This window comes from Corylus avellana, chromosome 9, assembly GCF_965113065.1.
Source record: "Corylus avellana chromosome 9, dhCorAvel1.hap1.2, whole genome shotgun sequence".
Classification (NCBI taxonomy): Eukaryota; Viridiplantae; Streptophyta; class Magnoliopsida; order Fagales; family Betulaceae; genus Corylus; species Corylus avellana.
The window spans coordinates 9,046,914-9,119,002 of record NC_142498.1 but is presented as its reverse complement, the minus strand read 5'-3'; the positions used below and the strand labels follow the sequence as shown (position 1 = coordinate 9,119,002).

At 35.2% G+C, this 72,089-nt stretch overlaps 3 protein-coding genes across 4 annotated transcripts; 1 reads left to right on the top strand and 2 right to left on the bottom strand.

The window, feature by feature from the left end:
- Positions 1-20,622: 20,622 nt before the first annotated feature.
- On the bottom strand, positions 20,623-24,423 carry LOC132189869 (sulfite exporter TauE/SafE family protein 3). The gene is made up of 12 exons (XM_059604686.2): positions 23,867-24,423; positions 23,579-23,738; positions 22,926-23,126; positions 22,762-22,826; positions 22,599-22,626; positions 22,411-22,493; positions 22,250-22,336; positions 22,086-22,136; positions 21,768-21,989; positions 21,227-21,320; positions 20,942-21,082; positions 20,623-20,864 (listed from the first exon to the last, which is right to left on the bottom strand). The coding sequence occupies exons 1-12, from the start codon at positions 24,074-24,076 to the stop codon at positions 20,779-20,781; spliced, it is 1,428 nt and encodes a 475-aa protein (XP_059460669.2). The 5' UTR covers positions 24,077-24,423; the 3' UTR covers positions 20,623-20,778.
- A 6,363-nt stretch (positions 24,424-30,786) lies between these two features.
- Positions 30,787-36,979, top strand: LOC132186443 (uncharacterized). Its single transcript, XM_088510748.1, has 11 exons — positions 30,787-33,116; positions 33,216-33,473; positions 33,565-33,673; positions 33,760-34,070; positions 34,487-34,688; positions 35,180-35,410; positions 35,504-35,596; positions 35,695-35,796; positions 35,891-36,440; positions 36,543-36,651; positions 36,925-36,979. Exons 1-11 carry the CDS (start codon positions 30,787-30,789, stop codon positions 36,926-36,928), a joined length of 4,299 nt encoding a protein of 1,432 aa, XP_088366874.1. The 3' UTR covers positions 36,929-36,979.
- A 20,549-nt stretch (positions 36,980-57,528) lies between these two features.
- LOC132189543 (sulfite exporter TauE/SafE family protein 3) lies at positions 57,529-63,929 on the bottom strand. Of its 2 annotated transcripts, XM_059604283.2 has the most exons (12): positions 63,430-63,929; positions 62,754-62,913; positions 60,169-60,369; positions 59,963-60,027; positions 59,528-59,555; positions 59,338-59,420; positions 59,179-59,265; positions 59,032-59,082; positions 58,714-58,935; positions 58,370-58,463; positions 58,085-58,225; positions 57,529-57,994 (listed from the first exon to the last, which is right to left on the bottom strand). In XM_059604283.2, exons 1-12 carry the CDS (start codon positions 63,637-63,639, stop codon positions 57,909-57,911), a joined length of 1,428 nt encoding a protein of 475 aa, XP_059460266.2. In that variant the 5' UTR covers positions 63,640-63,929; the 3' UTR covers positions 57,529-57,908. The 2 variants fall into 2 exon arrangements, with proteins under 2 accessions (XP_059460266.2, XP_059460267.2); XM_059604284.2 differs by lacking the exon at positions 60,169-60,369 and having other exon boundaries at positions 63,430-63,928.
- Between the last annotated feature and the right edge of the window lie 8,160 nt (positions 63,930-72,089).

Below are 72,089 nucleotides of genomic sequence, written 5' to 3'. Positions count from 1 at the left end.
ATATAACAACCCACACATTTGACCATAAAGTTAACATTTATGGTAAGCCCATGACCGTTATCTCGCACGTACCGGTGTACCATGTCATACAATGCAATTAATCTTATCCTTATTTTATATGCATGCTTTTACAAATCTCAATGTCATTATCTTGTTAAATAGCACATTTTCACAAATGATAAGAGTTCATGGTGGAGCAAAGTGTATATTGTGAGAGTTGTAAATATGCATGTTTTGGTACACAAAATAGTCATGTAATGCAGGAAAATGAATAGCGAGCATTATGTGAGTTAAAACTCACCAGAGTCGAACAAATCCCCCAAGTAATCCTCTACGCGATCCGGGTTTTCCAAATATGTGGAAAACCTACTATTAGTCTTAAATCCAACTAAAACGAACCTAAAACACCAAAATAGGGGCAGCAGAACATCGGGCCGAGATGATGTTCCTTGGAATGTCTCTAGGCGAGTGCTCATCCCTAAGGGCGAGCGCTCGGCCCAAATGGGACCTCATTTGGTCCAACGTGCTCCCGAGCCTTTTCTACGGGTCCTTAAGCTACAGAAATGGTTTCTAATATCTCCTAACCACAACAACGTCCTCAAGTAACAAGATTAAGTCTAAACGAAAATGAAAACTTAAAACGAGATTAAAGTTTAAAACTCATAGATATTAACAACTAAGCTATTATAACACAAGAAGCTAGCATAACAACCTAACAATATACAAAGAGAGTGCAATGGTTACCTCAACAAGCAAACTCTCCAAGAAGACCTCATTCTTTTCCAAAAACACTCACAACCTCACATACATTCAAGAATCAAAGCAACAAAGTTTCTCTAAGGCTTCAGAGGCTGAAATAAGGGTTTAAAGGCATAGGGGGTGGGTTTAAATAGGGAAAAAAGCTGAGGGCGCTATAGAAAATTTCTGAAAAGGTGCGAGCGCTCGTGTACTATAGTGCTGAGCGCTCGTGTACTATTTTATCTAGGGATTTTTGAGTTGCAGGTGGCACGCGCCGGCAAAAACCATCAGTCAACAAAAAGTCAACGAGTGCTCGGCTTGGTCCCCACACGAGCGCTCATGTGGTCCCCCATACGAGCATTCATCTACTGTAGCTTCGAAACTCAAAAATTCCAAAAAGCCCCTCCAAGTGTCCCTAGTGACCCAAAGTCCAATCAACCCCTTTATTAAGTTGTCTTAAGCCTAATTATTTATTTGGGTCACTACATTCTCCCATCCTAATAAAAATTTCATCCTTAAAATTTCAAGATAAAATACCAAAAGAACGGTGCTTAAAAAGGGTGAAATCTTACCTCTCGTTCGTAGATTGTCGGTATCATGCTCAATAGGTTTCTAGGGTATCTCCTCCCCCTCACTAACTGGCACTACTTTGTCCTCAAATAACTACGAAAAATCACCTCGTAAATCATCTAAGGCATCGTACTTAATGTTGCCTACGTTGTACCAATCCTTGTCAATCTCGACATCCAAATTGATCAATTCACAGAAAGAGTAGTTACACATGCAATATAGATCGACTGGAATAGGTGCCATAACCCTGTGGATGAAAGAAAACTCTTTCTTAGTCAACTATTCCATTACCGAATACAGAAAAAGATATATTGTCCAAGTATAATCTTTTAAGAAAAGAGTCATACAAATCAAGTCTCAAACAAATGCAGATAATGATTTTGCATGCCCTGCTCCGCCTCCCATGATGCTTTGTAGTGACCCAAATAATTAACTAAGCTTGGGTAGCTTAGTTAGAAGGTTAATTCGAGTTTCGGGTCACTAGGGATAGTTAAGAGGGGCATTTTGGGGATTTAGACTTTTTGACCGTACGTACGCCTAATAGTACAATACGTATGCTCTTATTTTTAGTACAGACATACGTGGGGGGGACCACCATATGTATGCCTGCAAATAGTACATGGACGTACGCAAGGGGACCACAATATGTACGCTGCTTTTTGGATAACTCCTGGATAATACCTGTACGTACGATGAAACCTTTGGACTGTTGAGTAAACAGTACCGAATGTACGCCCCTATAGTACCATACGTATGCTACTTTTCAGAATCACTTGCAGTGCCCTCAGCTTTTTCTCACCTACAAATACCCCTACTCCTCGCCCTTTCATACCCATTTTATGCCCCGCGGGCTCTCTGAAACCCCTTTTGTGAGTGTCTTGGTGAGTTGTGAGATTTGAGGAGGAGAAGAAGTGATTCCTTGGAGATTTTGGCTTCTAGGAGGTAACCTTCTAATCCCTACTTGTTTCTTAAGTCGTTATGCTTTTTAGACTAGCTTATTCGTTGGTTTGGATTTTTAGCTAGGTTGTGCCTTTTGAACTTTGTTTAAGTTGGGTTAGCATTTTGTTATGATCAACGTATTTTCTTATGTATGGAGGCCTTATTTTGAGATAGAAGGTCTTAGAAACTAGTTTAGATAGACCTAGAACTGGTTTGGGAGGATAGGAGGACGCTTGGACAAATGAGGTTCTACCTGAAACTCTCTGAGGGGACGTACGGCCTCGAGCCCGAAATTACAGCCAGAAGCGTTCTAGGGAACGCCATTTTGACTAGTCGTCCAATCGCCTCTGTTTTCACATTTTAGGTTCATTTTAGTTGGATTTAGGTCTAATAGAAGGCCTTCCACAGATTTGGAGGACCCGGGACATTTGGAGGAATACTCAGAGACTTCATTCGACCTAGGTGAGTTTTAACTCACATAATGTTCGCCATTTACTTTCCCACATTTGCACGTCGATTTTGTGTACCAACACATGCATATTTGCAATCCTCACAGAAACATATTTTTTGCTGCACTTGAACTCTAGTATTTGTGAAAAACGTTGTGATTAACATGATAATGAAAGTGAGACTTGTAAAAGGATGCATGTAAAATACGGACTAGATAAATTGTTGTATGACATGGTAGACCGGTATGTATGGGCTAACGGTCATGGGCTTACTATATATGTTAACTTTATGATCAAATGTGTGTGTAATATATGGGCCTTGGATCCAATGGTTGTTTCGTGACCGGTGATAAACACACGCATATGTTTGGATTAGTTATTTGTTATTTATGTCAATTTGGATGACCGAGTCCTAGGTATAAGATAGTGACAAAAGAACCCCATCATAGGTTCTTGAATTAATCAACATGGGGAACCGAGAGTAGATACCATGCCCTAGGCTTTATATGGTTGTCAATTTCTATAGATTTATGCTTTCTTGAAGAATAACTTAGTGTAATGCTAAATCCTTTCAGAGAGAAAAGAATTAGAGTAGATACCTTGCCATTAGGATGGCAAACATTGGGTATCTTGATATAATTGGAACAATTGCATATTGTTTATCTTATTTGAGTATAGTTAGTGGTGGATTTCAAAACCCTAATCCTTTTTAGTCTTAGTTAATCTTTTAGTTTATTTTATTATTTTAATTCAATATGTGACAATTGTTTTAAATTTGTTAATTAAATAAGAAATTACATTTTAAGCATAATTTACCAATCCTCAAGGGAATGATCTTGTATTTGCCTGCTATACAATCGTTTTGATCTTATGTACTTGCGAGTAAAACGTATTGAGTATTTGCCTATTAATTTAGGTGGGTATTTGGCACAACAAGTTTTTGGCGCCGTTGCTGGGGATTGCATTAAATTTTGTTTAGAAAAATTTCCTTTAGTTTAGTTTAATTCTTTTTCAATTTTTAATTTTATTTATTTATTTATTTTTGGTTTCTGTTTCTGTTCAATTTTTAAATTCTGCTTTTTTTTTTTTTTTTGTGAGTTTTTAATTTTTCTCTGTTTTTTGTCCACAACACTGTTCTGTTATTTAGCCGTGCGATCTAGCGCACTAGCCCCTGAGATCGAGCGCACCACTGCTAGATAGCAGTACTGAAGCTACTTTGAGCCCTTTATATTTATGTGTTGCGGCAATGTGCTCGAGCGCACAGCCAGACAGCAGTACTGATGCTACTAACTTCAATTTTGTTTTTATTTTGTTTTAATTTCAAGTTCTTTTTATAATCTGTTCGGTTTTATAGTTTTTGTTTTTGTTTAAATTTCATTTTGTTTAGGTTTATTTATTTTTATTTTATTTGTTTTCTTTCTATTTTATGTTTATGTTTTCTTTAAATCTCACTAACTTTTGTTTATTTTTGTTTTTTAGGTTTTCATTCTATGTCTGTCTGCATTAGTGTGATCGAGCGCATGTCCGAACAGCAATACTGAAGTTGCTGTAATTTCCGAATCTGATTGGTTTCCTTTTCATGCAGGGTCATCAATCTCAGAATTTAGCCATCATTCCATACGATTCCTACCCTATGCACTTGAGTCCTCCAACAGGCCAGGGTACATGATCTCCTTCCAGATTTTATCTTCTCAATTGTTGTTCCATTAAAATCTTTGATTATATTTTTACAACAATGCGTTACGCTTGACTAGTATTTGGTTGGAGTATCATTTATTGGTTTTAGGGACAAGTGTTCTTGCAAGTTTTGGAGGTATGCTATGAGCCATACATAATCCAACTAGCTTTCTCACTTGAATAGTAGCAGTGAAGCTACTACCAAAAGCACTCGAGCCAAAAGCTAAAAGAGCTTGAGTGCATCTGTCTAGATCAGTGGTACTGAGGCCACTTCACGAACTGAAATGCCATATCCTTTTAAATCTTTCTATTGTTATTTTTGTTTTATTTTTTATTTTTTTTATTTTTAGTTTCTGTCTGTTTAAAGAATTATATTTGTTTTTAAGTTTTGATTTATTTTTATTTTGGTTAACTTTAGTCTTTTTTTTTTTTTTTTCTTTTCTTTGTTTAAGTATTTGTTTTCCTTCACACGGGCCTGCGATCGAGCTCACCCTAGGTAGGCTCGAGCTCAGCTGCCCAACACTTACACTTACGCGCGCTCGAGCGCACCTTGCTATGCACTCGAGCGCAACATCCACGTACACACTCTGTACGAGTACGATCGACCGTACTGTATAGTGCAATCAAGTGCACTCGACCAGAGACTCATGTGACCTATTTTGAGGTCACATTTTCCCTATTTTTTTCTCTGTTTTGACAAGCACAATCCGTGGCTAATGATTGTGCTTTATTTTCTGAGTTGGATTGGTTTATTTTTAGTCTCCATTTTATTTTTATATTTTTTTAGTTTTCCTTTGTTTCGTTTTAGTAGTTTGATTTCAGATCAGTCTGGCTGAAAACGTTAAACTTAGCGCTCTTGGGAGACAATCCATTCCATGACAAGTGTTTTTTGCATTCAAGTTTGGGGTAGCTATACCTATTCTAACCAGTTTTCTCATCTCCCTGGTATGATCTTTCCATCTTTTCTATACATTGAGAACAATGTGGAATTCAAGTTTGGGGGTATGGGAGACACACACACACACACACACACACACACTTTGTCCATATATATATATATTTTAAATGCATGGTCATGTTATTCCTCAGATTTTGGTTGATCTAGAAACAGTGATTTGAATTTTATTCCTGAGTTTAAAATGTTGAACACATGATCTGATGGTTAGAAGTTCTAAAGTCTTGTTACTTTTGGCATTTGAGAATTTACTTGTTTTGATTTTAAATTGCCACAGGCACATTAGTACATTTTGTGAGGTATGACACGTGAATCTGATTGTATATGTTTCAATGTCTTGGGTGAAGTTGGGTGACTTATTGGATGAATACTTTGGCATATATATATATTGATCATTGTGAGATTTTCACTAAGTAACTAGACATCTTGCCTTATTAAGCATTGAGTGTTCACGTCAAAAGGTGAGAATTTTGATTTATTAAAATCATGGTTAGTTTGGTTTCATAACCTTTTTGACTCGAGTTAGTAAGTCCTTAGGGGTGTCATTACACCTAATGCCCTAAAACCATCTGGTTTGGGAGTCATTGGCTTAACACTCGTTACATGGGTCAATTAGAAAGCTTAAGGGAATTAAGCATTGCACAACCTGACCAAAAAGAAAGAAAAGAAAGTTATGCCTTGGTTATTTATTCCGATGGGAAACCCAGTGAACTTTGAGGTATTGAGTCATTGCACATTGGAAGTAATTTAAAGCCTCATATTTATGTGTTCAATTCACACTAAATTGAACTTGTGATGCCTTACCATGTCTTTTGTAAGTGGTTAGACTTAAGAATTCCATCTCATTGTGAAAATTGAGTTTATCTTTTTAAGATTGCTAATGAATGAAAATCATTGTTTTAAGTGATACTTCAAACTTTTGGATAACATGAACTTTGCATAATGTTTGTGGGTAACATTCCTGTTAAATCCTCACGAGACTTCACTCGTTCTTTAGGGATGCCTGGGGGTTTAAAAGGCTTGTGGCATATGCTAAATGCAATCGTACATCCCACGAAAGAAGGGCTTATCTTTTTGTTTTTATGTTATTTTTATTTTCAGTTTTGTATTGCTATGAGACTAGCAAAATGTAAGTTTGGAGGTGTGATAAGTGCTGAATATTTCATATTCTAGCCCCTAAATTCACATATGTTAAGCTCTTAATTTTTTTTTTTATTTGATGTTTTTGTGTGTGTGTGTGTGTGTTTTCTTGTGTTTTTGAAGAAAAACAAGTGTTTCTGGCAAGTTTCAAACTTAAAAGACAAATTGGGAAAAAGCTGGAAGCCATTGGATCAATCGCAGAACTACTAGGATCGAGCGCATTAGTGTGCAATTGCACATGTAGCAGGATCAAGTGCATCAGCGCTTGAGAGCCCAAGCCAAGGATCAATCACAGTCATGTGATCGAGTGCATCTTCCTACGATCGAGCACAGTCGTGCGCTAGGCAGCCAAGGACACGATTTCACACGGTTTTAAACTCTAAAATCCAATTCCAACTCGATTTGTGAGTTGATTAGCTATACAAGAACGTCTAGGGTTGTTCCTAAGCCTATAAATAGACCCTCTATTCCTCCAAATAAAGGGGGGAGAAGCAAACACAAGCTCGGGATAAAGAACTGAAGGCTAGATCAAGAAGAGTTTTGGGCTTCTCTTCCCATTTATTTTATTATGCAGTTAGTATTTTAGTTAGGGCTCGATTGAAGCCCTAATCATGTCTCTTTAGAGTTGCAATATTGGCGCTTTTGCTACAATTATATTTTTGATATTTAACTTGATTATTTACTGTTTAATCGAATTCTTCATATGAATGTGCTTGACAAACATACACATATGTTTGGATTTGTTATTTGTTATTTATGTCAATTTGGATGACCGAGTCTTTGGCATAATAGAGTGACAAAAGAACCCTATCATAGGTTCTTGGATTAATCAACATGGGGAACTGGGAGTAGATACTATGCCCTAGGCTTCATGTAGTTGTCGATTTCTATAGATTTATGCTTTCTTAAAGAACAACTTAGTGTAATGCTAAATCCTTTGAGAGAGAAAAGAATTAGAGTAAATATCATGCCTAGTTCGTTGTATATTGTTTATCTTATTTGAGTATGGTTAGTGGTAGATTTCAAAACCCTAATTCTTTTTAGTCTTAGTTAATCTTTTAGTTTATTTTATTATTTTAATTCAATATGTGACAATTGTTTTAAATCCATTAATTAAATCGAAAATTACATTCTAAGAATAATTTATCAATCCTCTTGGGAAGGATCTCGTATTTGCCTGCTATACTATCATTTTGATCTTGTGCACCTGCGAGTAAAACGTATCGAGTATTCACCTATTAATTTACGTGGATATTTGGCACAACAACCAGCTTAGCCTTAACGGGCGGTCACTATAAGACGGACATCATGAGTGGTGTGGGCCATGATAAGCACCGAATGTTGTACATTCAAGCCCCTTAATTTGCATATGTTAATTCTTTAGCGTTGTTATTTGTTTGATTTTGTTTTGTTTTTATGTTTTCAGGTTATAAATAAAGATGCAATTAATTCCATTCATTTTGGGCTTAAAAGCACACTTTGAGAAGACCTAGAAGATATAATTAAGCTTAACAAATCATGGTTAAATTTAATCAAATAAAGGAAAGGATTAATTCGGAATTTCTCAAATTGGAGTCAAAATCGGATTGGATTCAATTTGGGATTCTGCATACGTCTCGGTATTTTGGCCATAACATTCAGGTCAAATATCCGATTGAGGTGATTCAAGCGGCACTGGAAAGCTAACTCAAATTTCTACAAATCATTGTGAAATAGCATTTTCCTAATTCGGAGCGCCGCATTGCCAAAATCGCCCCGCAAGATAGGAACGCAATTCTGGGCGAATCCTATTCCGATTTGGACTTAGGTTTTCTTTATCCTAATTGGACTTGGACTTAAATCTCCGAAATTTATAGGATTACTAGGGCTTCTAGGACTCTCCTAAGCCCTATAAATAGGCCTCTAAGCATTGAGAAAAGACAGACCGCCTCTTAGAGCAAAATTCAGTAAATTGTCTTTGGAGCTTAGGAGATCATGAGCGGCTAAACCCCTTCGTGGGGTGTTGATGTAACCCTATCCAAGCATAATGGTTTGATTGTATTTAATTTCTAGATTTTTAATTTATGCATGTTGATTGTATAACTATGAGGATTGCTACAATTGATTTATGTTCTTCATATTAAATGCAATTGTTCTTCAATTTCAATATCAATATTTGTGAAATTCTTCTCTTGTCTTAGAAAGTATTTTACTTTTATTGAAATCAAATCATTCTTGTTTTCTGTGATTATGAGGATGATGGTTATACAATGGGTTTAATTCACATATGATCAATAGGATTTGATAGGCCATGCCTAGGGAAGACGGATTGTGCTACACCCTAGTTTAGTGTAATTTAGGTAGACAGTCCGTGCCAACCGAAGATGGGTTACACTTATTCATTGATTGTATGTATCCTATTAAAGAATTTGATAATTTATACCTAGGAAAGACGGATCGTAAAGCATCTTAGTGGTTAGGTGGACGATCCGTGCCAACCGAAGATAGATTATGCTTATTCTTTAATAAGGTAGTTTCTTGTTTATTTATAACATGCATAAAATGAATTTCTGGGATTAATTATGATTAGCCATTGTTGTGCGGATAGAGGTGAAGTCAATACCCTACACTCTCTCTCTCTTATTTTTAATCTCTTTTATTTTCATGCACTTTAGTTTTTAAAGAAAATCAAATCAATTCTCCTTTTTAATTAAGTTAATTTTGATCTTTTGAATTTTGATAATAAAACCCCTGCAGTCCTTGAGGTTCGACACCCTCTCTATAGCCGTATCCTACAAAGATTCGTCCTATTGCGAGTGGTTATTTTTATAATTAATATTTTTGGTCACAAAAATACCACATCAGGCCACCCGAGGTCGGACTCAGTTGTGCCACTAGTGTTATGTATGGTAACGTACAATATCCATAGCACCGATGTTGTATTACAGGTCCCTCGGGCTGTAAACCCGACCTGCCCCACCTAGAACAGCCCCCCCGTGCGGTTTGTGTGTTTATTTTCGCAGGTTCGGGTTGGAAATATCCAACCTGTGCAGGGCGGAGCGGGTTTCGAGTTTACCAATTTTTTCTATACGGGTACCCGCCCCGCCCCGCTCCTACCTACCCTTAACCTAAAACATAAAAAACCTTATATGAAATATCCCTAATTTTTGAGACTCAGCACTCAGCAGCAGCGCCTCTTGATCTCACTCTCACTCTCGACTCTCACTCTCTCACTCTTTGAGTTTCTCACGATCTCCGGGGCTTTCTGCTCTACTGTCGGAGTCTCTCTCTCACTGTCTCCTCTCACCGTCGGCTCTCACTATTGAAGTCTCTCTCGCACCAGTCACTTGTGAGTTTCGACTCTCTGAGTCTCTCTCTCACTATTGCCAACTCGCCTCTCCTCTCTCCTCAGTCCTCACGGCTCATTGTCTCTACTCCTTTCTCTTTCGCCACTCATCTCTCTATCGCAGCTCCTCTCTCACTGTCGCTTCTGCTTCTTATTAAGGTTTGATTTTGTTGTTAGGGTTTTATTTTGTTAAGCAATTTTTGTTAAGGATTCTTGTTAGTTGTTAATAATTTATGGTATGATTATGTTGGGTTCGATTTTTTGTTGAAGAACTGATTTCAGTTTTGCTTCTTGTTAAGGTTTTTGTTGAAGTACCAAATCAAGCTGATTCTCTCACCCCTCGGCCTTAGGTAAAGAAATTTCATTTGTGCCTTCTGGTCTGATTATGTTGGGTTGGATTTTGTGTATGCTGATTGATTATTTAGTCTTGCCTTTACTGTATGCCGATTGATTATGCAGTACTAATTCTCATTTCATGTTGAAAAATGAGATGCTAATGACATGATTATGTAGTATTGATTTCAAGTTGAAAAATGCTAATATTATGCAGTGTTGATTTTTTTTTTTTTTTTTCTACTTATTGTAGACTCATGGATGGTCATTCAGGTAGTGGTGTTGGTTCTAGTTCTGTGTCATCTATTCATAACCCTAGTTCAGCTCTCCCACCAAAACCTAAAAAATCTGAGCAAATATCAATGGATTGAGAACATTTTATCAAGTTAGAGGGTGGTGATCCTAAGGATCCTAAATCACAATGCAAGTATTGTAACAAATTGTTTAGTTGTCACACTAGAAAGCAAGGTACTTCAGCCATGCTTGTGCATTTGAGGAATACTTGCAAAAAATATCCCAGTAGATTTGATAAAAATGATAAGTCACAATCAAAGTTAAGTTTAGCACCAAAGTTACAACAGTTGCTTCAGAGTCGGCTTTTAGCACATGAGGAAGTGTGTGCATCCATTTCGAAGTTCATTGGCCCCAAGTACGGTTGAAGCATGGATATGTTCACAAAATTTGTTAAGATCAAAACCCCTGAGTTCTGACTTATATATGGTTGATGATGCTGAAAGTTATAAGGTCAATTCAGGTCAGTTTTTTGATCATTTTAGTTTGCTTAATATATTTTGCTATTTACAAATTTCATTTATCGGTTTCAATTGATATTGTAATGTTTTTTTTTCTTTGTAGAAGTAATTTTGAAGAACATCAGCATTTTACTTGAGGATGATTAGTGACTTGAAGTTGAAGTTGCATTCTGGATTTTACTTGAAGTTGAAGTTGCATTCTGGATGATTAGTCATTTTTTACTTGAAGTTGCATTCTGTTGGGTTTTGTTGCTTAGAGTTTGATGTAATGGATTTTTGTTGCTTTGATGTAACTATAAACTATGCGTGTTAAATAAATTTTCGGTTTGTTTTTTTCCCCATCTTTTTGATTAAAAAAAAGCTAACCATATTTTTATAAAAGCCAAAATATCATTTTATGAAATCCCAAAAAAAAAGCCAAAATATCATCATAGCTGTAGCCTTTTAGGCTTAAACCCAACAAAAAGCCCATATTCTGATTCGAAAATAAATAAAAAAAGCCCATAAACAAAACAAATTGCAGAAAAATAAAATCCTAATTATAACTAGTAGAAGAATAAAACTAATTTAGAAATAAATTCATTTAAAGAGAAGAATAAAACTAATTTAGAAATAAATTCATTTAAAGAATTGAACAATTCCCCGGCAACGGCGCCAAAAACTTGCTGTGCAAATTTATTTAACTCGCAAGTGCACGAATCGATTGTAGTTTAATGGATTGCAAGTACGAGGTTGAACTCATAGAGAATTGTATTTTTGAAAAAACAACTTATATCTAAACTAATTTTACCCTAACCTAGTTCCAAAAAAAGTTTGAATTTTGAGTTTTGAAAATTAAAGGATAAACATAAACTAAATAAAATAAAACAAAAGGTAAAGACTAAGGTTTAGGAATCCACACTCACTGAATCATAACAACATACTCCATGTTCATCAATATTTATCCGAAATTCTCACAATTTAAATCTTATGTATGTTTTGCTATGCTTCAAAAAATTAATCAAAACCATCCCATGTATCCATTCATTAGCCAAATCATAACAGGAATCCAAATTCAATTCAAACACCAGATGTATCCGTAAAACAAATAACAAGGGATATCGAATTTTTATGAGTTAAAAACCAAGCAATCAATCATATGAAATTATTTCAATCATCACATGTATCCGTGAATCACAAGAGATATCCAAGAATCACTCCACACATTGATTAGAAGTAAAACAATTGAAATATAAAATTCAATAAAATCGGATAAATAAAGACTTACATAAAAGTGATGTCGTTCTTCATCAGTAAGGCTTCATCCCCAACCTTAGTTGGGAATTTAGCTCAACATAAAAATAAAATCTAAACCTAAAGAAAAACTAAACAAAAGAAGAGAAAAACTGTAGAATTTTGCTCTCTAGGATTATGTATCTTTTCTTGAATGCAAAGAAGTCTCTTTATAGGCTTAGGAAAGTCCTAAAAACCTTATTAAACCTAGATAATTTGGAGGTCTGTCTTCCAGTCAAAATAGAAGTCTGAAATCGAAATAGGATTCGTCCAGATTTGTATCCTTTAATTGCGGGGCGATTTTGGCATAGAAACCGTCAGAATTAGGAAAATCCTATTTCACAACAAATTGTATTATTCTGAATTAGCTTTCCAATGCCACTTGAATCAGTTCAATCTGATATTTGAATGAAAAGTTACGGTCAAAATATTGAGACATATACATAATTTGAATTTGAATCCAATCCGAAATCTTATCCAATCTGATCTTTTATCCAATTTAATCTGATTTAACCTTTTTCTTGGATTTGGTTGGACTTAACCACATCATCTAGGTCTTCTCAAATTATGCTTTCTTTCAAACTTTGCATTTTTCCCTTTAAAGCTATAGTTTTTCTTCAACGACCTACAAAACACTAAAAACACAAAATTAACACAAAACATTAAATAATGACACAACTAAGAGATTAACTAATGTAAATAAAGGGGTCCAAATATGCAATATTTGGCACTTATCAGGAATCATTGAGGATGCGTTGATTAAGGTGGATAAATTTTACTTCCCTGTGGACTTCATAGTGATAGACATGGAACCAGTTCGAAACATTGGGAGCCAAATTCTAGTGACGTTAGGCGAACCTTCTTAGCTACAGCTAACATCCTAATCAACTATAGGACTGGGGTGATGAAGATTTCTTTTGGGAACATGATAGTAGAGCTGAACATCTTTGACATCAGCAAGCAACCAATTGAATATGATGAGGTCAGAATTGTGTCTAATTGAAGAAATAACTGAGGAAACTGTCAGTGAGTTAAGCATTGAGAACCCTGTGGAAGAGTGTTTTACTCAATTTGGAGATGATCTGGACCTAGATACGTTACTTAAGCAAGCTGGGACGTTGTGTGAGCCAAGTATTGAGGATCCTGAGGTAGAGTGTTTTGCTCAATCTGGAGGTGATCTGAACCTTGACAGGTTACTTGAGCAAGCTAGAACTTTGTATGAGCCAACTATTGAGGACTCTGAGATAGAGTGTTTTGCTCAATTTGGAGGTGATCTGGACCTTGATAGGTTATTTGAGCTAGCTGAGATTGTTAGTGAGTCTAGTATTGAGGACCTTGTGATAGAGTGCTTTGCTCAATTTGGATGTGATCTGGATTTTGACAAATTATTTGAGTGAGCTAAATGCCGTATTGGATTCCATTCCTGACATGCAATCGGAAAATGGGGAAACCACTGAGATAGCATTCCCCAACCCATTTTCATCAGCAGTTGAGCCTCTCAAGTTGGATGTAAAGCTTTTACCTGACACCTTGAAGTATAACTTTCTGGGCCCTATTGACATTTTGCATGTGGTCATAGTTTTCAACCTGAACCCGGACATGCAAGAGGTTGTGAGAGCTGAAGTGGTCAAACTTTTGGAGGCAGGTATTATATATCTGATTTCTGATAGTAAATGGGTCAGTCCCATTCATGTGATACCTAAGCAGTCGGGTGTGACTGTGGGGAAGAATAAGGACAACGAGTTGGTCCCAACTCGTGTGTAGACAAGATGGCAAGGATGTAGTGATTACCACAAGCTGAATGCCACAACAAGGAAAGAACATTTCCCTCCCCCATTCAATGATCGGATGGTTGAATGGTTAGCTGGACATCCTTACTACTATGTCCTTGACGGCTATTCTTTAGATCAAGAGAAAACCACTTTCACCTGTCCTTTTGGTGCATTTGCCTACTGTCGCATGCTGTTTGGGTCCTGCAAGTTATGCAACGCACCTGCTGTGGAGAGGCTGGTTGAAGACGATTGTTATGCAAATTTATTTAACTCGCAAGTGCACGAATCGATTGTAGTTCAATGGATTGCAAGTGTGAGGTCGATCCCACAGAGAATTGTATTATTGAAAAAGCAATTTAAATCTAAACTAATTAAATCCTAATCTAGTTCCAAAAAGGTTTTGAATTTTGATTTTTTAAAATTAAAAGATAAACATAGACTAATTAAAATAAACTAAGAGATAAAAGACTAAGGTTTGGGAATTCACACTTATCGAATCATAACAACATACTTCCATGTTTATCAATATTAATCTGAAGTTCTCACAATTAAAATCTTAGATATATTTTACTATGCTTCAAAAGTTAATCAAAACCATCTCATGTATCCATTCATTGCACAAATCACAAAAGGAATCCAATATCAATTAAATCATCAGATGTATCCATAAATCACAAAAGATATACAATCTTAATTGAAACACCAAATGTATCGGTAGAATAAATCACAAGGGATATCCAATTATTTAGGCAAATAAAATCAAGCAATCAATTATGTGAAATTATCTTAAATCATCAAGTGTATCCTTGAATCACAAAAGATATCCAAGAATCACTCCACACATTGAAAAGAAATAAAACAATTGAAATATTAAACCCAATGAAATCAGATAAATAAATACTTACATGAAAGTATTGATGTTCTTCATCGGTGAGGCTTCATCCCCAACCTTAGTTGAAAATTTAGCTCCACATAAAAATAAAACCTAAATCTAAAGAAAACATAAACTAAAAAGAGAAAAACTGTAGAATTTTTCTCTATGAAATTCTATATCTTTTCTTGAAGGCAAAGAGTCTATTTATAGGCTTAGGAAAGTCCTAAAAGCCCTATTAAACTTAGATAATTCGGAAGTTTGTCTCCCAGTCAAAATAGAGTCTGAAATCGGAATAGGATTCGTCCAGATTTGTGTCCTTTAATTGTGGGGCGATTTTGGCATAGTAACCGTCCGAATTAGGAAAATCCTATTTCACAACGAATTATAGTATTTTGAGTTAGCTTTCTAATTCCATTTGAATCACTTCAATCTGATATTTTAGCAGAAAGTTATAATCAAAATACTGAGATATGTGCAGAATCTGAATTTGAATCAAATCCAAAATTTTATCCAATCTGATCTTTAGTCCAATTTAACATTTTCTTGGATTTGGTTAGACTTAACCACATCATTTAATTCTTCTCAAAGTTTGCTTTCTTCCAAACTTTGTATTTTTCCCTTTAAAGCTGTAGTTTTTCTTTATTGACTTACAAAACCCTAAAAACACAAAACTAACACAAAATATTAAATAACGACACAGCTAAATGATTAACTAATGTAAATAAATGGGTCCAAAAATATGCAATATTTGGCACTTATCAACGGTAAACTTAGCGCTTGTGGGAGGCAACTGATAAGCGCCGAATGTTATACATTCAAGCCCCTTAATTTGCATATGTTAATTCCTTAGCGTTGTTATTTGTTTGATTTTGTTTTGTTTTTGTGTTTTCAGGTTATAAATAAAGATGTAATTAATTCCATTGATTTTGGGCTTAAAAGCACACTTTGAGATGATTAAGCTTAGCCAATCATAATAGAGGACCTATATGTTGTGGTTAAGTTTAATCAAATAAAGGAATGGATTAATTCGAAATTTCTCAAATTAGAGTCAAAATCGGATTGGATTCAAATTTGGATTCTACATACGTCTTGGTATTTTGGTCATAAATTTCACCTCAAATATCCGATTGAGGTGATTCAAGCGGCATTGGAAAGCTAACTAAAATTTATACAAATCATTGTGAAATATAATTTTCCTAATTCGGAGCGCCGCAATGCCAAAATCGCCTCGTAAGATAGGAACGCAATTCTGGGCGAATCCTATTCCGATTTGGACTTAGGTTTTCTTTATCCAAATTGGACTTGGACTTAAATCTCCGAAATTTATAGGATTACTAGGGCTTCTAGGACTCTCCTAAGTCCTATAAATAAGCCTCTAAGCATTGAAAAAAAAAGACACCGCTTTCTAGAGCAAAATTCAGTAAAATTGTCTTTGGAGCATAGAAGATCATGAGCGGCTAAACCCAATTGTGGGGTATTGATGTAACCCTTTCCAAGCACAATGGTTTGATTGTATTTAATTTCTAGTTTTTCAATTTATGCATGTTGATTGTATAACTCTGAGGATTGCTACAATTGATTTCTATTCTTCATATTAAATGCAATTGTTTTTAATTCCAATTCAATAATAGTAAAATTCTTATCTTGTCTTAGACATTATTTTACTATTATTGAACTCAAATCATTCTTATTTTCTGTGATTATAAGAATGATGGTTATACAATGGTTCTTAATTGGCATGTAATCAATAGGGTTAGATAAACCATACCTAGGAAAGACGGATCGTACTACACCCTAGTTTAGTGTAATTTAGGTAGACGATCCGTGCCAACCGAAGATGGGTTATGCTATTCCGTTGATTGCATGAATTTATTTTTATATGTTTTCTGGTTTAAATTATAACATGTATAGAAAGAATTGCTAGAATTAAATATGGTTAACCATTGATGTGTGGATAGTGGTGAAATCAATACCCTACTCTCTCTCTCTCTCTCTCTCTCTCATATATTTACTTCCTTTATTTTCGTTTAATTTTATGCACTTTGAAATTACACAATAAATCATTCTCTTTTTAATTAAGTTAAATTTGATCTTTTAATTTTGATAATTAAAACCCCTGCAGTCCTTGAGGTTCGACACCCTCTCTATAGCCGTATCCTACAAAGATTCGTCATATTGCGAGTGGTTATTTTTATAATTGATATTTTTTAGACACAAAAATACCACATCAGCAATCCCTTGTTACTTTGAGTTTTTTGTTACCATTTGATTTTGTTTTGCTTGTTTTTGCTTTTGTTGTGTTGTGTTTTTCAGGACAAGTGTCTTCAATTCACGTTTGGGGGACGTTCTCCAACGTTATGCCCGAGGTTTTCCTCCCATTCGGTGTTGTATTTTTGGCCACATTGGGGACAATGTGTCATTTAAGTTTGGGGTTGGGGAAGACATTACTGTCCATTTCTTGATTATCTATTGTTGTTTGTGTGTTTAAAAAAAAAAAAAAAATGTTGTTGTTGACTAAGCATGAGTTACACTGTAACTGTGGTTTGCCGTTCATTAGTTTGTTTAACATCTTGAACACATCATCATCATGTCATTAGGAATTTGAGTCTTTTGACTCATTTTTGGTTAGAGAGGCTTCACTTGTTTTGAGTTGATCATCACAAGCACATTAGCATAGAGTCTATGAGGTATTGGATTGGAATTGGATATTGTGTATTTTGAGATTTGTAAGATGAATTGTTGATGAAACCTTGGCTTGAAAATAGATAAAAAATTTTTTTTTTTTTAAAAAAAATCAGTTTGAGTTTCTTATTAAGTAACCGGACCTCTTGTCTCATTAAGCATTGAGTGTTCGAGTAAAAAGATGTAAAATTCAATATGGTTGATTGTATAGCTAGTTTGGTTTCGTAGCCTATTTAACTTGAGTCATTAACACCTTTGGGATGTTTTTACATCTAGTGCCCTAAAACCATCTGGTTTGGGAGTCACTGGCCCAACACTCTGTACATAGGTCAACTAGAAAGCTTAAGGGAGCCGAGCATTGTACTGCCTGCATAAAAAAATGCACATCTTGACTTAAGCCTTTGTTGTTTTCATCTGATAGAATTCCTATGAATTTTGAGGTACACATAAACTTTGAGTAGATTGAAGCCTCCTGATTCTATGTTAATCTCACTTTGCACTTAATGGATCATATGTTGTCTCAAATTTCCATCTATGAGTGATTTGATTTTGGATGTCTTAGTGATGTGATTGTGGTATTTATTTTGTTAAGCATGCTCATGAGTAAGAACCATGTATTTGTGTGGAAATTCATGTTTGTCAATAACATATTCCTGAAAATGTTTGTGAGTATCATTGCTGTTAAACGCTCACAAGATTTCACTCGTCCTCTAGGGATGCCTAGTGTTTAAAAGGCTTGTTGCATATGCAAATACAATCGTCTCTCCCACAACAGCGGATTTATGTTTTATGCTTTGATTTTGTTTTTCATTTTGTTTTGCTAAGGGACTAGCAAAATGTAAGTTTACGGTATTTGATGAGTGCCAAATATTGCATATTTGAGCCCCTTAATTTGCATTTGCTAAGCCTTTAGCTTTATTATATTATGATGTTTGTGTTAGTTTTGGTGGTTTGTAGGTTGTTAAGAAAAAATTGTGGTCTTAATGTGAAAGATGCAAAGAAGTTGAAGAAAAGCATTTCTAGAGTTGGGATCGAGCGCAGCACACTGGCGCTTGAGTGCATGTGTGCTCTAGCCAAACAGTCTTACGCTCGAGTGCATATGCGCTCGAGCATGGTCATAGCAGCGCACGAGCGCAGATGCACAACTTAAGCACGCAGGGCCGCAGAAGACCTGAAGCTTGCCCGATTGCGATCGAGCGCACTTGGCTGACCTGGCAATGCTGAAGCCCTAGTTTTTTAGTATCAGTACCATATTTTTTTATTGCAAACAAACCAAGAGGGCACCATTCAGTGTATTTTCTGACCTTTTGACACTTTGCAGCTTTAAACTCATTTCTCTCTTGTAAGTTGGTTAGTTTCAATGAATTCAGCTGTTTGTGAGATGATTTTTGTAGTCATGAGAGGCTAAACCTTCAACTAAGGTTGAAGATGAAGCCTCACCATTGATTTGCAATCGCATTCACATTGTATTGTTCATACAATTTAAGTTTTTCATATATATGATATTTTATTTCAATTCAGTTATTAGATTAAACCTTTTTAATTGATTGTTTGATTAGTAGTTTGATTAAACGTTGGATATTTGATGTGTTTCATCCGACTGATACATCGAATTATTCGATTGAAATTGGATATCCATTGTGATTTATAAATGAAACAGATACATTGGATAATTTGATTTTTAAGTGGATATTCATTGTGATTTATATTAAGGATAGATTCATTGAATGTTTCAATAGATTAATTTTATGAAAAGAAAAGAAAAAAGAAAAAAGAATATCCATAGTGTTTAATTGCTTGTCAGTTGTATGAACAAAACATTATAATGTATGCTTTAATTTGGTGAGGGTGATTATGAAACTTCAGTGCTTTTTATCATTTGCTTTTAATCAATTTAATTTAGTTTATCTTTTTGCACGACAAAATCACACAAAATTTGAAACTAGGTTAAAATAGGATTAGTTTAGATAGAAATTTATTTTCACGACACAATTTCTTGTGGATTCGACCTCGCACTTGCATAATCTATATTGCAAACGACTTGTGTACTTGCGAGTACTTTCAAAACTCACAACAACTGCTATAAGAGACCTCTTCTCTATCCAAGCTGTAGTCTGCAGAGATTCTACAGGTGCCATTGTCAAAGCCTTGTACCAATTCAGTCCTCCTTGTGAGGCCTCTTACGATGAAGCTCAAGCAGCTTTATTGGCTGCTTCCCTCGCCATTTCTTTGAAGATAGGAAATTTCATTTTAGAAGGGGATTCTTCCATTGTAATATTTTCTTTACAGCATCCTTTCAATGTTTTGGATTGACATTTAGCTTAATTTTTGAAGCAGTTTCTCTTATCCCAGCTTCCTCTCTTTGGGAAGCTAGGAAAGTTAACAGAAGTGTGAACTTCTGCGCTCATCATGTAGCTTATTGGGCAGCGGCTAGAGTCATCTCAGGCTGCATTCCCACCTTTTTCTCCTCCCTTTCCATTCCAATTTGTAATGGAAAAGATCCACCTTCCCTCCCTCCTCCCCTTTGAGGGGTTTTTGGCTGTAGTTCTGTTGGTTTTTCTATGAAGCAGTTTGTTAAAAAAAAAAAAAAAAAAGTGACAGATCTAGTAGTGAAAAGTTGCACAAGAGGCAACACCAGACGACCACTCACAACAGAAAAAGAAAATTAGCACAGGTGGTTAAAAAAAATGCTCCAGGGAAGCAGAAACTCAACACTAGAAAGAAAACACCCAAATTGGAGATGGGCTTTAATGTTGACGATGTTCTCTGGCTAATGATAACGTCGTGATCTTGTTACTTTCGGAACAAGAGAAGCTCTGTTTACAAGAGATTCAACATGATAATCTTTAAACAGAGGAGTTTGCCTTCAAAGATCGTGTCTATTGCTCTAATACCATGTAAAATTCAGAGATAAAACAATAACGTAAAGATTACATGTCCGTTTACAATGCTCAACGTATATAGGCATGAGTAGAGAAACATATCCCACAAATCAAGTGGGCGATACTGCCAAATGGTAGGTGAGATGTCGTGTTGCTGTGCATGCATGGTGAGATTCACCTTGCTCTATAGTCACCGACAATCCAGATTTTATGGATTAACAATGTCCTTTAACACGCATAAACAATAAAGAATTTGAAGAACTGGAACAAGCAAGGTCATCTTTCATTTTCTGAACTAGTTTACAAAGGTCATCTTTCATTTTCTGAACCAGTTTACAACGAGGAAGGCAAATAGGTAGCCTTGGAGGGGAGGCAGGGTGTAAGGAAAAGGAAAAATATGAAAAGGAAAATAAACATGCTATGCTTCATACTTGCAGAGATTCTCAAACCCCATGTATTCGTGCCCTTGAATCTTCATAATCATGTTTGATATGCCAACCCCACCTATCAAACAGACAAAAATCTTTTCAGAATTCCAGTTCACATACTTTGAAGTTCTCAAATTTCACAATGATGCTCACCTAGTGAAATTGCACTAATAAATATAGTGAAGGCTAGAATAAAGATGATTAGAGATGCCCTTCCTAATAAAATGATCAACTTTCTCACAATATGCTGCCCTACTAAGGCAGCAATAGTAGCCACAACAGCGAAGTAGAGAGCTGCCACAAAAGTTGCAGATGATCAGGACAGAGAAATTTAGATGGATCAAAGCCCCTTTGCCTTGTAAAGATGTTAGTTGATCAAAAGAATGAGAAAAGCACAACTATAGAGAATTATATGGGTGTTGTGTGGTTCTTAATTACCATAAGGGATAGGAAAACGTTTCAGAAGGTAGTATTCCACAACAGACATAGATGAAGAGAAGGTCATTCCAAAGGTGGCAGTGGCACTTGAGACCTGCACAGAAGAAATCAAGAAGTTATAGATGATATCATTTGAAAACAACAGGATTCTTGTGCATCTTTACTTCTATTATTTGCCCAAGTAGCTATGCATGCATCTTAGAATAATAGCAATTCCACATCTAAATAGGTTTTCACTTTTGAGGTTCCTTGAGACCCAGTTATCCAAAAAGCTTGCACTTTCTAATTTTTGTCCAGCATACTCAACCTTCCACCCCCCCCCCCCCCCCCCCCCCCCCGCCCCTTTGCCCCCAACCGGCTTAGGCTTTTTCTTTTCTTTTTCTTTTTTCTAAGTAAGAAGGAGATGAGTAAAGTTCTATTTGCTTAGCTATTAGTTTGCAAAATATTCACAACTTTCCAGAAATTAACAACTTCCGGATAATTCCCAAAATGACCTGTACATGAATGATTTTGTTTATTTCAATGAAAACCACAAACTCGCCTGAGGGGGGACTCCCAGCTCCAAAAATAGTGGACCCATAATAAAGCCTCCACCTAGTCCAAGCAGCCCACCAACTACCCCTGCCAGCACACCCAAGATGCAATAGATAACCAGCTGATGGACTCGAAAATTTTTCCCTTCATCTCCCGTCGATGCAATTACTCTGTGTCCCTTGTAAAGGCCAGCTGCTGCATACAAAGATACCCCACAAGAAACAGGGATCTGTAGATGGTGTGAGGTACTTGTGCTCAACAAAAACTAATACACATACAGAGAGGAAAGATTATAGGAGGAGGCCATTGATATGAATAGAAATACCTGTAACAAGTTCCATGCCCAGTAGGCTGTTGAACAAGCAGCTGTATGACTCTGTTGTCAATGGGAGATGATTATTTAACAACGAGCCATTGATGGTGCATAATCAAAGGGAGATTGAATGATATTAACATTTTAACAGGATAGAACAGTAGAAGAGACAAAACCTTGGTGATCTGAATGGCAAGGAATGCAACCCAAACAAAAACGAGAAGTCCAAGTTCCTTCCAGTAAACATTCTCAAGAATAGTAACCTGCAATGTTTATATTGATTTTAGCTTCTAGAATTCTGTGGTACTGATAACAGCTTACCAGGGTATTCTTATACCTCTTGTTCTTTGGTGTCCTTTTGAATGCCATTTCCTGGGCCACCAGGAAGAGGCATGTATTCCACTTCTGCACCACCAGAACCTGATAGACACGACAAACCAAATCAACTCCAAGCAATGCTAACACTACGATTTATTTTTTATTTTTTATTTTGTATAAAATTAGAGGAACAGTGGATCAATTCACCATTTGACTCCATCCGCTTAGCAGCCTCCTAAAATTTTAAAAACCAATTCAATGGTAAGCCATTAATTTTAGTACTAATAACAGAAAAACAAAGAGAGCATTTTGACCAAATGTGAAAAAGCACAAATTCATGCATCTCTGTGTAAGAACTTAATGCGATTACCTTTTTCATAATGGTTTCCTTTTTCCATGTTTCAACACCCTTAAAGAATGCCTTCGTTGATGTGCCTGCAAGCCACCAGAATCAATAAGGGTATTGTCTGAGCAAGGGAAACTATAGTTCAACTAATCAATACGTATAAAGAACTGAACAAAAAAAAAAATTACCTATAAAGAGAATGATAAGCAAAACAGTGACCATCCAATCAGCAAATACAACATTGAAAGACACTCCAATACTAATGCCCAGCATGAGCATCGGTTGGATGAGAAGTACCAAATCGTAGTCAATGATGGGCATTTCAAGTGTTGGATGCCTTAGCTTAAGGTTGTAGTAAACAGTTGAGACAGCTGCTCCCATGATCATACCTGACACAAACAGATGGAATTTATGACTTCGTTAATTTCACCATATTTTAATGTAATAAAGGATTCCTTCAGTGGCTCAATTTAGTTCGACAAGGCATTTTACAAGGAAGCAACCATGCAAAGAGGTAAATAATGTCTTCCACACTCAAAAGTCAGCCAACTCCAAAATTCAAAACTCAAATTCACTAAAAATGTCAGCACAAATTAGCTCTGCTAAAACATTTGAAGGTTTGATGATGGTGAGTAACCAGCTTCTATCTCTGGTCAATAATATTTTCCTTTCGAGAACCCAAAAGTATCTGTAGAAAAACTCCTTATTCCCTTTACCTTCTTTTTTTTTTTTTTTCAAATAATTTCTTGATCAGGTATTTTAATCTGCACCGGCTTCCAAAAAATTTAGGAATATCCTTCAGAGAAAATAACTAAAAACAAAAAAAAACATCTTGTCTTACATTTTGAAATAGCTGTTGCCGACTTGGGATCAAAGCCAATAATTAGGCTAAGCATAGGAACAAAAATGCCACCGCCGCCAACGCCACCAACACTCCCAACTGCTGCTCCACAGAATCCAATTATTGTACCCACAACAATTTTCCACCCAAATTTCATCTCCTGTAAACCAAAATTCACAGTCACTCATGTTTAAACTACCCCCGCGTGAGTTTAAGACAACTTAGTGAAGAAAACAATCTTGGTTTTCTTCGAACAGATTAAGTAAACATGTGAATTAAAAACATTACCGGCCAAACGTGTTGATAACTCGATTTGTCGGGTTGCCATAAGAAATTTACAGCTCTGAGAAGGTAAGTGGATTGAGTCTCATTGAATGTTGAAGGTCCGATTCTCAGATCCCTTTCCGCCGAAACAAACACAATTGCCAAGAGAAAATTCAACAACACCATCCACACCGATCTCAAACCCCACCACCATTTCCCCGCAAACTCAGCCATCCGATTTCGATTCTAGCTACCACCTTATTATATTTATACACACATGCACACACTTTCTCTCCGTTTCTATACAAGAACTGTGAATTCTGGTCAGCACCCAAGTCCGTTTGGCTGCCCAGAAAAGAAGCCGGAGACGTTGAAGATTTTTTTTCTTTTTGTTTCTCGCATTTGAGGAGGGGTGAGTTAAAAAGGCCGGGTGGATACGCGCAGAAGTTAAAGAATCCACTCAGAAGGCAAGAGACGAAGAGAAAGGCGCAAAAGGCAGGCGTGATTAACAGGAAGGCAACAAATGTGTGAGAAATGAGAAATGTTTCTCGTTGTCAACGAAACATAAAATTGTATTTCGAATCACACGACACGTTGTAAATGTGTGAGAATGCTTTTGGGGTTAAATATTTAATACATGGGGTTTTGAAATTTTATTTTTATTCTTTTGGAGTTTCATTTTTATCATAGGACTTTCTTGGGGTTTTGATAAAGGACCAAGTTAATCTATCCGTTAGTTGACCATTAGGAATAACACATGGATCAATCAGATGTTGACACGTGATACCTATTTAATTTTTTTTAAAATTAAAAAAAAAATGTATTTAAAAAAAGGAAAAAAATTGGAGGTGGCTCTTTTGGGGTGGCCGAAACCACCCCCAGTACCCACTGGGGGTGGCTCAGCTACCCCCATGGAGCCTAGGAGGTGGCCGAACCACTCCCAACGGCCAGATGGGGGTGGCTTGGCCAAAAGGGGTGGCCGAGCCACCCCCAAATGGCCCAAGCCATCCCCAATTTTTTTCTTTTTTTTTTATATATATATATACATTTTTTTTAATTTAAAAAAAAATTAAATAAGTGCCACATGTCAACATCTAATTGGTCCATGTGTCACTCCTAATAGTCAACTAAAGAATGGACCCTTTTGGTCCTTTATCTAAACCCCAAAAGGGTTCTGTGATAAAAATAAAACTACATGAGGTAAAAATAAAGTTTCTAAACATAAGGGTATTAAGTATTTAACATATGCTCTTTTATATATATATATATATATATTGAATGCTCGTACTAAATTAGGCGCAGAAATGCTTCCTGTTGTCAGCCAAACATGATTCCTATTACGAGTTACACGACACGTTATTTAATATTTATGGGGTTATTGGGATACCATTTATTTGCCGAAGAGTCTACTATTCTTCTTCTATCACTCGGCTTTTTATAGGGCCGGTACCGGATTGTCAGTGGCGGTGAATTAGTGGTATAAGAATCTATGAGGGTGGAGTTTGAACCTATGTAATTGAGGATTACTTTCAAAGCCTTATTAGTATTAATCACTTTAATTTTTACTGATGCCGATGCCTTAGTGTGGCTGAACTAAGTTCAGCTGGTCTTGAGGGTGTACCTACAGTTCTCGCCGTCTAGATTCTTTTTGAACTGTGCTCAGCAGATAAATATAATGGTTATGCTCAAGTAAGTTAATCACAGTTGGTCTCCTCAACTTACTTTTTTGCTTAGAAAAAAAAAAAAAAAAAAAAATTAGAAATGGTATGAGGAGGTCATGGGTGGTTCGGCTACTCTATTTAGTCAAGTGTTTTTTGTTTTAAATTATTTATTAATATTTTTGTTTTTATTTTTTTCTTCAAAAAAAAAAAAAAAAAAACGTTAATAAACAAGGGGAAAGCACGATAAAGATGAGCGGTGAGGAGTTGTGGTACTGTCACACGCAAAAGGTGAGAAAAGATCAGGAGATGAGCCCAATTTGAGTGACAAAATAAGCCATCCTATGATGTGGGTAGCAATTGGGAGTGTGGTGGCAACTTCGACTATTTCTTTCTTTTTTCTTTTTTTTTTGTTCTTTTTTTTTAATAAAGAGAATTTGAATTAATAATTTTTATTTTATAAAATATGATTTTCAGCCAAGAACTATTTTTTAAAAACACGTGAATTACTACGGATGATGAAAGGTGAAAAGCAATAGAAATGCTGGATATAATTTTTCATCTATATATACACGTGGATTTAAGGATAGGAATGATGATATAGATTCATGCATGAATGATGAATGTTGATGCAACTCATCATCAAGCGTCTTTCTTCTATTGACTTTTCCAACTCCACTTTACCTTTTTTTTTTTTTTTTTTTTTTTTGCAAAATCAATCATGATAATATTTCATAAATAGATGATTAACAGAGCAATCTGTCAATAAAATATCACTGATAAAGAAAGGACACTCCCCACTAGTGCTCCCCTCACTAATGCTAGATGACACTCGCATGAGGGGGCAGATTGATTTTTTTTCTTTTTCTTTTTTTTTTAATCCAATTGTAATACAATTTTTTAGTAGAATTTAAGGGTAGATGTTAAAAAATTATATACACATGATTAAGATTAGATTTAATTTATGTTGGACACAAAAATCGTAACATATAATCACGTTTTTGTGACCAACATATACGATAGCTCACTCTATTAATAATAATCGAATGGTTTTTTTTTTTTTTTTTTGGCAGTTCTACTCACTTATTAGTATTTTTATTCAACTCATATGTCGCATTTTCAGTGACTCGAGCCCAATGTCGTTTATTACATTACTCGAATCTATGACGTGATATTTGACTCTGATACCAAATAATATAAATTTTTAGTAAAATTCAATCTTAAAAGCTGGCGTGTAAGAAAAAATATTGAATAAGTTCTATAATTAGATTTAACTCATGTGATCGTAACATGTTGGAATTTAAATCTAAAATTAGAGTAATGTGGATTAGATCTTCCATTGATGAGGTGGATTGCTTGAGTCTTATCCTTTTATCTTTCAACGTACCAGCTCATTTGATGCCCTTTCTATGGGTTTTCATAATGATGGCCTAAGTTAATGAGATGGTCAATATATATATACATAAAACATTAATTATAATGACCAAAACGACAAAACATTCCGAACATGTAATACTAAAAAAAAACAGTACATTAATGTTGACAGGGATTAAACAAAGGAAATTGATGTCTACAAGTCATTGTGCGAATCTTGAACGATTTATAATATAAGAATCAGGCACGTGGTTCCTTCCCTGATCAATATTTTATTTATATATATACACAAATGCCAGATATTCTGCCTTCCCTCGTAGGTATAACTTGTAAGCATGCATAACTTCATAAGCATTTGTGTCGTATTGTCTGGACGAATCTAGACGATGATGATGAAATTATTGAGTTTAAGACCGTAATCAAGTTGAGCCGAGTAAAGCTAAAAATTTTAAAAATAGCTCGTTTATAAAGATGCTTATTCAAACTGAATTTGAGCTCGAGTTGAGCTATGAAATGTGTGTTTAAGCTCGACTCATTAAAAACTCGAGCTCGTTAAGAATGCTATTCGAGCCGAGCCAGAACTAATCCAAGCTCGAACTATGCTATTAAATTATTTAATGTATGATCCTAACAAAGTTTAAGCCCAAATTTTAAAACAACCTCTAAACATTTATCTATAGTATAAACATATAATACGTAACTATATAAGACATACAATGCAACATATAATTAGAGTATATAGGTAGCAAATTAATAATATATTATTATAATATAACTAGATAATGGAAACTATAGTATAATGTGAGCAAGTTATAAATATAGTATATAGTATACTATGTATAACTAATTAACTATAATACAAGTATAATATATAATTATATTATATATTATACTATAATTATATGCTAGTTTGGCTATTATGTTTAAGATGAAAAATGGCTCATAATAATTAAATTTGACTATTTGAGATGTTCTACTAGTTAGTATGTTAGTATTTTATTTTATTTTTGAATTGGGATTCCATTATCAAACACTAGAGTAGATACACTACAAAAATATTAGGGTGTAGTGACGTGGCAACTGTTCATACGAATGGTGCCACGTCACTATATTGTAACGTGTTAAAAGATAACACGTTACCATAATTTATAGTAACGTGGTATTTTTTACACGTTACAATATAGTGACGTGCAAAAATAGCACGTTACCATAATAGTAACGTGGCAAAATGCCACGTTACCATATTGTAACGTGGTATTTTACCACGTTACAATATGGTAACGTGGCATTTTACCACGTTACAATATGGTAACGTGGCATTTTACCACGTTACAATATGGTAACGTGGTAAAATGCCACGTTACAATTTGTCCAAAAATAATTACTATAGTTGTAATTGTAATTATTTGTCCAAAAAATAATTACAATTTGTCCAAAAAATAATTTTACCACGTTATCTTGATAAAAAAATTATTTATTTACCAAGATAAATATTAATAATAATTTGTCCAAAAAATTATTTAAAAAAATATTAATAATAATTTTGATTAAAAAAATATTGGGGCTTACAACTTTGTGATAATTGCCCTAGAAAGATCTCATGCTAAATATTAATATTGTGAGTCCCCAGAGAAAGATCAAAACTTAAAAAATATATAGCTAAGATATGCCTCTACAACAGAATATGCATTAGTGGTTGTGTTTTACAACACTAAATGCATCATTACTACTTCTTATGTGTCAAGCATGGTAGACGCTATCAGTTCTATAATATTAACACTATGCTTTATTTCATAGGATATGCAGTAATTGATAAGATTAACCCTATCAATTAATTAACCAAATTAAGGAATTGGCAAATGTATATCAATCCCTTAATTAAGCATGGTGAAAATATATATATATATCAATTTGATTATGTGTAATCAAGTTGATAATTATCAATTAATTAACTTAAAATAAATTTAGTTTAATTTCATAATTGCAAGTATTATGTAATATGATGTTTAAATATATCAAGAACTATGATTATATATTAAGCTTGATTAGTAATTTGCAAGTATATATATTAATATAAATTACAGGTTTATATCAAATAATTATATATATATATATATATATATATATATATATATATATTAAGAGTTATAATATATATATATATATATATATATTAAGCTTAATTATCAACTTAATATCATATATTTATATCAATTAATTATATATATATATATATATATATATAATATATATTAAGAGTTATAATATATATATATTAAGCTTAATTATATCAACTTAATATCATATATTTAAATCAATTAATTATATATATATATATAATATATATTAAGAGTTATAATATATATATATTAAGCTTAATTATATCAACTTAATATCATATATTTAAATCAATTAATTATATATGTATATACATATATATATCTATTATTAATATATATATATATAATTTTAGTAACGTGCCACATAGGCACGTTACAATTTGGTAACGTGCTTATGTGGCACGTTACCATTTGGTAACGTGTCTATGTGACACGTTACCATTGTTTCATCGGGACCATGCGCTTCGATCTGGCCTGCAGCTGTTTCAATTTTTTTTTCTTTTTTCCCTGCGCGCCCCTCTTTCTTCTTCTCCTTCTCTGGTTTTGTTCTTCTTTTCTCTGGTTTTTTTCTTCTTCTCTCCTTCTCCTTCTCTGCGCAGCTTCCTCCTCTTTCTTCTTCTCACATTTTCCAGCCACCTTCTCCTGAATATTTCTCTCACATTTTCGACCTTGCTTCTAGCTTCCTCGGATTTGTAGCCGGCAGCCACTCATCACCTCACGCCACCGTCTTCTAGCTCTCTCCGCCGGCGAACTCCGCTCCGGCCGCCAACTCATCTCTCACTTGTTTTTCGCCCATCATCAGGTATATATATATATATATATTTTAAGTAGTATATATATATTGATGTGTAGTTTAGAATATTTTTCTCTGCAGTAATTAATTAAGGGAATGGAAAAATTCATTATTGTAATGTATGGGTGTATAGAAATATTGTATATGTGTATGTTAATGCTTTTTTTGTTAGCTAGTCAACTTATTAATTTGGTTGAAATAGATTAGTTTTAGTGTCCTATGTTTGTACGTACGTAGAAATGTAATATTGTTTAATATGGGCATGCATGCAAAATATTTATAGACACGTAGGTCTTTAGTTAGATAGTTTGAAATTAGCTAATTAAATGTTTTTACATTGTGTATGTTTTACAAACCTATATATTATATAAATGATCACTTATATGTGACATAAAATATAGAAAATAGATTATATAAATCATTTATATAAATGATTACAAAAATACATAATAAAAAATACATAATTCTATCAAATAATTTTTTTTTTTTAAAAAAAAAAAAACTACCTCGGCAACTAGTTACATGAATTTTATTTAGGGTCCCCATATGAAATTAAAATTACGTAACTTTATTTTTTTCAATAAAGTGAGACAAAAACATAACTTAAATTTGTTTTATTTAGGGCCTCGTAACAAATTACAATCTTTTATTGAGTTGTTTAATATAAGTTGGTTTAGGTTTTGCAACTTTATATTAGAGTACATGTTATTAAATAAACAACGAACGTAGAAATTCTTTTCCAGTACGGTACCCATGACAATGGTATATAATTTTGTATTATAATGTGGTTTAGGGTTTGAAATACCGCATTACTTCAAGTCATGTAAACTTTTAGTAGAAAAAACAACAAATCAGAATGAAATAAAAGAATAACAATAAAGTAGTTAACAACAATTTACTTATTCACTGTTAGGGTTCCAATGGGCCATAGTTATGCATTTATGTTTACGTTTAGCTTAATTCTTATATATTTATGTTTCTAATGTACGTAGTAACGATATGGACAAGAGTTGGATGAAGAAATCAAGGGGTACGACGGAATACAGAGAAGGATGTAGAGCGTTTGTAGAATTCGCAGTTAGGAACTGTGACACTCCCGACAAACTTATTTTGTGTCCCTGTAAGACGTGTCGCTGTAATAGGAGACACCCCCCATGTTTGGTATACGACCACTTGACAGGAGGGAAAGGAATGTGGCCCCAATACACATTCTGGATTTATCATGGCGAGAGGCCTGTTCGAGCTCCCGTAGATGGCTCGAATTCATCACATCCGGCAACAGCTGCGGGTGCAAGTTCTGAACAGGGTGGCAATATGCATGCCATGTTGCGTGATGCATTCGGCATGCACGAAGTTAGAGTTGACGATAGGGAGCCTCGGGTTGAGGTGCATGGAGAGGAAGAAGACATTGTGGATGACGAAGCCGATGGAGGTGACGTACGAAAGTACGAGGAATTGCTTAAAAAGGCAGACAAACCGCTTCATGATAAGACCAAACATAACAAGCTGAGTGCTACTGTACATCTGTACAATTTGAAGTGCATGGGTGGAGTTAGTAATACGATATTCTCGTGTTTCCTCGATCTAATCAATCAGTTGGTTCCTGTAGATGATGGAGCCTTGCCAGTTAATACATATGAGGCGAAACGGTTTCTTAGGGACATGGGACTCGGGTATGAGAAGATTCCAGCTTGTCGCAATAATTGTATGTTGTTCTGGAAGGGCAATAACGATTTAGATTCATGTGTTAAATGTGGAGAATCTAAGTGGAAGGACGAAATTAATTTCGACGAGGATGGCCACCCCATAACGTCGAGTAAGAGACGTCCAGTCAAGGTTTTGCGGTGGTTTCCCATCATACCACGACTACAGAGGCTTTTTATGTCAGAGCATACTGCACCCTATATGAGGTGGCATGCAGAAGGCCGCACTAAGGACGGCGTTTTGAGGCATCCTGCCGATGGCGAAGCATGGAAGTCATTCGACAATTTGTATCCGGATTTCTCATCAGACAGTAGGAATGTAAGACTTGGCCTAACCTCAGATGGATTTAATCCTTTTGGGAACATAACCACATCTCACAGTACTTGGCCTGTAATGCTTATACCGTACAACCTGCCTCCTTGGATGTGCATGAAACAAACGTCTTTCATATTATCCTTGATTATTCCAGGTCCAAGTTCACCTGGAATGGATATAGATGTGTACATGCAACCGTTAATTGAGGAATTGCAGCAACTATGGAGTGTGGGGGTACGAACATTTGATGTCTCATTGAAAAAGAATTTCATGCTCCGAGCGCAGTTGATGTGGACAATTAATGACTTTCCGGCATACGCGGACTTGTCTGGGTGGCCTACAAGGGGTGGAAAGGCATGCCCTTGCTGTATGCATGCAACAAGGTCTAGACGGTTAAAACACGGACATAAGTTTTGCTTTATGGGGCATAGGCGATACCTGCCCATGGATCATCCGTGGAGGCGAAAAAAAAATACATTTGACGGTAACCGAGAACTTGAATGTGCCCCTGATGTTCTAGATGGAGATGAAATCCTAAAACAGTTAGAAGGGATAGCATTTGGGGATGAGAGCGCCGGTAAGTCAGTTAATATTGATACTTCACATGCAAAGAGAAAGAGAACTGATAATATCTTGTGGAAGAAAAAAAGTATTTTCTTTCGTTTGCCGTACTGGAAGGATAATTTATTGCGGCATAACCTTGATGTCATGCACATAGAGAAAAATGTGATGGACAATATACTTGGCACAATTCTAGACATTAAGGGAAAAACGAAGGACAACCTTCAAGCACGAAAAGACTTGCAAGAAATGGGTTTGAGACAAGCACTGCATCCTTTCACAAATGATGATGGAAGAATCTATATGCCTCATGCTTGCCACACAATGTCTAAAGAGGATAAAGCTAGTTTCCTAAAAGTGCTTCGAAATATAAGGGTGCCAGACGGATATGCCTCGAACATTTCCCGATGTGTAAAACTTAAGGACCGGACGATCTCGGGTTTAAAGAGTCATGACAATCATGTATTGATGCAACAGCTTCTCCCAATTGCATTGCGTGGATCACTGCCCGGTAACGTAGTTAGACCGCTAGTTGAAATTTCTGCATTCTTCAGGGGCATATGTTCAACTGCGTTGACCCAAGAGGATCTGACCCGACTTGAGGATGGGATGTATACGACTATGTGCAAGATGGAACAGATATTCCCCCCCAGTTTTTTCACAAGTATGGTTCATGTTGTGGTGCACCTTGCCCGTGAATGCCGTCTCGGTGGACCGGTACAGTATAGGTGGATGTATCCGGCAGAGAGGTAACATTTACTGAAAAAAATTAAAACTAAAATTTTGTTGCCATTTATTTATTTTAAAACAATGATTAGATGTAATAATTAGTTAGTTTTGATATGTAGGAGCCTCGGGGTGTTCAAATCAAGTGTGCGAAATAAAGCGGCTCCTGAGGGTTGCATTGCGGAGGGCTACATAGCAACTGAGTTGGTGGCATTTTGTTCGATGTATTTAGAGAACGCACCGACATTCCACAATAGGCCGCAACGAAACCCGGATGGGCCTAAAGGAGCTGGAACCCGAGTCGTTCTCAACCGTCTCACGTTGACACAGATTCACCGTTACATCCTATTTAACTCAGATGACTTCCTCCAATTGCGGACGTTAGTATTGTGTAATGAATATATGCATGCTCATATCATGCAACAACGTTAGTTGTGAATTAAATTTAATTGATTTTATTTCAAAATGTAGGCTACATAAGGATTCGATAAGACAAAGCGCAAACAGGGGGCGAACGATTACGGATGATCATTTGGAAACCCTACATTTTGAGCAATTCTGCGATTGGTACCGTGACTACGTAAGACTAATGTCACCCCTTATAAATTTCATAATGTTTCATCAATGCACTAACAAAACTTCATCATTATTGTATATGACTCGTAGGTTGATAGTTCGGACGATCGACTTCGGAAGGATATGGGTGCCAAACTAGTAATGCATTGTAGAGGTCCGATGGTCTCAGCAGTCCAATATAATAGATATGTGGTAAACGGCAAGTTCTTTCGAACTGTCGCACATGATGTGGGAAAAAGGTCTCAGAATAGTGGCGTGTGCGTGCCGACTGTTGATGGCGAAACATACTACGGGAAAGTAACTCAAATACTTGAAGTGGAGTATTACGACAGGACAAAATATGTTGTGTTCAAGTGTGACTGGGCGGACACCACAAGGGAAAGGGGATACAGGGTGGACGAGTATGGCATAACGCTTGTCAACTTCAAAAACCTTGTCCATAAGGGGGACCTGATTAGTGATGAGCCGTATGTACTAGTTTCCCAAGTGGAACAAGTTTTTTACGTCGGAGATGAAAGGAATCCAGATTGGGCTTGCGCGGTGAGGACGAAACCTAGAAACATATACGACGTTGGTCAGGGTCAAACGCCTGATGATCCTCATGCCAACTATCACGAGATCGAGAGTGAGCCACTCACTTTAAACAATAATCAGTTGTACGATCCGCACGATGACATCCAATATGTCCGACCCGGCTTTGCACCAATCGAGGCGTATGGCATTTCATATGAAATAAATATTTTACATTTATTGATTTGTTGTTACTTATTAATTTGTTCATTTATTAATTTTTGCGTCATATATGCAATGAGCCTAGTCTTTACGAGCCTGGCGCCTCCATGCGTATGCCATCCCCGCCACCCCCATTGCCGCATGGCTTTTTCGATCAGCAGCCAAACAGCGGCGCACCTATGGATAATAGTGAGACACAGCCTGGTGAAGACATGGATGATGGGATAGGTGAGCAGCACGATGAGCATGATGATGACCTTGCTTGGCCAGCATTGACTATTGACGAGGTTCGCACGATAGGTATGTATGTATGATATTCCGAACCATAAATGTGTACATATTTATGCATGATGGTACATATAGTTAATTAGTACATAAATTCAAATAATGTATGTCTAACCATTTGTGTGCTAATATATACTTCATCATTGCAGATAGGGCGGGTAACTTTGAGGTGTTGATCGTAAAAGACTCACACAAGTTGTGGGACATTCCTGATGGAAAAAGGGTGGTCATGGAGTATAATGGCGCGTGGCAGCCCGTAGGACAAAGCGGCAACAAATTTAGACGGATGATAGGGAAGACGTGCAAGACCGGGACTTTTATCAAGCTATCCGACCCCTGGAAGCATGTACCAGAACAAAGCAAGGAAGATTTATTTGAGTCATTGATGGTAAGTGTAGTTTAGATGTTTGTACTTTATGATTTGTACCAGTCTAAAATTAAATAATTTGTGAAACAACAAACGCTTTAATTAGAGCCTCGTTAATTGATGCAGAATTACTTCTATATCATGCCTGGGTCGGATATGGCGGCAATTAAAAAAGATGCTTTTAGAGACATGGGGGAGAAGCAAAAGCTTTTGAGGCACAAATTGAGGCAGAAGCTCATGATTCAGAGCGACGACACTCCTGGGACAATGTCGGCAAGGATGGCTCACACCATTTCAAAGTACAACCCAAGAGATGTGGAAATATTGTTGGGAAAATGGTGTACTCCCGATTATCAAGTAGGTTATGACTTCGAACTATTTGACTTTTGTTAATTGTAATTATTCTTTGATGGCTTAGCGATTAATTATGTCTACATATTGGATTCGTAGGCTTATTGCCAGCACATGAAAGACATACGCAAACAGAATGAAATACCGCATTACACAGGCTCGAAGAGCTTAGCAAGAGTCGCACATGAGGAGGTACTATACTACTCTTACTTACCATGACTATACATATTTGTGATATATTGCGTAGTATATATCATAAATATTTAATTGATGCTTTCAATTTATTGCAGTTTATTAGTTCAGGCAAGACTCCTACACGAGCGGTCACGTATATCAAGTCCCATACAAAGTCAGATGGTAGCCGTCCAAATCCGGTGGCCGCAGAGAGAATCGTAAGTGTATTAACTTATTGTCGTGAATCTATTGTTATGTATTAACTTATTGAGTCTTATTTTATTGTATGTAAATGTGAATGCTCATGTATAGGCTCGGATGGAAGAGTTATTGCCAAATGACCCTGCGGAGCAGGTAGAAGGGCCCCAAGGCACAATTAGGTGGACACCGGATGATGCTTATGCTCAGGCGCACAACAATAAGCCAGAGTATGCGGGTCGTGTCCGTGGAGTCAGTAAGAATATCTTGCCCGCACCTGGCACTAGCTACTCATACTATACACCGTCCCAAACACGGTCGCAGAACCGGGGCGGCCCGATGATATCGCGCGAAGAATTTGAAAGAGCCATGCAATCAGAGAGGGAGAAGCATCGTCACGAAATGGATGAGCGGCTGACGCAGCAGAGTGAGGAAATTACTGCTTCGGTGACTGCGGCGGTGTCTGCACGGGTTGCTGAGCAGGTGGCTGCTCAGATGGCTACTCAGATGGCTGCTCAGATGGCAGCGTATGAGGCCCGGATTCGCAGCCTTGAGGGGTCGAGACGTATGGGCTCCGATTTGGAGGTGACGACTACCCGGAATCCGCAAGATGCGGAGTCCCCAGCCCGAGTGATTGTGAGATCCTCAGTTGATAGCAGATCAGGTAACAATATATTTTTATTGTTTTTATTTGATTAACACAGTTATCTTATGAGTCAAATAAACTTTGTTCGCATTTAACACAATTGCAACGTAATATGTGTAGATGACGTAAGAGTAGAAGCTGAGGACGATCATAATGACACCACACTTCAGACGCCGGTTGGTCAGAAGTCTCGTTTGTCAATACATTATACCCGTCGTTCAGGCACCCCGTAAGTATATATATATATATATAGATATATATGTGCATGGAGCATGAAGCTTTGTATAGTTACCATATTTGTTGAAGTTGTCTCATTGAATAAACATGTATTGTTCGTACAGTTAATATGTGTTTGTGCTTTGTATAATTAATATGTGTTTGTGCATACATAGTTAATATGTATGTCGAGGTTGTATATGCATGTGATAATTATTTATTAGGAGTTTAAAGTTACAAATGTTCACTAATTAGCTAATTGATTATTCGTTTTATCTTTTTGCAGTTAATGCGGCGCAGATGATTGATCACGATGATTTGTGTATTATGATGTTGTATTGATCACGTTAGTTGTATTGTATTTTACTTTTTATTACAAATTTGTACGTTAGTTGTTTGTATACAGTTATTATTACTTAGTTACACGATGTTAGTTATGATTATGCATGGGTTGATTATTGATGTTGGATGTGGGTTATATATGTTGGATGTTGGGTCGTTGGTTGGATGCAGGAGAGTAGAAATGTATGCTGGTTGGTTGGATTTTTGGTTGGTTGGATGCAGGAGAGTAAAAATGTATGCTGGAGAAAAATTACAAAAAAAAAAAAATTTTCTTCCCTGTAAATTTTAGTGACGTGGCATACATGCCACGTCACAAAAGATTGTAACGTGACACATATGCCACGTTACTACTAGTGGTAACGTGGCTGCATGTGCCACGTTACTACCAGTAGTAACGTGGCACATGCAGCCACGTTACCACCAGTTGTAACGTGGGAAATCTGCCACGTTACAACCAGTAGTAACGTGGCACATGTGCCACGTTACTACTAGTGGTAACGTGGCTGCATGTGACACGTTACTACTGGTTGTAACGTGGCAGATTTCCCACGTTACTACACGTAGTAACGTGGCATTAACCACGTTATAACCAGTAGTAACGTGTAATTTTACTAAACGTTACCAAATAGTAACGTGTTGTTTCTGACACGTTACAAAATTTCATTTTGTTACGTCCAATTTCACTACGCCCCAGACACGTTACAAACAACACGTTACAATACTTTAGTAACGTGGTAACCCCATATACACGTTACTACTTGTCCGTAACTAAAAAAATAAATTTTTGTAGTGATAGCTTTTTTCAGCAAAAATAATGTCCCTAATATATGGTGGAACAAAATCCCCCCAAACATGATTCTCATTAACCATTAGGGCCCTCTTAGCAAGTCGATGTGCAGCTTCATTGGCCGATCTTTTGACATGATTAACACTCAAAACCTAAAAGTTGCGTAGGATGTTCTTCGCATCATCAATCAAGTGCCCATACGGATTCTAGGTACTTTCTTCTCTAGGTAGAGCTTTGACAATTTCCAATGAGTCACCCTCTAGGATTACTTTGTTTAACCCTAGCTGGCTACTAAATTCCATAGTAGACCAAGCACCATAGGCTTCGGCAACTGTTGGGTCCGAAATAAGTGTTCTGGTCATGCACTTCGACATGATCGCGCTACCCTCATGGCCACACACAATAATACCTACACCTATCTTCTTCATATTTTTGTCAACGGCAGCATCCCAGTTGAGCTTGACAATCCCATCTAGTGCCTTCGTCCAACGCACCTCCAATGACGTGCTAAGCTGCGGAGGTCGACCTTTGTATGAGCCTCCAATTGATCCCGTTCACTCTGAAGCAAGGTTGATGGTGCCATAAACTCCCCTCCAAAAACCACCTTGTTCCTTCTCAACCAAATTTGACAATCAATGCACACCACCAGGTCAATCTCAGCATCCTCCAACCTTTTGAACAATTTGTCAAGGATGTTGATGAAGGCTTCCTCATCACTAGTGGTTTTTTTGAATCTTTTTGTTACACGCCAGCCACACATCTCTTGCGAAGAGGCAACTCCAAAGAACATGACCCAATGTCTCCACTTGTAAACACTACAAAAATTGAGTGAATTTTTAACTAGGATTTTTTGACTTGTCAATGGTATTGACACGTCAAAAACCCGTTTTGATATGCGTCTTTTGACATTTCTCAACGGTTAAAATGGGGGTGTCAAAAATTTCAGGTTTTTTATGTGTTTACAGTCCCACGTCAAAAAATTTCAGCACGTCAAAAAAAATTGGTTGTTTTGCCACATCAAAAATTTTGGCCATCTTTTTTTTTTCAATTAAAAAATTTATTAATTTAAATTATTTTTCAATTAAAATTATATATATATATTTTCACCCCACCGTGTTTCTCCTCCAGCTCTCTCCCTCTCTTCTTTTCTTCATTTTCTCTTCTTTTCTCCATTTTCATTACTCCCACCCCCCCCCCCCCCCCCCGCCCCCCGGCGCTCTCTCTCTCCCTCTTCTTTTCTCCATTTTCTCCCCCATGGCCAGCTCTCTCCCTCTCTTCTTTTCTCCATTTTCTCACTCTCTCTTCTTTCCTCCATTTTCAAAAACCCAAATCCAAAAAATCTTCAAAAAATCAAAAACCAAATCAAAAAATCAACTTGAAAAATCAAAAACCCAAACGTGAAACTCAACAAATCTTCAAAAACCCAAAAAATCTTCTTATCGTCTTATCTTCTATTCTTCTTCTTCTCTTCTCCTTTTTTTTTTTTTTTTTTTTATATTTTTTTATTTGTAGATCTGCTTCTCTTCTCCTTTTCTTTTTCTTCTTCTTCCTCTTCATTTTCTCCTTTTTCTTCTTCTCTTTAGAGGGAGCTGGGCGGCTGCATCTGCTGCAGAGAGAAGGGCTAGGGAGATTAAGAGAGGAGAGAGAGAGAGAGCTGAGTCTGGAAATGAAAGAAAAAGGATCAAAGAAGTCGAATATATAAAAGAATTATAAAGGGAAAAGAAGAGGGAAAGAAGATAGGGAAAAAGAGGGAAAAAAGTTAAAAATCCCGCTTTTTTTTTTAGTGACGTGCCAACATTTAACACGTCAGAAATTTCTGACGTGTTAAATGTTGGCACGTCAGAAAAAAAAAGTTTTTTTTTTTCCCTATATTACTGCATTGAGAATAAAAAAAATTTTGAGCAGAAATAATTTCTGACGTGCTAAAACTTGCACGTCAGAAATAAACCAGATTTAAAAAAAAAAAAAAAAAAAAAAAAAAATTGGAACAGAAATAATTTATGACGTGCTGGTTTTGGCACGTCAGAAACTATTTAGATTTAAACAAAAAAAAAAAATTAGAACAGAAATAATTTCTGACATGCTGGTTTTGGCACGTCAGAAATTTTTGTAATTTTTGACGTGTTAAAATGGCACATCAAAAAGTTTTGACGTATTCCATTAACACGTCAAAAAATTTTGACGTGCCTGTATGACACGTCAAAAAATTTTGACGTGTTAAAATCTAACACGTCAAAAATGTTTTTTTTACGTGTCTATTTAGACACATCAAAATTTATTGACGTGGCAAACATGAGTTACTGCTTACCATGTCAATAAAGTGCAAATTTTTTGTAGTGAAACCGCAAATTGGGCAAAGAGGGTCGCTCGTTATTTGTCATTTGTCAAGCTTCTCTTTGGTTGGCAAAATATTATTATATGCATGCCAAAGGAACATCCTCACTACTCTCGAGCCTCCAATCATCCATATTCTTTTCCATAGCGAGCTCATGTTAAGATTTGTGGAGCTGCCTCCTAGTTCCATCACTAATATATACCACACACATATATAATAATATAAATAACATACATAGAAATATTGAGTAACTTATAGTTCATTATATATACTAAGTTACTTATTTACTTTGTATATACTAATTAACTAGATAATATGTTAGTTTATGAATTAACTAGTTAGTATGTTAACTAATACACATACATAAAAATATTAAGTAACCTATATAACATATTTTACTTAATTTCAATTTATATAACTAATTTTTAGTTATATATATATATATATATATATGGATGATCTAACGAGTCGAGCAAATGAGCCAATCGAGCTTTAAACGAACTGAGCTTGCAAGCCTCTATCGAGTTTTTTCAAGCAAATCAGATATATATCATTTACTAATAGAACAAGTTTCTACAATAACAAGTGTATTTGTACATTATTGAGCTTAAGTTCAGGTTGAGCTAAACTGAACGGGTATCAAGCGGGTTATCGAACGAACTGGTTTATTTACATTCATACTCTCCAATAATATTATGCATTTTAATTAATCAAAAATTATCGTTTTCTACTTTTATTTTTAATATAAACTCATGTAATACCCCGACAAAACACCCATTTTAAAAAGTTAAAGATTTCCTACTAAACCAGCTAATGTTTTCATAAAACAAAGTTTTCACCACGAATGCTCGTTGACCAGTCTTCGAACCATTGAAAAATACCCAAATGTATGCCTGAACCCTTTTATCCATTGTATAATAGTACCCGAATGCTCACCCAGTAGTACCCGAGTGCCCACTGACATTTCTGAAAAGCAATTTTAACCCATTCTCTATATTTTCAGACCAAAGCATGCCCTAAACTCCTATATAAACCATGCCCTTCGACTTCAACCTCTTCTTACACCAAGAAACCCTAACCCTAGAGTGAGGAATGACTTTTTAGAGAGGAGGAGGAAGCCTTAGTGGAGTTTTACCATCATCAAGGTAATTTCTAGTTCATTTCTTATCCTTCAAGTTGCTTTACTGTTTTCTTAGTATTACACATTTTAAGAATGTTTTGGGAAACTCTTGCACCCATTTTCTTACAAAACCAAGAATGATTTTGAAAAGCTTTTAACCCGTCTTTGTTGTCTTTAAAGTTTGCATAATAGCATGTTTTGTACTTGAATGTGTCTATTTAGAGCCTAGGCAGAGATGTACTAACCCATAGTTTCAAGATATAAGCCTAAAACATAGTTTGGAGTTTCTGACCGATAGTCTTAACTCTCTGGCTGAACGCCCGCTCTCGAGCGCGCGCATCTTCCTAGAGAACAAGGCAATCGCCCCATAGCCCCAAATATGTGATATTAGGGTTTTTAGTAGTCTTTTTCATTAAATGGAACACCATACATTACTTATAGAGTTCTCTAGTACTACTTATAACGATGGGTCATATTTCGTTATAGCAGAGATTTGTGAGGTCAGAGGACTCGAGCGAGTGTATGGGATAAGTAAACACTTATAACCACTTTCCTTAAAAACGTGCGATATGTTAGCTGACTGAGCACTCGTATGATATGAGCATGTCTACATTTTTGTACAACTTGGTAATTGCTTTAATAAGTGGTTGATAAGATGCATTATATAACATAGTATGCAGGTACGTGCGGTATAATGGCCATGGGCTTACTATATAGACATGATTCTATGGCCAAATGCATATGGATGTGATATATATGGGCCTTGGATCCAATGATTATTTCGTGATTGGTGCAACCTTAACAGGCAGGTCACTACAGAATGTACATCATTAGTAGCGTAGGCCACTCGAGGTTGGACTCGATCAGGCTACTAGTGTTATGGACGGTAGCGTACAATGGTCGGGACACCGACATTATATTATAGGTCCCTCGGAACATCACCAACCCTGTTGACAATGTGTACAGGGTTGGCTCAATGTATTTTGGGGGCCTTAGGTGAAACTTTGAAATTAGGCCTTTTTTTTTTTAAGTAAAAAAATATATATATTAATATTAATATTAAATTTTTATTTAAAAATCATTCTTCTCGCTTTTTGAAATGCAAAATTATTGATTAAGTTTTTATATTCAAGATTTTCTAACATCTTTTTTTCAATTGATAATATGGTTAATCCATTTAATCTCTCTTGTAACATTGTTGATCTTAGGTAGGATTTTATCAATTTTAATTTTGAAAAACTTCTTTTTGCAGAAGCAACTGTAACATGTATTATCAATAAAATTCTATAAGTAATACATGCATTTGGAAAAGAATCAAGTCATTTTATATAATTTAATATGTCAATTGGAGCACTTTCTATGATTAGAAAGTGGAGATGTAGACAGACAGAGAGTGGTATTTAAAATACTTCTGGTAGTCAGCATTATATTCTATAGAGTCTATGTTTTTAGCCGTTGCCTACCTATCCCTAGATAATAAAATAGGAAATAAATCAATAATATTTTATTTGTAATGATGAGAACTTCTCACCAAATTCTAATCATTTATAATAATTAATAAATCACTTTTTTCTTTTTCTTTTTTTCTTGAATTATTTCTAGAATTTATAATGGGCTTATTAATTGGGGCCTTATTAAATTGAAGCCTTAAATTTTGATGAATTTTTTTTTTTGGTCTTAAAAAAATTTTAAAAAAAATAAAAATTGAGCCTTAAATTTTTTTGCATTTTTTTTTTTTTTTTTTTGCCTTTTTAAATTGAGGTCTTATTTATATTACTTACTTATCATGATTAGAGGCCTTAAGTTTTTATAAAAAAATAATAATAATAAAATAAAAATAAATAAATAAATAAACAATTTGGGCCTTAATTTTTTTTTTTGTCCAATTTGTTTATTTGTTTTTTTTTGGGCCCTATTAGAGTTGGGGCCCTACCTCACCTAGGGCTTAAGCTGGCCCTAAATGTGTAATATATCAGTTAGACCATATATGATAGTTATGACTAGTAAAACATTAGTTTTCTACGTTAAAATACTTAAACGATTGCCGTTAAAAGTACACCATCATTTATCAAAAAAACAATACTTTTACGGTGTATTAACAGAGACAACACCTTTTACAAATCTTTACTCAATTGCACGTTTAAATCTATAAACTAGCTCATGTCATACCCAACTGTTGGGTTTACTTGCTAAGTTTTTTGACTTATGATGAGTGCCAAATATTGTATATTTGGGCCCCTTAACTTATGTTTGTTAAGCTCTTAGCTGAGTTAATTTCTGATGCTTTTGGTTAGCTTTGGTGTTGTGGCGTGTTGTAGGTCATTAAGAGAAAACTGCGGTTTTAGGGTGGAAATAAGCAAAAGAATTGAAGATGGGGAAATGCGATCGAGCGCACAGAGCGACGATCGAGCGCACTTGCGCTCGAGCGTCAGTTTGGCACGCTCGAGCGCACGACCATGTCAGCCCTAGCATGCATCGCTTAAGTGCTGCGCCGCAGGAGTCCTAAAGAGCCGAGTGCGCTCGAGCGCACTTCGAGTGCGATCAAGCGCACTCACGCTGACCTGGCAGCGCTGAACCCTAGTTTTTATTATTTATATATAACGTTTTTCTCTTGTAAACACACATTGGGAGGCGCCGTTTTAAGCTAAAATACAACGTTTTGTCGTGAAAGAGCTTGTGCTTCGTTTTTCATTGTAAGTTTTATTTTTCTCATGATGTCAATTCAATTTTTTGTTGTTTTTGTTATCATGAGAGGCTAAAACCTTCAACTAAGGTTGAAGATGAAGCCTCGTCTTTGATAAACATACATGTCTTCTCGTTTTACACATACAATGAGGTTATATTGCGATTCAACAGTTTAATTAAGTTTAATTGATTAAATGTTGGTAGTATACTCATGTTCAATTTAATATTCGTTGTGTTTCGTCTAGGGGTACATCGAATGATTAGATTAAGACTAATATCCATTGTGATCCACGGATACAGTGGATGATTTGATCTCAATTAAATATTCGTTGTGATTCTTTTAACGGATGGATTCATCGAATGATTTAATTTGCATGTTTACAACTTTTGAATAGTATAGTTGGATTGAATATTGTATGCATAAAACGCAAGATATGTTGTTTGAATTGATAAGGGGGATTCGGAAACCTTAGTAATTTACCATTACTTATTTTTAATTTGTTTAGTTTTAGTTTATGATTTTGCACGACACAATCACAAAAATTGGAACTAGGTTAAGATAGAATTAGGTTAAACTAGAAAATTGATTCTTGCAAACACGTCTCTCTGTGGATTCGACCTCGCACTTGCACTCACGCTATATTGCACATGACTCGTGCACTTGCGAGTACAATTAAATTTGTACACCAAATTTTGGCGCCGTTGCCGGGGAGACGTTTTGATTTTGTAAACATTGATTTTTTGTTTGAATTAATTTTATCTTTCTACTAGTTTAGGTAGATTATTTTTTGTTTTATTTATTTTGTTTTCTGCATTGATCTAATAATAATAATAAAAAAAAAAAGGGTGCTTGTGTTTCTCTATTTGTGCAGTTTGGCGAAATTCAATCATTGCCAGAGCGACCGAGCGCAGCTTATCTACGCTCGATCGCACTCGGGCCTTTTGCAGCGAGCAAGCATACTTGTGCTTGTCATTTTGTGCCTGCACGCGAAGCACATAAACGCTCGATCGCACCCTGGTGACGATCGAGCGCACTTGTGCTCGAGCGTAAGTTTGGCACGCTCGAGCGCACGACCATGTCAGCCTTAACATGCATCGCTTAAGTGCTGCGCCGCAGGAGTCCTGAAGAGCCGAGTGCGCTCGAGCGCACTCACGCTGACCTGGCTGCGCTGAACCCGAGTTTTTATTATTTATATACAATGTTTTTCTCTTGTAAACACACATTGGGAGGCGTCGTTTTAAGCTAAAATACGACATTTTGTCGTGAAAGAGCTTGTGCTTCGTTTTTCATTGTAAGTTTTATTTTTCTCATGATGTCAATTCAATTTTTTGTTGTTTTTGTTATCATGAGAGGCTAAAACCTTCAACTAAGGTTGAAGATGAAGCCTCGTCATTGATAAACATACATGTCTTGTCGTTTTATACATACAATGAGGTTATATTATGATTCAACAGTTTAATTAAGTTTAATTGATTAAATGTTGATAATATAGTGTTGTTCAAAAGCCAATTCAACAGTTTAATTAAGTTTAATTGATTAAATGTTGGTAGTATACTCATGTTCAATTTAATATTCATTGTGTTTCGTCTGGGGGTACTTCGAATGATTAGATTGAGACTAATATCCATTGTGATCTACGGATACAGTGGATGATTTGATCTCAATTAAATATTTGTTATGATTCTTTTAACGGATGGATTCATCGAATGATTTAATTTGCATGTTTACAACTTTTGAACAGTATAGTAGGATTGAATATTGTATGCATAAAACGCAAGATATGTTGTTTGAATTGACGAGGGGGATTCGGAAACCTTAGTAATTTGCCATTACTTATTTTTAATTTGTTTAGTTTTAGTTTATGATTTTGCACGACACAATCACAAAAATTGGAACTAGGTTAAGATAGAATTAGGTTAAACTAGAAAAGTGATTCTTGCAAACACGTCTCTCTGTGGATTCGACCTCGCACTTGCACACACGCTATATTGCACACAACTCGTGCACTTACGAGTACAATTAAATTTGTACACCAAATTTTGGCGCCCTTGCCGGGGAGACGTTTGATTTTGTAAACATTGATTTTTTGTTTGAATTAATTTTATCTTTCTACTAGTTTAGGTAGATTATTTTTTATTTTATTTATTTTGTTTTCTGCATTGTTCTAATTTTTTTTTTTTTTTTTTTTTTTTTAAAAAAAAGGGTGCTTGTGTTTCTGTGTTTGTGCAGTTTGGCAAAATTCAGTCACTGCCAGAGCGATCAAGCGCAGCTTATCTACGCTCGATCGCACTCGGGCCTTTTGCAGCGAGCAAGCATACCTGCGCTTGCCATTTTGTGCCTGCACGCGAAGCGCATAAACGCTCGATCGCACCCTTGTGACGATCGAGAGCACTTGCGCTCGAGCGTAAGTTTGGCACGCTCGAGCGCACGACCATGTCAGCCTTAGCATGCATCTCTTAAGTGCTGCGCCGCATGAGTCCTGAAGAGCCGAGTGCGCTCGAGCGCACTCACACTGACCTGGCAGCGCTGAACCCTAGTTTTTATAATTTATATACAATGTTTTTCTCTTGTAAACACACATTGGGAGGCGCCGTTTTAAGCTAAAATACGACGTTTTGTCTTGAAAGAGCTTGTGCTTCGTTTTTCATTGTAAGTTTTATTTTTCTCATGATGTCAATTCAATTTTTTGTTGTTTTTGTTATCATGAGAGGCTACAACCTTCAACTAAGGTTGAAGATGAAGCCTCGTCATTGACAAACATACATGTCTTGTCGTTTTATACATACAATGAGGTTATATTATGATTCAACAGTTTAATTAAGTTTAATTGATTAAATGTTGATAATATAGTGTTGTTCAAAAGCCAATTCGACAGTTTAATTAAGTTTAATTGATTAAATGTTGGTAGTATACTCATGTTCAATTTAATATTCGTTGTCTTTCGTCTGGGAGTACATCGAATGATTAGATTGAGACTAATATCCATTGTGATCTACGGATACAGTGGATCATTTGATCTCAATTAAATATTCGTTGTGATTCTTTTAACGGATGGATTCATCAAATGATTTAATTTGCATGTTTACAACTTTTGAACAATATAGTTGGATTGAATATTGTATGCATAAAACGCAAGATATGTTGTTTGAATTGACGAGGGGGATTCGGAAACCTTAGTAATTTACCATTACTTATTTTTAATTTGTTTAGTTTTAGTTTATGATTTTGGACGACACAATCACAAAAATTGGAACTAGGTTAAGATAGAATTAGGTTAAACTAGAAAATTGATTCATGCAAACACGTCTCTCTGTGGATTCGACCTCGCACTTGCACACACGCTATATTGCACACGACTCGTGCACTTGCGAGTACAATTAAATTTGTACACCAAATTTTGGCGCCGTTGCCGGGGAGACGTTTGATTTTGTAAACATTGATTTTTTGTTTGAATTAATTTTACCAGGTTTGCTTTAGTTATTATTTCCATTAGTTGTTCTGTGTCTATATCTTGAGGATTATACTTGTTCCTTTGATAATTGATAGACTTCTCAAATTTGTTGAGTTTTAGATTGGCCTTAATTCAATGATTATTCATGTAATCATGTTTGTTTAAAACTTTGAGAGCTTGTTTGGGGGTATCCTAGTGCTTTTAGGGTTTTCTGTGATGTTCCATGATTTCCCGTCAAAAGTGCCGTCAGGATGAGGCTCTTAACGGGACTGAATAAAAAGCACTATGTTTTTCCGTCAGAAAGGGACATGTAACGGGAGCAAACTCTGGTCTCCCTGTTTTCTCGTCAAGAAGCTCTTCAAGATGAGGATGTGATGAGAACATTTTTGGACTTCCTATTTTCCCGTCAGGACGAGGATGTGATTGGAGCAGCATCTGGTCTCCATGGTTTCCTGTTAGGAACTGCATCAGGACGCGGATGTGACGAGAGCAAAATTGAATCTCCTGGTTTCCCGTCAGGAACCTCGTCAAGACGGGACACGTAACGGGACCAAAGTTGGATTCCCTAGTTTCTCGTCAGTTGGTTCGTCAACACAGAACGTGTGACGAAGTATAGGCATTTCAGATCTGCGAAATTATTCCCGTCATAATGTGACAGTGTCCCGTTATGACGTAACGAAGGAAATGTTTTCTCTATAAAAGGTTTTCCTTCACTGTTCACTTTTCAGACTTTGGAATTTTATTTTGAGAGCTCTCTCTTCTCTAAAGTCTCATTTTCTCCACTAGCATTGGGTCATAGTGGTATTGATTTTCAAGAGGGGACGTGATATAGCTTGAAGCTGTCCTTTCTCTTGTTTGGCATTTTAGCCTTTGGCGTGTTGCCTTACTCACTTGATGATAAAGCTGGAATCGTTGGTTAGTGTTTGTTGAAGAAGTCTGCCGAAGGGTCGGTAAAGGAAGTTGCTTCTTGAAGATGGTCACGATGGAGACAAGCGGGAAAGTTCGTCATTTTTACTAAGTTTAGAAGTACTCAAGGGTCTGGGTATTGTCTATTCTATAACTGTGAATCTTCGTTTAGTAGTTTCCTGGGTTTGGCTGCCCCGGAGTGGTTTTTACCTTGAGGCGCTTAAGGGTTTTCTACTTCGTAAACAAAATCTAAGTTGTGGTTTTGTTTGTTTATTTTTTTCGCTGTGCATGTTTAGTACTTGTTGAGATGGTGCAGTTTTACTATTGAGATTTGGTTATAAGAGGTAGAACACGATCCATATATACTTTCAATTGGTATTAGAGCAGGTTCACTCATTTTTTGACTAACGTCTTGAGTGTGTTTGTTGATCTCTTAGATATGGAACCAAATACTCCTTTTTCTTTATCTTCTAAAGCTCCCATTTTTAATGGGAATGATTATGCCCACTGGAAAGTTCTTATGAGAGCCTACTTAAAGGGGCTTAATGATAACATATGAGTTACTATTGAGAAGGGTTTTGAAAAACCTGATGGTGATTTTGACAAATGGAGTAAGGAAGATACTATGAAGAGCAACTGGAATAACTGAGGGCTAAGTTGCATCTTCAACTGTGTATCGTTGGATGAGTTTTGACGAATTGCTCTTTGTGAGATCTCAAAGGAAGCATGGGATATTCTTGAGAAAACCCATGAAGCTTCAAAGGGCATGAGAAAGGCCAAACTACAAATGTTGATATCTCTTTTCAAGACTGTGAACATGAAGGAAGATGAAACTTTTGGTGAGTTCTACACCAAATTGAGTGAGATTGTGAACTCAATGCGAGGGCTTGGCGAAAAGGTGTCTAAAGTAAAAGTGGTTGAAAAAATTCTTCGATCACTCCCTCCTCGTTTTGATCCCAAGATTACTGTTGTTGAGGAAAGCAAGGATGTAGAGCTGCTTGATGTTGATGAACTGGTGGGATCTCTCATTACTTATGAGAGCAGGAGATTCTCTCACAAGGCTAAGAGCATGGCACTTAAAACTACTAAGAAGGATAAGGAAGTAGTCTTTAAAGAATCAAGTGATGATGAGTCCTCTGACTCTAAACCAAAAGCTATGCTGACTAGGAACTTCTAGAAGTATCTGAAGAATGTTAAATGGACTGGAAGAAAACCATCTTAATGGCCAGTCAAAGGAAAATCTCAGAAAGATCCAAGAGATAAATCCTACAGAGACCAGAAATCTCGTTTTCCTTAATGCTATGAGTGTCAGGGATATGGTCACATCAAAGTTGGCTATGGAAACCTGAAGAATGCAAAAGAAAACGCCATGAATGTATCCTTGAGTGATGAATCATACTCAAATGATTCCGATGACCAAAAATGTAAGAAAGTTGCCTGCGTAACACTCCCTACTACCATTCAAGGTTCTAGTGGTTCTGGGTCAGCTGAGATAGATGGCATCTATAGTGCCCCAAATTTTTAAAGTCTATTTTAGAGATATTTATTTGGTGATGATTATTTTAATATTCATAGTAGCCAATGATTTTAATTATTGAGAAATCTATGGTGTTATATGAATTTATGGAAAGTGTTAACTAGAGAATAGTAATTTGTGGAATAATAGAATAGTAATTGGTAGAAAGAGTATCATATGGTAGATAGAATAGTGATCGAATGTAGAATAGTTAATGGTAGATATAATAGTATTTAGTATGTAGAATAGTAAATGATAGATAGAAGAGTAATGGAAGGTAGAATAGTTAATGGTAGGTATAATAGTATTTGGTAGGTGGAATAGTAAAGGGATGGTAGAATTGTAAATGAAAGGTAGAATGTTGTGTCAAATACCCACCTAAATTAATAGGCAAATACTTGGTACGTTTTACTCACAGGTGCATAAGATCAAACGATAGTATAGCAGGTAAATACGAGATCATTTCCACGAGGATTGGTAAATTATATTTAGAAGTAATTTCCTATTTAATTAATAGATAAAATTCAATTGTCACGGTTGAATTAAAATAAAGAAATAAAATAAAGGACAAACTAAAACTAAAAAGGATTTGGGTTTTGATATCCACCACTAATCAGACTAATTAAGATAACAATATGCTAATGTGCCAATCATACCGGTATATTTAATGTTTGCCAACCTAAGGGCATTGGTGTCTACTCCTTAAACTATTGATTTTTCTAAGCAACAAATTAGGCATAGGTGTATACTCAAATTCTTTTCTTTCTTAAAGGATTTAGCATAGATGTATACTAAGTTTTTCTTTATGAAAGCATAAATCTGTTGAAATCGACAAACACATGAAGCCTAGGACATGAGTGTATACTAAGTTGTTCTTTAAGAAAGCATAAATCTGTGAAAATTGACAAACACATGAGGCCTAGGGCATGGGTGTCTACTCCCGGTTCCCCATGTTGATTAACCCAAGAACTCGTTGTAAGATTCTTTTGTTACTCTATTAAACCCAGGACTCGGTCATCCAAATTGATTTAATTAACTAATCCATATCACATGCATATGTTGATCAGGCAAACACATATGAGGAATTCAATAAAACAGGAATTAATCAAGTTATACACCAAAATATAATCGTAACAAAGGCGCTAATATTGAAATCCTAAAAAGACATGATTAGGGCTTCAATCTAGCCCCAATTAAAATATAAACTACATAACAAAATAAAAGGTGGAAGAGAAGAAAAAATCAAACTCCTCTTGATCTAGCCTTCAGTTCCTTTCCAGAGCTTGTGCCTCTTTTAGCACACATTTTTCCAGAAGCTAAGAGGTCTATTTATAGGCCTCTATAAATCCTAGAACCCCTAGTAAACCTAGAAAATTCGTAGGGTTTAGTCCTATTACAAGTAGGACTTGGAATACCCTAATATGGAAGGAAAGGAAATTCTGGCCACAGCTGACTTACTCTTCACGCACGAGTGCGCTCGATCGCAGCCAGTGTGCACTCAATCGCAGGACTGCAATCGATCTCTGGTGTTGGGCGCTCAATCGCAGGTGCGATCGAGGATGCTACTTGTGCGCACGAGCGCACACCTTGTGCTCGTCTAGTCCTTTTGCTTGTAGTGCTCTTGATCGCAAGTCCCCTACGATCGATCGCACTACCAGAGCCTCCAACTTTTTCCAAATTTACTCTTTAAGCCCAATACTTCCAGCTTTGCTTCATTTTCTTTCAAAAGCCTACAAAAACATAGAAAATACAAAAAAGAAATAAAATGACATAAATTAACAGTACTAAGGAATATATAAGTTTAAGGCCTAAAATATGAATATTTTGGCACTTAACATAGAATAGTATTTGGTTTTTTTCCTATAAATAGAGCTCCCCCTTCACAATTTCACCACTCCTCTCCCTTCTCTTCCACATATTCTTCCTTTTTCCGCTTTCTACTCAGTCTTTCTTCTTTCTAAGAGTGTTTACACAGAGTAGGGAGAAAAAGGGCAAGACAAAGCGCTGCGAGAAAGAAAGAACACGAAAGAGAACGGACTTGAGAAATTAGTTTTAGAAAATATACTAGTAGTATTAGTCAGATTGGAACAACTAGATTCTTTAGACCACTTTTAGCTTCAATCTAGAAGTAAGTAAATTCACTACCCTTTCTAAAATTACTTCATGTCATGTTATTTATATATTCTTGTATTAAACTATAAATAATTATTTTATTTACCATCATGGAGATATATTGCATGCATGAAAGATTTCTAAATGAATTATTTAGAAAGCTTATATTTCTTTTAAATGCTTTCTAAATACAGTAAGTTTATATTTGGAAAAATTTTTATTTTTAAGAAAAGAAACTTGAGAAATGATGATGATTATAAAAAAAATAAAAAATAAAAAAATAAGAAAGATGGTAAACCCTCCTACATGTTGCCCTAAGATGCAACAAGAGAAGTACAAAGAGAAGTACAAGAGATGAGATGAATGTTTATAAAATGATGGCACATGTACGGAGGAGAGTATTTTTTAGCCCAAAATAAGTAAGAATGAGAGGAGTTCAGTACTGATACTCGGATGGAGGCAAAATCACTAAAGGAGGCTATGCAAGAGAGTGGTATTCCATCAACATGACCGTTGAGTGCACCAATAAGAGTTAATTGACGGTCGGACATAGCTGAGGCCACAGTTCAGTGACATGGTCACAATGATCCACAACCCTCGTACACAGGGGTAACAATGTACATGGGCCCTATTATGAGATAATGATTAAAGATAAACGCATTGATGATTTATAACGATGAATTATAATGATGTTTTATGATATTTTTTAATGATGAATTATGATGGTGATCTATTGCTAGATGTAATAGTATGTATATACTACGGGAGATGCAACTGTACATATATATATTATTGAAAAACTAGATCTAATTTTTCAAAACTAGATCTAAAGCCCAACCAATTCCGGGGAGGCAAAGAGTGGTGCAGCACAGTGAGGGCGGACAGAGGCAACGCATCATAAGCAAATGAATGATCAAAGTACCTAGACTGGTCGAAAAAAACCAAAAAAAAAAAAAAAAAAAACTGAAAAAAGAAAGGAAAAAACAAGAAAGGGAGGGGGAGGAAAAAAGGGGAGTAGGGGGATCATGGTTTATATTTTGGTTTGTAGTATCTAATGGTGTACATAGTTTTACATCATTAAAATATAGTGCTAAGTTATTTAATATTTTAAATAACATAACAACATATACACTATTTAATTTGTGATATAAATTTTATTCAAATTGGGTTGTAGGAATTTTTTCAATCCAGTTTGTAAAAGTGTCATGGGTTTCTTTAGCATATAAAGAAGCACATATTTTTTAAATAGCAATGTGTTAAGTATTAATTAAGTGGTTAAATTTATCTCTTCCTATCAGCTTAAGCTTTTAAGACAAGTGGTAATTTAATACAATGCACACATGGGACTTTTAGAATTTCCTCCTAGTTTGTAAAAAATTGTCCTTAAATTTGTGACTAATATTATAAACTGCGTTTTTATCTCACAATGCTAACGTGTCAATTACACGCAATCCTTAGATTAGTCATTGATTTTTTTTAAAAAAATATCAACAGTTGGTTGAGAGCTTGAGACTGCCGCATCAATGTTATAAAATAGTTGACGAATAAAAATGTGAATTCTCACATTTATATGAGTTTATAAAGTTTAATGTAAACCAAGAGATATATCCTTTCCATGTTTCTTTTATTATTTTTTTGTCTAAGGAGGGAAGTGGGGAAATGATTACAACAAAAATAAACTAGAAATGGATGGCAACCCGAACAACATACTCGAATCAATCAGAAAACAATGCAACAAAATAAAAACCGAGAACCGTCGAAAATGAATCAAATAAATAATCCGGTCCTGATCCTTCAAAAGAAAACAAGAAACAAAGGCAAAATACGAGTCGCAAGAAGAAAACCTGCAAATAGAACCACCACAGAACTGGCACTGACACCACAGGAAACAAAAACCGCGCGACCAGAAAGTAAAACAAGAAAGGAAACCACACGGAAACACCCCAACAACAACTAAACCAAGCAGATAGCGTTTCTTGAAATAGAGAAGTGATCCTCGTTCCTCGTTCCTCTTATGAAAACAAAGACAAAAGACAATAAATGTTTCCGTTTCCTCTTATCAAAACAAAGACAAAAGACATGAGCAAAACAACAGATTTTTGTTTACGCCGGTGGTGGTTCAAACAAATGGCCGGCGGTGGCCCTCCGAGAGTCTTGAACGATCTGCAATATAAGAATCAGGCGCGTGGTTCCTCTCCTACTACTCCATACTATAAATTATATATATATATACACACAATAATACAAATGCCATATATTATGCCTTGCCTCTCATAGGTATAGTTATCTAGACGATGATGAAACAGAGTATTATTGAGTCGTTTCACCATCCTCTCCAATAAATAATCACAAAATATCATTTTCTACTTCATTCTTTTTTTAAAAAAATTTTATTGTTTATTGAACCGGCTAGTTAAAAGTGAGAGAAATGATTAAAAGAATAATACATAAGCTATAGCGCCACCAATCAAAAAGTAAAATATGTGTTTTAGATAACAAGACGACAAGCTGTTGGACTTAATGTTTGCTTCTTTTGTTAGTTAAATATTTACAATATGGAGGCTTTAGAGCATTGGATCGGGAACCCTTAGGGAATTCGAGGGTCTCAAATTATGGATCTCGACCGTTGGATGAACAATTTAATAAAAAATTATAATAAAATATTACTTTTATTTAAAATAAAATTAATGAAAAACTTTTAAAAATTTGTAAATTTTTTTGTGGTGGCCGACCACCACTATTAGAGGCTAGGAGTGGCCGAACAACCCCCAAGGGAATAAAATATGTTCAAAGCCACCCCATGGCCCTTGGGGGAAGATCGTCCACCCCCAACCGGCCCTTGGGGGTGGTTGGCCACCCGCAAAGGCCAAAGGCCAACTATTTTTTATTTTTTTTTAGCCCTTAGGGTGGCCGAGCCACCCCCAAGGGACAAGGGGTGACCGAAGCCACCCCTAGTGTTTAAACAGTGGTGGCTGGCCACCCCCTGGAGGTGGTCACCACAAAAAAAAAAATTTACAAATTTTTTAAAGTTTTTTATTAATTTTATTTTGATTTTTTTTTAAATAAAAGTAATATTTTATTATAATTTTTTTAGTAGATTGTTCTGGACCCCTAGATCACATCCAACAATCCAAATCCATAATTTGAGGCCCTCAAATTCCTTAGGGAATTCGAGGGGATCCCGGTCCTTAGAGTATTGCTAGAGATGCTCTTAGTTAATTGGCCAAATTTTAACTAATTGCCTCAAATACCCCTTGTATTTAACTAAGTAATGAATTTTTAAATGCTTCTACATCCGATTAACTATATTTCTATTTATTCTATTAAAATAATATTTTATTTTTAATTTTTTATTAATTTTAATTCAAAAAACCATTTCCATGAAGAAAAAAAACACCAAAAACAACCAATCACCCCTTGAAAAGTGGGAAAAGATTTGAGAAAAAGAGAAAACTGGTGAGAGAAACAATAAAAAATAAAATGGTTCCCTTAAAAAGTGCTTCTACATTTAGCCTTTTTTTTTTTTGCTTGTCCAAGCAAATATCTATTTTGCTTTTTTTTTTTTGGGGGGGAAAGTCCACATAACCCCTTCAAACTACCACTCAATTGACAATGTCCCCCCAAACTTTCAATTGTGACAACGTCCCCCCAAACTATCAAAAATTGGCAATGTTCCCCTCAATGACGAAATTACCCTTAGTAAAATATAAACAAAAATACTAAAACTTCTAGAAAAAACCTAAAACTAACAAAAAAACAAAAATCCAAACTTGGCCAATTTTTTCTTTTTTAAAATCAATTTTATAAGAAAAAAATTAAAAAAATTCGATTTATTTATTTATTTTATAAAAATTGAAAATTTTCGTTATTTTATTTTATAATTTTATTTAAATAAAAATTTACGTTTAAAAAAATAAAATTTTTGCTTAATAAAATGAAATTTTTTGTTTTTTAAAACTAAATAAAAAGTTTTTTTTAAAAAAAAAAAAAAGAAAAAATTGTTTAAAAAAATTGTTTTTTTTTTAAATTATTATTTTGAAATTAAATTTTTTCGTTTTTAAAAAAAAAATCATTTTTTTTTTAATTTATAGGGATATTTGTCTTATTGAGAAATCTATAGGGGCATTTTTGTCTTATTGCTAGCCTTGGGGGGTCATTGACAATGTTTTGGTAGTTTGGAGGGGACATTGTCACAATTGAAAGTTTGGGGGGGACATTGTCAATTTGGTGGTAGTTTGAGGGGGGTATGTGGACTTTACCCTTTTTTTTTTTTTTTGCTAATCCAGTGTAAGAAGTTTTTTACAAATTTAAAGAGTTATTTTAAATAAAAGTAATATTTGACTCTTCCATTATGAATGCTCTTATATAAGATTTTTACATTTCGATGTTGTTCCTCGTTACCTTTGGCGAGCAATTGTACGTAGCCAAGCTATTTAATTGTTGGGCATTTTATATTCCAAGCCAGGATTTTTATATTCTAACTCTCTATCCCACCCTCGCACCTCCTTCACCAAGACACCCCCAGAAACCTATTAGGAAACTCAATACTTTTTATTTATTCCCTCATTATATTTTTCATTGATTTTATTTCTGATATGGTTGTTATTTTCTTAAATTCCTTTTATTTTGTCAAATTTGCATTTATTTCTATTTCCAAAATAAGTGCAATTTTTCTCTATTTAAGATTGTAGAGGTCCTATGGCCGATTCATGAAAAAGAAATACAACTTAGCCCAAGGCATTTAGATGTTGATCCCTTTAAAGTGATTAACTGGAGGTTTGATGTCCTCGAAGCAATTGATCTATCCCTTTATTTGCTTTATTTTATGAACTTCAACGGATAAAAACACTCAATTTCTATCATTTGCTTTCATAAGAAGTGAATCTAAAACAAGCGGTGGCGTATCTGTCGAATGGTGTGGTTACCGAGGTGATCGAACAACCATGGATGCGTGTGGCAATATAGGCAGGGATCTTTGGCCGAGCATTAAGGCGCTTGAAGCGTGTAGAGTTATAGTGAGAACTGTAAGAGTCTATAAGAAACATGCTCTAATACCATATTAAAAATATAAGGAAGTTTTGATACCATGTTAAAGTTTGTGGGAAAAAATCTAAAATAGGAAATAATAACGGAAACAAGAGAGACAATAAATTACGGATAGTTCAGCGTTAGAAACCAATGTCTACTATTCTGAATAACACTTAAAACTACATTGTGCTCTCATTCACGTGATTGTTTACTTATAGTTGAATAAGTTGACCTATGCAAACAAACCTAAATCGATTTATACTAGGAAACATAAATCAACCTACACTAGGAAATATAAATCAATCATATAAATATCAAAATATATTATGAACATATTCTAATAATTATATTTTTATAGATCATACAACTTTTGAGTTTGTTATATATATTTTTTCTTTTTCTTTTTGGTAGAGATGTATGATGGGGAGACAAGAAGAGTGTTTGCAGATTTTGGTTTATTGGATGAGCTATTTAATCTGATTGAGGAATTCCTTATGGTTTAGAATAATGCATTTATTTCCAACCCAAATGCCATTGAAGAATTGACTCAAGAATTGGGTTTGATTCAAGAATTGACTCAAGAATTGGGTTTGATTCAAGAATTGACTCAAGAATTCTAACCTGTTCATGGTTTAGAATAATACATTTACTTCCACTATTCAAGAACTGACTTACAACCCAAATGCCATTGACATTACAGTTAGGTTAAATGATTTAATAACATTAAGGTCTTGTAGAATATACTTAGTTGGTTGTTGATGAAGGTGGCAAAAACAAAACAAAAAAGACTTTCTAATCCCGAATGAAAGTAAGATTGTTGAGTTCATCTCATCTGCTTCTTGGCAGCCAAAATTCCCATGAACAGGTTACAGACATAATAACATAGAATGCATAAACAACAAAAAATTTGAAGAACTCAAACAAGCAAGGGTCATCTTTCCCCTTCTGGGTAATGAAAAGGGAATAGGAACAAGAAAAGAAACAGGCTTATGCTTCATACTTGCAGAGGTTCTCAAATCCCATGTATTCGTGCCGTTGAATCTCCGTAATCATGTTTGATATGCCAACCCCACCTAACAAACACACAAAAAAAATCTTTTCAGAATCCCAGTTCACATATTTTGAATTTATGGAGAAGTGTAAAAGGGAACAATGAAGCTCACCTAGTGAAATTGCACTAATAAATATAGTGAAGGCAAGAATAAAGATGATTAGAGACGCCCTTCCAAATAAAATGATCAACTTTCTCACAATATGCTGCCCTACTAAGGCTGCAATAGTAGCCACGACAGTGAAGTAGAGAGCTGCCACAAAAGTTGCAGATGATCAAGACACAGAGATTTAGATGAATCAAAGACCCTTTGCCTTGTGAAGATGTTAGTTGATCCAAAAAATGAGAAAAGCACAACTGTAGATAATTATATGGGTGTTTTGTGGTACAGAATTACCATAAGGGATAGGAAAACGTTTCAGAAGGTAGTATTCCACAACAGACATAGATGAAGAGAAGGTCATTCCAAAGGTGGCAGAGGCACTAGATACCTGCACAAAAGTTATAGATGACATAATTGTAAACAACCAGATTCTTGTGCATCTTTTACTTTTATTGTCCAGCATACTCAACCAATTATCCAAAAGGCTTTTTCTGTTTTGAAAAGTAAGAAGGAGATGAGTAAATTTCTATTAGCTTGACTATTAGTTTCCAAAATGTTCACTACTTTCCAGAAATTAGTTCCAAAAACAACCTGTACATGAATGATTTTGTGTATTTCAATGAAACCCACAAACTCACCTGAGGGGGGACTCCCAGCTCCAAAAATAGAGGGCCCATAACAAAGCCACCACCAAGTCCAAGCAGACCACCAACTACCCCTGCAAGTATACCCATGATGCAATAGATAACCAGCTGATGGACTCGAAAATTTGTCCCTGCATCTCCCGCCGATGCAATTACTCTGTGTCCCTTGTAAAGGCCAACTGCTTCATACAAAGATACCCCAAAAGAAATAGGGATCTGTAGATGGTGTGAGCTACTTGTGCTCAACAAAAACTCATACACATACAGAGAGTAAAGAACATAGGAGGCCTTTAATGTCAATAGAAATAATACCTGCAACAAGTTCCATATCCAGTATGCTGTCGAACAAGTAGCTGTATGACTCTGTTGTCAATGGGAGATGACTATTTAACAACCATAAACCACCCATTGATGGTGCTTAATCAAGAAGACAGGATAGAACAGTAGAAGAGACAATACCTTGGCTATCTGAATGGCAAGGAATGCAACCCAAACAAAAATGAGAAGTCCAAGTTCCTTCCAGTAAACATTCTCAAGAATAGTTACCTGCAATGTTTATATTGATTTTAGCTTCCAGAATTCTGTGGTACTGATAACAGCTTACCAGGGTATTCTTACCTCTTGTTCTTTGGTGTCCTTTTGAATGCCATTTCCTGGGCCACCAGGAAGAGGCTTGTATTCCACTTCTGCACCATCAGAACCTGATAGACACGACAAACCTAAGAGCTGATTTCACAAATCAACTCCAAGCAATCCTAACACTATGATTATATATATATATAATTAGAGGAACAGTGGATCAACTCACGATTTGACTCCAGTCGCTTAGCAGCCTCCTAAAATTTGAAAATTTGATCCAATGGTAAGCCATTAATTTTAGTACTAATAACAGAAAACATGATATTTTTAAGAAATTTTTTCTTTTCTTTTTTTTTTTTTTTTTTTTTTCTAATTTTTAAGAATTTGAAGAATTTGAAGTTGTCATTAAACATGATATTCTAGAGAAGACATGATTTGTTGCAATAATTTTCTTATACAAGGAACAAAATTTCTCTTTCAAATGTGATGAAAGAAAACATATTTAAAACATACAAAAGAGATTCCATTTCCAATGGAGAGAACATGGTGTTAAATCACCACGTGTCCCAAAGGCATAAGCTAATAGGAAGAGGTAAATTTAATCATTTAATAAATACTTTAACACATGGCCCAAATTCAAGCATCTCTGTGTAAGAACGATTACCTTTTTCATAATTGTTTCCCTTTTCCATGTTTCAACACCCTTAAAGAATGCCTTTGTTGATGTGCCTGCAAGCCACCAAATTCAATCAGGGTATTGTCAGAGCAAAATGCCTTACAAGAGAAACTATAGTTCAACTAGTCAATAGACTCAATACCAATAAGGAACTCACCAAAAAAAAAAAAAAAAAAAAAAAAAAAACCCAATACCTATAAAGAGAATGATAAGCAAAACAGTGACCATCCAATCAGCAAATACAACATTGAAAGACACTCCAATACTAATGCCCAGCATGAGCATTGGTTGGATGAGAAGTACCAAATCGTAGTCAATGATGGGCATTTCAAGTATTGGATGCCTTAGCTTAAGGTTGTAGTAAACAGTTGAGACTGCTCCACCCATGATCATACCTGACACAAACAGATGGAATTTATGACTTTGTTAATTTCACCATAGTTTAATGTAATAATGGATTCCTTCTGTGGTTCAATTTAGTTCGACAAGGCATTTTACAAGGAAGCAACCATGCAAACAGCTAAATAATGTCTTCCACACTAGAAAGACAGCCAACTCCAAATTTACTAAAAAATGCCACCACATTTGGTACACTGGAATGATGATTATCTGGGAATATGAATTAGCATTACGAGGGATACAAATTGCTTGAATGGAATGGCCATTCATATTCTTTTGTTTGGTGAAAACACGAGAATGACCAAATTTTCTAACTAGAATGGAATCAGATTTCCCAAAATATTCCTACTTAGAAAATCAACAAAGGAATAGCACTTCCTCTTCCTCATCAGTGCAACCTCCAAGCATTGCACAAGGGTGTTTGGACCACCCGATCTGGTGATTGTGACCACCAAATCGGAGTTCACTGTTGGCCACCGCCTGACCTAGGCCATTGCCGGCTACACCATCCAACCCGGCCTAGCGACAGCAATTATAGTAAAAGAGAAATGTTTACAGAGAATGGATAATGCATTTACAGTATATTATAGTAAAGAGAAGTGTTTTCTATGATAAAGTGTTTACAACATGGTTTTATACGAAGGAAAATGTTTTTATAAAAGGATAAAGCATTTACAATATAGTTTTATAGTAAAGAGAAATGTTTTATAAAAGGATAAAGTGTTTACTATATGTTTTATTGTAAAAGACATATTTTATATCAAATGATAAACTGTATACAAAAGAAAAATTATAACATAGTGTTAAATGTTTTTAGTAGAAATGTTAAAGTATTCATGAAATGAATGCTTACGGCAAAGCGATTTTATTTTTTTCATTAAAACGCTATTCGTTTACGATAAAAGTGCTTTCAGAGCAATTATTTAATGGATTCATCAAATTTGTTTTATGTATGGATGCATGATCATGAGATATAAAACGTTCATTCAGTCGCACACATGCACTAGCTTATTTGTTTACTTCATTCTTCCACCTGTAAATATTATTTAAAAGAAAAGAAGAACAGTGCCAAAAAGCATGATAAAAACGATCGACAAAAGGTCAAGACTTCGAGTTAAAGCAATAGTAAAATTTAAGGTATATATTATGTTATGGTTCTGTGTAAATTTGTAAGGGAGCAAAACAATATGTATGGTATAATAGTTTTGAAAATTACCATGCAAGGATTATTGATTAGACAAGTTAGTATTGGTAACATTATTTTATAGTTAATTAAAGCTATAGTATACTTGTATGAATATAATGAAAAAGTTATAAATTTATCTGTTGCTCCAGCTTTGTGGTTCATGCATTGTTTATATTTCCACTGCAAAATGGTAGAATAATATTTTAAAAGTCAGAAGAACATGGTAGTAGAACACCCAATATTATTTTATATGAATTAATTTTTAGGGCATTACATATTCCATTCTTGGTGGAATACTTATTTCACCCTTTTTTAGAGAAATAATTATTCCTCGTTTTAAGAGAAGAATAATATTATTTATACGTCTGTCATACAGCTGAAATGGTGTGATATGGGTAATTCATGTCATCAAGTTATATAGCAGTCGTATAACAATCTATTAAATAGCATTACTCTTAAGAAAATAGCTATTTCTATGTGCAATCAAATAACGGAATAACTATTTAATGGGAAAAGTTCATGTGTTATTCTCAAACTATAATCCAATTGACCATATCCTCTCAAACTTTCAATTAAGATTTAAGACAATGTCCGCTCAAACTATCAACAAGTTGTCAATGTTCCCGCAAGGCCATACAAAGACAAAAATGACCTTAAAAATATTTCAATAAGACAAATATTCCTATTTAAAAAAAAAAAAAAATGCTCTGATGAATTGGCCAAGGCAATTTCTAGCAGCTGTGGCTTTCCAGCAATGGGAGTGATATTCTCGCTGGAGAGCTTTGTTTCAAAATCATGAACCACCACCCACTATCTTTTCCTTCTCTCTTTTTCAAATGTTTTATTTTTATTAAGACTGTTTTTGTCATTGGAATATTGATAATTTTTTTTATAATTTTAAAATATATTATTCTAATTAAAAGCTTGAAAAGACATTATTAAATTAATTAGTAGTTTAAAAACTAAAAAGAGCAATAAACTTTCTCCATTTATTTCATTCATGGGGAATAGCAATTTCATTCATAAATCTATTTTGGCGTGCCACATGTACCCTTTTATATAGTTTCTTTTCCTTTCTTTTTTTTTTTAATAAATTATGGTTCCTCTCTTCTACCATTCTCCATCTTCCGGACAGATTTAAGAATATACTTTTGAGAAAAACAGACAATACTACAAAAATAAATCTTGTCTTACATTTTGACATGGCTGTTGCCGACTTGGGATCAAAGCCGACAATTAGGGTAAGCATAGGAACAAAAATGCCACCGCCACCAACGCCACCAACACTCCCAAATGATGCTCCACAGAATCCAATTATTGTTCCCACAACAATTTGCCACCCAAATTTCATCTCCTGTAAGATTCATTACATTTATACCATAAGATTCATTACACATCTAACATAGGACAAGTGAGAATATATAGCTAAAAATTACTTCTTCTTTTTTTTTATGTCTCACAATAATTTTTTTTATAACATACGAAAACTTTACTCAGATTAATTGCAAGTCGCAAATACATACTGTACAATGATTCTCACTATTAATCAAACTCTTATGAGTAACGGACCCACTCGCCTGAACCAGTTGCCAGTAACCCACAAAATTTCACCTCGGACAAGTTAAGCAGTTTATCATCATACCCATACCCCAGAGGCAACGGTCAATTATTGTGAGACAGATTATTACTGTCTCACAATAATGAGAGTTTTAATTAATATTTCTATAATAAATATTAAAAAAAAAAAATCTAAAAGTTGATTGAAGCTAATAATGTAAGATAAAAATGTATTTTTAACAATTTTTTTTTTAAGAATTAATTGAAAAAAGCGTCGTGGAGGGAGTGGAAAAAGTGAAAATTGGAACATTACCGGCCAGACGTGTTGATAACCCGATTTATCGGGTTGCCATAAGAAATTTACAGCTCTGAGAAAATAACTGGATTCAGTCCCATTGAATGTTGAAGTTCCGATTCTCAGATCCCTTTCCGCCGAAATAAACACGAAAGCCAACAGAAAATTCAACATCACAATCCACACCGATCTCAAACCCCACCACCATTTCCCTGCAAACTCAGCCATCCGATTCTGATTCTACCACCTTATCATACACACGTGCACACACACACTCTCTCTCTCTCTCTCTCTCTCTCTCTCTCTCAGTTTCTATACAAAAACTGTGAATTCTGGGCAGCACCCAAGTGCACTTAGGCTCCGTTTGGTTGCCAAGAAAAGAAGCCGGAGAATTTGAAGTTTTTTTTTCTTCGTGTGATGAGTGATCGATTAAGAGCCGTGGCAGGTATTTGAGGACTGGTGGAGAAAGAGTGGGAATGAAAAAAGCAAAAAGGTGTTTGTACACGCGCAGCATCTGAAGATTCCACCTGCAAAGCAAGAGAAGAGGAGAGTGGGGATCGAGGGCAAAATGGGCCCTTCAAAAATGAAAAAATAAAAAAGAAACCAAACATGTGAGAGATATGCGAACAAAAGTCAGCCGTCATCATCAACGAAACAGGCTTGTAGATTCACGTTATAAATGTTCTTGTTGGGATGCAATTTGTTGATATGCATGACAACTTATAAAAGCAACTTAAAAATAGCTACGGATAAAGTATAATATTTTCTTTTTGTTTAACTCTTTGTTTTTATGCGCTCTAATAAGTTTTTTATTTTATTTTTTTACTTGTTTTTAAATATTATTTTTTTAGAGAATAACTTTAAAAATAGATTTTTGGAAGGAAGAGCGCAATTAACGAGGACTGGTATTCTCACACGCGGAGGCAGAGAAAGAAAGAAAGGAAGGAGATGGGGCCCAAAAAAAGCACGAAGTTTACCAGAAAAGAAAGCAATCGTAATTGATAGCATAGGGCAGGGGCTCGGCTATACACCACATGGATATCATTTCAGCGCAAGTAGGACTGTACGAGGTAGGACTGTGTTGGGCACGTGAACCACTCATGGATGACAAGGAAAAGAAAAAATGAATAGCGGAAAACCCATCGGTCTCTTTCTTTCCATAACTCTCATTATTCATATTCATGCATCACCCTTTTGCGGTGGCGGAGCCTCTCGAGGCTTTGGGGATTTGGCACATCAGAGATGACAAGGAAAAGAAAAAATGAATAGTGGAAAACCAATCGGTGTCTTTCTTTCCATAACGCTCATATTCATGCGTCTCCTGTGGCCGGTTTGACAAACACTTATTTTACTGTAATAAGAATTGATTGATATGAAAAAAAATAAATAAATAAAAATATTTTGTATAAATAAATAAAAATATTTTTTTAAATTGAATAGTAATAAAAAAATAATTGATGTAATATAAAAGGTAATAATATTAAAAAATTAACTTTTTTAAAAAATAATAAAAGACCATTAAGGTCTTTTGTCTTTTGCCAAACAAATCCCTAGTTCCAACTAGGGGTGATAAAACGGGTTGCATGTCGGGTTTGGAGCGACCCACTTGACATGCCAACCCATTTAGAATGACACGAACCCGACCCATTTAATAAAATGGTCAAACATGTCAACCCGAACATAACACGCTAATTTAACAAGTGACATAACACAACCTGTGTGATCCATTTAATATGCTATTTACTTAAAATAATAATAATAATTTACCATTCTCAATTTCTCATATGCCATTTACTTAAAATTTACTTGAAAATAATAAACGGGTCAACCCGCAAACTCGAGGGTTGACCTGTGTGACACGTTTATTAAACATATCATAAACATGTCCATTTATGATCCGAATCCGTTTAACCTAAACTCTAACCCTAAAATTATGTATCGTATTCGTATCGGATTTGTGGATCGCAAGTTACATTGTCAACCTTAATTCCAACACGCTTGGAACCATTTTTCATCATAAATTATGAGCTTCATTTTATTGAATAAATCACAAGATTAATTTCACAATCCTTAATTTCTTTCATGGATGAGAATTGAGAAGGAGGAGGGGCATGGATGCTGGCAGTGCAGGTCAAGATTGCTTTGTATACTCAAATGGTTTGCCAGCTTCTCAATCTTCTCATCCTTTCTTCTTTTCTTCTTTTTCGACCGAAAAAGAAAGTGGCTTCCCAGCTAGACCATGCCACTGTACCATTGCCAGCAGCCCATTCATTATTGATGCCCCCTTTTTCTTTTTTGGCTTTTCATAATCACCTAAGTTATGAATTATGATTGAAGCCATTGATACGACAAAACATATATATATATATATAAAAAACATAATTTCTAATGACCAAAACAACAAAACATTCCAAACACGTGATTCTCCCAAAAAAAAGAAAAGGAAACACTAGATTAATGATGAAAGGAAGTAAAATAAAAAAACTAGAATGATTCATTTGCGTGTATCATGAACAATTTATATAAATTATATGATAATCACATCACATGGTTCCTTCGCTACTCCATATTATATACAAATGTCATATATTCTCACCTGCCTCTTTGCTTTAATCATAAGCTTTTGTGGTGTTGTCTCTTTCGACGCTTTTTGTATTTTTGTATTTTTTTTTTTTTTCTTAAAAGGGATGCTTCTCGGTCTTATGCGGTGCCGGCATCGAGAACGACGAGAAGGATGCTTTGTCTACTCACAAATACTTTCTTGGCCCGTTACCATCAGCATTATTGGCGGTTTTTTCTTTTATTCTTTTCAATTTGAGGTCTTCCTCCGAGACGAGGCTTTTTGGCCTTTGTTTTAATTTTTTGTAATTTTCTTTTGCTTTTGTTTTAATTTTATTTTCACTCGTTTAAAAGTAAAATATTAGAGGGTGAGGAAATGGAGTTTCCCATTGTTAAGTTGTGCTACTCATAACTCAATGCAGCCACTAGGATTTTTTAGGGGACAAATGGGTGTGAATTGCCATTAATTAATTAGCTGATGATATTAATTTTTAATGTGTTGTTGTATAAACTGCTCTGTCGTCATGATTGTACCACTTTATTTTTTAATTTTTGCAATGATTCTTATGCCAATTTGTGATTAGTCTTGCAAATGTCCATTCCACAACTTAAAATAACCAAAATATCATGCATAAGATATATATATATATATATATATATATATATTAAAACAAAGGTTCATAAAAATGAAAAAAAAAAAAAAACAAAACAAAACAAAACAATCGGAAAACACTAAAAAGGCAAATCAATAAATCAATAAAAATAAGTAAAACGATAAAATTTAGAAAGAAAATGATTTTTTTTTTTTTTGATAAGTAAAATTTAGAAAGAAAATGATGCAAGCAAAAAAATTCTGATATTCGAAAAAAAAAAATTAAAAATAAAAGCCACAACTATTTCTCAATTTCTTTTTTTTTTTTTTCTTTTTTTTTTCCTGATTTTTTATTTTATTTTTTCCAAAATCTTTTTGCCTTCTTTTTTTTTTTTTTTTTTTTTTTTTTTTAACTTTTTGAGTTTATCACATTGAAAAAATTAAAAGATTAGAAAGACATTGCAACCTTATGGTGAATTAATATTGACGGCTACTTTACAAAAATTAAAAAAGATTGGAGGATGTCTGTTCACATTTATTTATTTTTATTTGTTCCAAATTTGTTGCACATTTTCTGGCTGTTCACATTATTTTTATTTTTTTATTTACTTTCTTGAATTGCTAGTCATTTGGATATTTGATACTACTAAAATATTAATTAGCTGTTTGAAGATTATAGCTAGTAAGAAAATAGAATAAATGGGACTCAGAAGCTGTTTATGATTTTGCAAGTAAAATTGTGGCCATGAAGGTCCAATCTCTTTAGTTTTTATTTTATTTCTTTAGAGGCATTGTTATAGTTTTATCTGCATTTAATTATTAATTTGATAGAAAAGATTATGAAAGGCATGCATTCAAAAATTATGTGCGATTTTAACATGTTTTACTAATTGTTTGTTTGATTTTAAAAAGTGACGATTTAAAAAATACAATTTTTAAAATCGCTTTCCCAAACGGGTTCTAAGACTCTTACATGGAATAAAATAAAGATAATATCAAATAAAAATAAACACAATAAAATATCTTACCATATTATATATTTTAATATACTATAATATTAATAATTGTTCTACATAAACTCCATTCTCATAACAGTAGGTTATTTTTTTATTTTTTATTTTTTTTATTATTATTATTATTTTTTCCACTTGTTTGGTCTCCTTCTTGTTCATTGAGGTGTTAATGGTATGTTTGGATTGAGTTGTTAAAAATAACCCGAACTGGTTGGGCCTCAAACTCTGTCTATAAAGGAAACTCTTATTCCATTGTTATTTTTTGCTTAATCTTTACGGTTTATTTGGAAACTTGTCAAAATTTAAGTTTTTAAGAGTTTTCTTACTCCATATGGTTTTATTCATCCAAGAATGCCACGACTTTGATTGGTTGCATTTGCTAGTGTCTTCCACTTTTCTAGTCTCTTTTTAATTCACTGAGGTGCAAGTGGTATGTTTGAATTGGATTTTTCAGTTTAGCTTGTTTCTGGTTTTTGTTTTTTGTTTTCATTTTAATTTCTTTTGATGAATGAATGGATGTGCTTAAAAAAAAAAAAAAAAAAAAAAAAAAAAAAAAGTATAATAGTCCAAAATAGTGAAACAAAACAATTAAAAATTAAGATTTTTTTTTTTAAAATCATTTTTAAAAGTTACTTTTTAAGTACTGAGCAGTCCTTATCAGGATCCAGTCACTGTGGAATAGACTATCAACTTTGAACGCCTGTAGGTCTAGAAAGTGCAAAAAATTTTGAGCACTATTGAAAAAATAAAAAAATAAAAAAATGAAAATAATGTGAACAGCCAGAAAATGTGCAACAAATTTGGCGTGTCCATAAAAATATCCCACGTGTGTGCGTGTTTTTTTTTTTTTTTTTTTTTTTTTTGTAAAAACAAACAACTTCATTGCAACAACATAAGATATTAGCAAGATACATGGTAAGAAAAAATAAAAATAAAAGAACACAATAATCTAATTAAGATGGACTACAAAATCTAAAAAATTAGAAGTCACTTGAAAATACAGCTTTTAACGGTCACGACCCACTATGATGGATAAAACCAGCAGGAGTTAAAAAAACTCTTATAAACTTATATCTAATTTAGCTTTCAAAGAAACCGAGCAGACTAAGAAACAACAATTTAGATCTAATCCAGCTTCCAAGAAAACCGAATAGACTAAGGTTCCATTTGGTTTGCGAAATAAACCCTTAGATTGGACTAGCTAACACTAGGTATAACTAGTCCTTTGTTTGGTAACACTCTATCCCTGGGAATAGTCTATTCGCATGGGACTACTAATGCCATACACATAGGGTTAGGTAAGCCACTAAAAAATGAGTGGCTTAGCTAATCATTTCTTTTGGGATTAAATTAATTGTGTAAATTACCACAAAAAATTCCACTTGTGGGATTAAATTTCGTTATGTCTCTGATTCTTCTATATTTCTCTCTCTCTCTCTCTCTCTCTCTCTCTCTCTCTATATATATATATATATATATATATATATATATATTTCCATTTTTCTTTTCTCCTTCTCTATATTTCGTTCTCTCTCTTTTTCAATCTCTCTTTCTATTTTTTTCTCTGATTCTTCTGGTACAGTTTTTCTGCAAGTGCAAACGATTTTTTTTTTTTCTCTATGCCGTCTCCCTTCTTTGAACCGTTTCTCTCTCTCTTTCTCTCTCTCTCTCTCTCTTTTTTTCTTCTTTGATGGGGAAACAGAATATGCAAGGTTTTTATAAAATACAAATATATAATCTATTTTTTGATTTCTTTTGTTTCTCTGTACATTCTCCAACTATATTTTTTTGATTTCAAGATTGAGTTTGATTTTGTTTTCTCCAACTATATTTTTTTATATATAAATAATTTTGTAGCATAATTGCAAAAAAAAAAAAAAGGGGGGCCACATATCTGACATAATTTAAAACAAAAAAGAAAAAGAAATTATAGTAAAGTTGTTAATGTTTTTTTTTTAATAAAAAAAAAAAAATAATAATGAAAGTCCTTAATAATATAAATTGTATTTGTATTATAAGGGTATTTTAGAAACTTTGATCACAATATGATTCAATTCACTAACATATTGCATTGTACCAAACGAAGGAATATGATTAGCTAATCTATTCCAGCGTTACAACCAAACAAAGGAATAAGAATAGCTAATCTATTTAACATTCTTCTATTTCCAGTAGTAGCTAATCTTTTTCCAATGGACTAGACATTCTGTGAACCAAACGAGGCCTAAGAAGAGCAAGAACAATGGAAAATGGATATCCAATATAGACAAAGAGTCTAAAGCCTAAACACTTTGGGTTAAATTCTAAACAACATAAAAACACAGAAAATAATAGAAAAAACTTAGAAAATAGCAGCTTCGGTTGAGGACGAGGTGTAGGAAAGTGTCGTGAGGATTATGTCCGACGCATGAGATCCACATGCTGGTGCATAATATCCATGCGTGGGAGCGCGTAGTCGACTCGTTGCCGCGTGGATGTTGGGGGGAGGAGCGGATGATGGCGCCTGGAAGTTTGGACGCTAGTGAGAGCGGTAGTGTGGGGCATTGTAAGCTGGAACTAGCGGAGAAAGGAAGATCTCATTTAGAAAAAACCCATCTTCGAAACTTCACAGATCCGACCGAAGAGGCAGTGGAGAAGACGACTGGCAAGGAGGATGATGTGGCCGGCAAGGGTGGGAGACTACGACTGTGGTTTTATGAGGGTTGATGATAAATCGTCAAAGACTTAGATGATAGATAGATCAAGAGAAAACTCGAGAGAGAAAAGAGTTTTCTCTTGAAGAGAGAAGCTCAATAAAAGGAAAAGCAAAAAGCAGTAAAAGAGGGGAGGAGGAGGAGGGAAACTAGAAGCTTTACCCTCCTCCTCAAGCATTGATGCAGATCGCAGGTCCCCTGGAAGTGTGATCGATCGCACATGTACCTGCGATCGAGCGCAATTCCAGACATTTGCGCACCAGGTCCCTGGAACTGCGATCGATCGCATTTGTACTTGCAATCAATCGCACACGAACCTGTTTATGTTATATTCTGTGTTTTAATTAGGTTAAGCCGTCTTTATTTCCTTGTTTTAGTAGGATTAGGGTTTTGGGAGTCAATATTTTGTTATTTTAATAGGTTTAGGGTTTTTGGGGTATTTATGTCATATTTTATTATGTTTAGGGTTGTGGGCTATAAATATATGCTTATAGCCTCCAGAGAAAGACAATTGTTATTTATTATTGATTTTGATTAATGAGAATACTTAGAGTTGAGTTTATTCCTCTTTTCCTTCAAAACCTAAAGAATATATAGTTTTGTCAAGAAGAATTCTTAGATCTTTGATAGAATCTAGAGCTGGAGTTATTTATCCGTTGCTTATTGGTGTTCTTCGCTGCAGCCTACTAAGTCACGCTACATCAGTTGGTATCAGAGTTCAGTTACTTTCCATGAATGGGGAGGAGCAACCACTTTGCAAACATGAATGAGGTGTACGTACGCACGGAGAAAGCACGTAAGGAGCAACCTGCGATTCGTTTGAGGCACATGAGTGGTGGGCCAAACAATTGTCGTCTCCAACCAAAACCGCGATTCGCAGAGACGGTAGGCAAATCTATCGCTGAACCTTGGCAACACACGGAGGATCGATTTAGGGCTATGAGGGATCAAATTGAAGACCACACTACCCAATTATCCAACTTGTGTGGTCAACATGGGAACGGATTTAGAAATCCGTTTGCGGAGCGCCGAATGCACAGATGTCAGCACCTTGCGCAAGCTCATGCCAATCTGCGGGTAAGTAGATTCGAACTCAAAATTCCGAAATTCGACAAGGATCTAGAACCCGACGAATTTCTAGATTGGGTGTTGGCTGTTGGCTGTTGAAGAGGTTTTTGAATTCAACGGGGTGCCCGATAAACAAAAAGTCTCTTTGGTGGTACATACATTCCAGGGAAGAGTTGATGCGTGGTGACAACAACTAAAGAAAACTAGGAAGCGGGAAGGCAAATTGAAGATCAATAGTTGGGAGAAACTATTGAAATATATGCGGGTTGCTTTCTTGCCCCATAGTTATACCATGGGTCAAAAGTCACAAACTTGGAAACAAGGGTCTATAGCTGTGACAAAGAAAATATAAAATTCCTACAAAAAAAAAGATGTTTAGGGAAACATGGAGTGAGGCGAAGAGTCCACGACATGCCAATTGGGCCCTTACTTGCCAACCACAAATCCATAAACCGAATCCATATTCTATGGAGGAGGAAAAAGAATCAGTAGATGAGGAGTTTCAAGAGTCTGAATTCATTGATGAAGAGTTCAGACATGAAGATGTTGAAGATCCTTCGCAAGGATTGGTGGATTGAGATTCCCCACCAACCTATGATGACGATGTCAATGAGGAAGAACCGAGTGAAGGACCTTTGGCATCCGACCTAGAGGATGAGTACGAAGGGGATGGATTTTCTCCCATGCTTGACGGCCTCTACCCCGAAGAAGATGACCAAGAGGAAGAGTACAAAGAAGATGGTTTTTCTCCCA

Coding starts and splice junctions, on each gene's coding strand:
- LOC132189869 (XM_059604686.2), bottom strand. CDS start 24,076: ATGGCTGAGTTTGCGGGGAAATGGTGGTGGGGTTTGAGATCGGTGTGG. Junction 23,739..23,866: donor GTTATCAACACGTTTGGCCG/GTAATGTTTTTA, acceptor TTTGGTTTACAG/GAGATGAAATTTGGGTGGAA. Junction 21,321..21,767: donor AGCTGGGAGTCCCCCCTCAG/GCGAGTTTGTGG, acceptor TCTTCTGTGCAG/GTCTCAAGTGCCACTGCCAC.
- LOC132186443 (XM_088510748.1), top strand. CDS start 30,787: ATGGACAAGAGTTGGATGAAGAAATCAAGGGGTACGACGGAATACAGA. Junction 35,597..35,694: donor CAAGAGTCGCACATGAGGAG/GTACTATACTAC, acceptor AATTTATTGCAG/TTTATTAGTTCAGGCAAGAC. Junction 36,441..36,542: donor CTCAGTTGATAGCAGATCAG/GTAACAATATAT, acceptor TAATATGTGTAG/ATGACGTAAGAGTAGAAGCT.
- LOC132189543 (XM_059604283.2), bottom strand. CDS start 63,639: ATGGCTGAGTTTGCAGGGAAATGGTGGTGGGGTTTGAGATCGGTGTGG. Junction 58,936..59,031: donor GGATATGGAACTTGTTGCAG/GTATTATTTCTA, acceptor CACCATCTACAG/ATCCCTATTTCTTTTGGGGT. Junction 58,226..58,369: donor ACGTTTTCCTATCCCTTATG/GTAATTCTGTAC, acceptor CTTTTGTGGCAG/CTCTCTACTTCACTGTCGTG.